This window comes from Rana temporaria, chromosome 4, assembly GCF_905171775.1.
Source record: "Rana temporaria chromosome 4, aRanTem1.1, whole genome shotgun sequence".
Lineage (NCBI taxonomy): Eukaryota > Metazoa > Chordata > Amphibia > Anura > Ranidae > Rana > Rana temporaria.
In genome coordinates this window covers 248,410,775-248,482,863 of record NC_053492.1, presented here as the reverse complement: position 1 = coordinate 248,482,863, position 72,089 = coordinate 248,410,775, and the positions used below count along the sequence as shown (strand labels likewise).

General features: G+C 44.8%; 1 protein-coding gene across 1 annotated transcript; it reads right to left on the bottom strand.

Annotated features, from left to right (window-relative positions):
• Positions 1 to 29,453: 29,453 nt before the first annotated feature.
• Positions 29,454 to 63,562, bottom strand: MANEA (mannosidase endo-alpha). Its single transcript, XM_040350120.1, has 5 exons — positions 63,478 to 63,562; positions 41,727 to 42,272; positions 34,584 to 34,693; positions 32,805 to 32,881; positions 29,454 to 30,291 (listed from the first exon to the last, which is right to left on the bottom strand). The coding sequence occupies exons 2-5, from the start codon at positions 42,244 to 42,246 to the stop codon at positions 29,655 to 29,657; spliced, it is 1,344 nt and encodes a 447-aa protein (XP_040206054.1). The 5' UTR covers positions 42,247 to 42,272; positions 63,478 to 63,562; the 3' UTR covers positions 29,454 to 29,654.
• Positions 63,563 to 72,089: the final 8,527 nt, after the last annotated feature.

Here is a 72,089-nt window from a genome sequence, read left to right as displayed (position 1 = left end):
AGTTCGAAAAATCAGATTACAACTGATAATGAGATCTGCCAGCACAGTATACTAGTTAATTAAGGTAAAAATAACTCCACAACCCCATATTCAACATAACATAGAAAGGGAAAGCTCAGAAGGGGTTTAAGTAAAAATGTAAGCAGCAATTTTAATTATTAAATTTAAAGTTAAGTTGCAGTATCTCACAAAAGTGAGTAAACCTCTTACATTTCTGTAACTATTTTATTATATCTTTTCATGTGACAACACTGAAGAAATGACACTCTTCTACAATGTAATGTAGTGAGTGTACAGCTTGTATAACAGTGTAAATGTGCTGTCCCCTCAAAATAACTCAACACGCAGCCATCCATGTCTAAACTGCTGGCAACAAAAGTGAGTACACCCCTAAGTGAAAATTTCCAAATTGGACCCAATTAGCCATTTCCCTCCCCAGTGTCATGTGACTTGTTAGTGTTACAAGGTCTCAGGTGTGAATGGGCGGTGGGTGTGTTAAATTTGGAGTTATCGGGGCGTGGCTTAGCGATGGCAGCGTGAAGACACTTGCTTCAGAGCTCTGCTGGAGGGAGACTGGAGAACGATCCGTTGGTCAGCCCTTGTGAGCCGGGACTTCATGCCGGGAGACCATGAGCACCCGCTGAACATGGGGGTGCAGAGGAGTCCCGAAATGTATCACTATTTTCTGCGGCAGCACGCCGCTTCTTCCCCCACTGGTGTAACCAAGATGGCGCCAACACAATCAGCCCCGGCGAGTACCGCCGCTGCGGCAAAAAGATCTCACAGACGGGAGCGGCAGGGGGAGCGGGCGAAGACCTATCCGAGTCAGCAGAGAGGTCATCTTCGCCCATCCCTTCTCCTACGATCCCCTGCTCGGACCTGCAGCTTAGCTCCGATCAGGCAGGGGGGGTCAGGCAGCCATGCAGAGAGCTCCCTCCGGGACATTGTGGCAGGTCTCCCCACCAAACAAGACCTGCAGGAAATGGCAACTTCGATTGTGAATGCCCTTTTTAGGGATTTACATGGCCTGCGCCAGAAGGTAGATACAGTGGATGAGAGGGTCACCGTACTGGAGTCCTCCACCTCAACTACTGACGACCCCATGGCCTCCCTGGAGTCTGTGCAGAGTTTTTCGCCGCTATCTTGTGGAATCCCAACTCAGGCTGGATGACGGTAAGAACAGGAGCAGGAGGAACAACCTGCGTCTCCGTGGCATCCCTGAAGCCACCATGGGGCCAGATCTCTGTGCCACGATGGTGGGCATTTTAAACCAGCTATTGGGTAAGCCGCCGAACTCAGACCTGGAACTGGATAGGGTTCATTGCATCCCGGGGCCCCGGGCACCCTCTCTGACTTCCAAGGGACCTGGCGCCGCGTACCTCCCCCGAGATGTCCTTTGCAGGGTGCATTTCTTCACTGTCAAGGAGGAGATCCTGCGCCTAGCATGGGAGAAAGGTCCGATTGATTTTGATGGAGCACTTATCCGTATCTACCCTGACATCTCCAGGCAAACGAGAGCCATGCAGAACCTCCTGCGGCCCCTTCTTGAAGTGGTCCGTGAAGCTAAAGTCACGTATCGCTGGGGTCACCCTTTTCACCTGATTGTCCGGAAGCAAGGGACCGAATTCCTGCCTCCTAATAAATTACTATTCCCCACCTGGTCAGGGCCCCACTTGCTAGGCCCGAGGCCCCCCTCCTCTCACTGCTCTCCAGTGCTTACCGGTTATGATAGTCGTTTTAAGGCTCTCCAGCTCCGGTCTCTAGTTTATGCTTACTAAATTGTTATGTTATTTTTGTCCCTTATTGGTTCGCAAGTTACATTTATTGTGGATCTCTTTGTTCTCCTCCCGTGCATCTCCATTGGTACTACCAACCTTCTTTTTTGTTACCCGATTGCTGCTCGACACTGAGCAGGCCCTTACGCCCCAACCACCCCCCATTAGGGCGGACCCCTGCGTGGGCACCTTACAGTGCCTAGTGAGGGACCACAGCTTATTTTTGTTATAAATCGATTGATCCTCTCCCCTCTATTTGCCCCCTCCCTTGACTTCCCCATCCTTCTCTCTATCCCCCTCCCCTTTTCTCCCTCCCCTGCCTTGGCTCCCCTCCCGTCCGTCTCTCCTCCCTGTTCTAGGCCCCTCCTTCCCCCTACCTCCTCTTTCTTGCTCTCTTTACTACTCCTTTATCGCACTCCGATTGGGTGGGATCCCTTGACCGGGCCTTGTCCTCACACCTCTGGGTGATCTCTGTCCAGTCGGGCGACATTATGGGTCTCCTCAAGGTCACCTCCCTTAATGTTCGTGGTCTAAACACTCCGGAAAAGCGCTTGCAACTTTTAGCTGACTTGCGCAAGAGCAGAACTCACGTAGCCTTTTTGCAGGAGACGCATTTCCGCAGCGATAGTACTCCTAAACTGACTAATGGGACCTTCCCGATGGCTCCCGCCGGAAGCGGGAGAGAAACCAGCGTGTGGAGGAACTCTTTGCGCTGACACGCAGTCTGGAGTGTTTGCATACGGCCAGTCTGGCGAGTGCTACTTTTCAAGACATTCTTAGAGCGCGTGAGGTACTCCGTTCACTTCTATTCCACAAAATGAAGCAAAAATTGGCCCTTTTAAAGTCGACTTTAAACAAATAAATATATAAATATTGTCCTTGGAATAGAAAAGTTCTTAAATGAAGAATGGAAGTCTTTAATGCAAATACTGGACTGAACAATTCTTATTCAAAAGTCCACTATAGCCCAAGATGATAGGTTTGGAAAGACACCGCTTCACGTCTGTGCTGATAGAAGAAAGAGGGGGGTGTGTGAGAAAAGAGAACCCCCCTCTTGAGTAGCCTCTTACCGCAAAGCAAATATATATCAGCGTATCACAGGTGCAATCTCAGCCTCAATCTCTGCTCAGCGTCTCTGGATGGCTCAGGGTTCATACATAGAAAAGATGATATCAAACAGACACATAGCGTGATCCTGCTTAAAAATCTTTAATCGCCCAATAAAAACGTCATCCAATACACTCACATGTATAAAACTTTAAAATGGCATATCTCACTGATTTACCCAGGTCGGGTCAGGCTATCCACATCACCAAACCCTTGTTGCTGATCAAGCTGCGAGGAGGGGAGCGATCTCTAATGCCAACTGACAATCAGACTGCTTCACTTGGTTCAGCCCTGACTAGTTTCATCCCAAGGGATATCATGGTAAATAACTCTCTGAGATCAGAAAAAAAGAATTGTTGCTCTACATAAAGATGGCCTAGGCTATAAGAAGATTGCCAAGACCCTGAAAATGAGCTGCAGCATGGTGACCAAGACCATATAGCAGTTTAACAGGACAGGTTCCACTCAGAACAGGCCTTGCCATGGTTGACCAAAGAAGTTGAGTGCACAGGCTCAGCGTCATATCCAGAGGTTGCCTTTGGGAAATAGACGTATGAGTGCTTGCCAGCATTGCTGCAGAGGTTGAAGGTGTGGGTAGGGGGTCAGTCTGTCATTGTTCACACCATACACTGCATGAAATTGGTCTGCATGGCTGTCGTCCCAGAAGGAAGCTTCTACTAAAGATGATGCACAAGAAAACCTGCAAACAGTTTGCTGAAGACAAGCAGACTAAGGACATGGATTACTGGAACCATGTCCTGTGGTCTGATGAGACCAAGATAAATGTATTTTTGTCAGATGGTGTCAAGCATGTGTGGCGGCAACCAGGTGAGGAGTACAAAGACAAGTGTGTCTTGCCTACAGTCAAGCATGGTGGTGGGAGTGTCATGGTCTGGGGATATATGAGTGCTGCTGGCACTGGGGAGCTACAGTTCATTAAGGGAACCATGAATGCCAACATGTACTGTGACATACTGAAGCAGAGCTTGATCCCCTCCCTTCAGAGACTGGGCCGCAGGGCAGTATTCCAACATGATAACAATCCCAAACACACCTTCAAAACGATCACTGCTTGCTAAAGAAGCTGAGGGTAATGGACTGACCAAGCATGTCTCCAGACTTAAAACCTATTGAGCATCTGGGAGGCATGCTCTAGTGGAAGGTGGAGGAGCACAAGGTCTCTAACATCCACCAGCTCCATGATGTCATCGTGAAGGAGTGGAAGAGGACTCAAGTGGCAACCTGTGAAGCTCTGGGGAACTCAATGTCCAAGAGGGTTAAGACAGTGCTGGAAAATAATAGTGGCCACGCAAAATATTGACACTTTGGGCCCAATTTGGACATTTTCACTTAGCAGTGTACTCACTTTTGTTGCCAGTGGTTTAGACATTAATGGCTGTGTGTTGAGTTATTTTGAGGGGACAGCATATTTACACTGTTATACAAGCTGTACATTCACTACTTTTCATTGTAGCAAAGTATAATTTCGTTTTGTGAGATACTGTATGTGAATGGGAAAATGTAACAAATATAAAAGGTGTTCTTAGAATTGGGTTGCAAAATTTAAAATACACCTTACTAGAGGAAATAGAAGGAATCTTTATCTTACTTAACCACTTGCCCACTGGGCACATATACCCCCTTCCTAACCAGGGAAATGTTCAGCTTTCAGTGCTGTCACATTTTGAATGACAATTGCGCGATCATGCAACACTGTACCATATGAAATTTTGGCCTTTTTTTTTTACACAAATGGAGCTTTCTTTTGGTGGTATTTAACCACCACTGGGTTTTTGTTTGCACTATAAATAAAAAAAAGACTGAAAATGTTGTAAAAAAATTTATCACACCTGATGTACTGATCTCATTTCTTGAGATACTAACAAGCCAGGACAGTACAAATACCTCCCAAATGACAAGATATTTAGTAAGAGGCATGGTGCATCATTTCACTTTGTAATTTTTTCCCACAATTCTTTGGAAAATTAAGATTTTTTTTGTTTGTTCACAAAATAGTCCAATAACAGGTTATTTCTCTCACATGGCATATTCATGCTTGCAGCTACATCTCAAAATACATTCTGCTACTCCTTCTGAGTATGGCAATACCACATGTGTGAGACTTTTACACAGCCTGGCCACATACAGAGGCAGAGAGCAGCGTCAGACATTCTAGGAGCATACATTACACATATCATTTCCTGACAACCTATCACACTTTTGAAGGCCCTGGAGCACCAGAACAATGAAAATGCCCACAAAATGACCCCATTTTGGAAAGAAATACAATATCATATATTCTATGAGGCATTATGAGTCTTTGGAACATGTAATTTTATTGGAAAATGCAGAAAGAAAATGAAAACACATTTTTTACAAATGTTTACTGCACTGACGGAGATCCACTGATAGGGTGGCACCAATGAGCACTTACTGATGGTCACTGTAGAGCACAGATGTGACACTTTAGGGCACTGATGTGTCACTGTAGAGCACAGATTTAGCACTGATGGGAAAAAAAAACACAAGCAGCTTCACACTGCAGCTTCTCCTCCCTCTCCTCACACATTCGGTGTGAGGAGAGGAAAGAATCGGACATGACGTTGGTTTGTTGACAGTGATCACCACTTTTTCCGGTGTGCAATGGGCGAGTTTATTTTGCACTCACCCTTCCCTTTGTCCCTCAGTATTGACTGTGTTTCTTCCACAGAAAACGTTTATTTTCTCTGACCAGGGTTGGCAGGTTTAGGAACACCAGTAAGGACTGCGCTAACCTGCATGCTACGTGCTTCTCACAGGTCTCCCCAGTTTGCACAGGTGGTTTGGGCAGTAAGGTAAAACCCCACCATTGTACATGGCTCAGCAGCTAGGGTCTCCTTGTGTTCTCCCCTACTTACCGAAAGCTCGATTCTGTGAAGATCCAGCCGGGATGATGTTAGCAACTACGAGGGGAGAACACTGTGCTCCAAACTTCGCTCTGAAACCATAGCTTCCGGTTAAAGCAGAAAAGAGGCAGTGTGACCCAGAAGGGGGGTAAAGTACTGGAGGAGATGCCGGACCCACGAGGCTGTGGGAGAAGAGCACAGGACTTCAGCAAGCCTAAAACCAGTTGGCTCCAAGGAGCTCAAGTCTTCCTGGAACCACCTCATAGAGAAGAAGGAAGGAAAGGCAGCACAGGCTGCTGTGGGCAAGAGCAAGTTGGGGCCCGGCAAGAGCTTTTACAGGGGGAAGGTGAATGCCAGAGTCAGGTTTAGCAGTCCCTGGAAGACTGCCATGCTCTCCTTTATTTTCTGGGTGGGCCTGCAGACAAGGGAGGCCCGAAGAGTGACATCTTTGGCGTTTTCCTCTTTTCTTGCAGAATCCCCAAGCGGAACCCAGACGGCCGCAGCTAAACCACCTTCCACACTTGCTAGTTCCAGCTCCTCCAAGAAATGTGGCTATTCTGGGGAAGAATTTCCCAAATCTCACTAAAAACCTTTTTGTTACAGGTGTATTAACAAATTGGCTGGGAAAGAGGCTTCAGATTTGATGAATGGGTTTCTTGCGTCTATGCAAGCAGAAATGTTAGCCACTATGCAGTCTTTCTGTACCTCTGTAGCTCTACCTCAGGTTTAAGACCCAGAGGAGCTAACCCCTAAAGAGGGCCTATCCTCACAAGAGAGTCATCTCAAGGGGAGGAATGACCGTCTTTCTCCCTACTTCAGAGGGGCTTTGCCCCACTCAGGCTGGGGAGGAGGAATGGGGAGGTCAGGCAGAAAGCCAAGCTAAGTCAGACCTCAGCTGAGGGTAGGAGGTGGATCTGGACTGGACAGTAAGGCAGATGAGTCTAAAGTGGACAGGCATCTTTTTGGCCTGGACAATTTAGAGGGACCCCTGCAAGCAGTCTACGCCGCTGAGGAAATCTCCAAACTGCCTAAGGAGGCATCTGCACAAGACAAGATGTATAAGGGGTTGGTAAAACCCAGTCTAAAGTATGCCCTTTTCACAGTCCTCAAAGGATTTGATCCTTCAAGGAGTGGGAGGATCCTGAAAGGTCGTTGGTCAGACCAAAAACATGGGAAAAAAAGATTCCCCTTTAAGGTGGAGGACATAGAAAAATTCCTGAAGGCCTTAGATTAGACGCTGCCTTATCTCAGGTTACTAAGAGGTCTGATCTCTCCTTCGAGTATAAGTTCTTAGGATGTAATGAACTAAGTCAGAGTCCTTGTTAAGGAAGGAGTGGGATGCCAATACTTCCACCATGGCCCCAGCGCTAACAGCAACCTGCGTTGCCAGGAATGAAGATTTGTGGATAGCGAGGCTTACCAAACATTTGTCACAGGGGGCCAAATCCCCAAAAATATTATATTCCCTTTCAGTTATAGGGAAGGCCGTTGCTTACCTGGTGGCTGCTGCAATTGAATCAGTCAAAGCCTCAGCCACTTATTAACTCTGGCAGGAGGGCTATTTGGGATAAAGCATTGGAAGGGGACCTCACATCCAAAGCTAAACTTTTGAAGGGTCTTTGCTGTTTGACCCTTCAAAACTCTTCTTCTGGAAGGGTCTTTGCTGTTTGGCCCAGGACTGGATAAAGTTTTCTCCAAATCCTCAGAGAAAGGGAAGAAGTTCCCAATCAAGGCCAAGAGGGAAAAAATATAACGTTTTTTTGTGACCCCTCAGGGCAAAATCAGCAAAGAGCCATTATAGAATACTGTAAGAAGTGGGATAATGGTAGAGGGAGGCAAATAAGTAATTTGCTGTTCTCCTCTCTAGGTACAAGTGCCAAAGATACCACAGGATGCCAGGATCAGGGTAGGGGGCCGGCTGTCTTGATTTATCACCTAATGGGTGGGGATATCAGACAGCTCATACATTTGTCAACTCATACATTTGTCAGCTCATTCGAGAAGGATACCGCCTAGAATTCTCATTCAAGCCCCTGCTAATGATCACTCTAATGTATCCTCCCAATGATGCTGTAAAAAAGAAAGCCCTCCTAGAGATGGTGGAACAACAGGTGGTAGTACCTGTACCAAAGATTCAACTATACCAAGGATTCTACTCCCATGTCTTTGTAGTCCGCAAACCCTCAGGGAAATATTGCCCCACCCTAGATATAAAGAATGTAAACGGATTACAAGAGGCCTTCCATGGAGAGTATTTACTTAGAGTGTGAAAAATTGTTGAAAGTAGTATTTATGATTACACTGAATCTCAAGGATGCTTATTTACATGTTCCAATCCACCCAGAACACCAGGCATTTCTGAGATTTGTGGCAGTAACCCAGGAAGAGGACTTCCATTGGCAGCTCAGGGCGCTCCACTTTGGACTAGCGGCCAGCCCAAGGATCTTCACAAAGGTCCTAACAGGTGCAGTGCAAAAATTATTAATAAAAAAAAACTAGCACCACTTAATAAAAATGAACACAGTAAACCAAAATCTAAATGCAAAGCTGCTCCCCAAGGGTGAAAATACACTAAACTATAGTACTAAGGTGAGGGGGCTTCCTGATGACGTCACATGATGAAACATACATTGAGGCATATGCTCCGGTCACATCACTTCCGGTTCCAGGACTTCTATCTAGTTCCAGGGGTGGCAATACATTATGTATGCAGCTTGTTTATGTTTTTTAACTGGTGTATAATAAACGGTATCACGCTATATCATTTTTTTCCGATTTATGGTGACATAGCAAAGTGGAGGAGTGTCGTTTGAAGATCTTAAAGGAGACTCATCATTCAGGCGATTGTTGATCTTCTTTTCAGTTAAAGAGGTCATCACTGCCTAGTGGTGGCATTTGAGTAGAGCACATTGGGTGAACAAGCAAGTGTTGGTGATGGTATAAATATTACTTCACATTGAAGAACCAAGAAGTTTTCTGTTACAGAAGAGCATACATGAACTATATCGAAAGACTGTACTAGACTATTTTATTGGTCATAATATTAATTGCATAATTTGGTCACAAATGCACTATTGAATAAGGTATAGCACCCCCTCTCCTTAATACTATAGCAGAGGCAGTGGCCTTCGAACATCTCCAGGGAATAGCGCTAATTCCCTACCTGGACAAACTTCTGATCTTTGGCCCTTCAGCTGCTCAGGTGAGAACAGACACAGAGAAGGTGATCACCATCCTGCAGACTCTGGGCTGGTTGGCAAGTATGGAAAAGTCACCCCTGGAGCCTGCACAGGTCAAAACCTTTTTAGAGTATCCGGTAGACTCAAGAGCACAAACATTCTTCCTGTTGAAGGAAAAGGTGGAGAAAGTAGTCTCTTCTGTTGCAAGGTTAACCAAAGCTCGCTAACTTTTCAGGAGAGAAGTCCTAAGGGTCTTGGGTCTAAAGTCAGCCAGCATCCCAGCAATTGTATGGGCACAGGTCCACTCAAGAAACCTTAAATTCTTCCTTCTTTCCTCTTAGTACAAGAAGAAAGAATCCCTGGACAAGAGACTAGTACTCACTCATCAGGTAAAGTCTTCCCTGGATTGGTGGTTGGTCCCAGGTAATCTAAAGAGGGGCAAGCCATGAGCTCAGTGGGACCCATTAAAGGTCACCATGGATGCAAGCACCAGGGGGTTGGAAGCTCACATAGGGAAAGACAAAGTTCAGGGTGTCTGGGATAGCACTGTACCCCAGGCCTATTCCAACTTCAGAGAGCTCAGAGCAGTGGGTGAGGCACTGAAGGCCTTTGACAGCAGTATCTCAGCCAGGGAGGCTCAGGTCAGCTCCAACAATGCTACTGCTTTAATTTAACTGAGTCACCAAGGAGGAACCAGACCTAGACCTCTCTTAGATCTAGTCAAGGAAATTCAGGGCTGGGCCGAAGGTTGAGCAGTCTTGGTATCCGTAGTCCATATAAAAGGAACAACCAGGAAGCGGACTTCCTCAGACGCCTACCTATTAGGCAGGGGGAGTGGGAGTTAAGCTAAAAACTATTTCAAGCACTAGTGTAACAGTTTGGCTGTCTGGAGATACATCTGTTCAGGTCCCGGCAATATAGATGAAAATCATTGAGAAAAACGGCATGGTGTTCCCCCCTCCCCCCCCCCCAGTCCAGTCCATTACCAGGCCCTTTGGGTCTGGTATGGATATTCAGGGCACCCAAATAAAAAAGGCGTGGGGCCCCCAGGTCCTATATACTTTGAACAGCAGTATACAGGCAGTCCCCTGGTTACAAACAAGATAGTCTACCAAGGGGAAATTATATCGCACTAAGGAAATAGTGAATGTGATACTGATAAATGAAAATAAATATAAATGAATAAATCAAAATAAATATAAATGAATAAATCAAACAGCAACACCTAAAAAACATGCGATATACACGTAACAAAATAGGAAACAAAAAAGGGGGGGGATTGGGTTGCGCTAGAGAACTCTACACAACCTGACTATTATGTGTGCAAAGTGAAAAGATATGAAAAATAAATCAAATTATATGTGAAAGTTAAACTGAGTGAATATGTAAATTTCTATACATTAAATAAACTTAGATATAAATGTACTATAACATGATAACTCTGAGTCATCAGATGGATAACATATGTCCAACCAGTGTATCAAATCCAACATGAAAAAAACAAAAATAAAAAAAGTGAATAAAAAAAAAGGCAAAAAAAGTTATATGAAAAAATCTTTTTGTCCAACTTCAAATAAATCCAAAAACAATAAAAAGGATGGAAGAATGCAGTCCACCACCGGTTCAGAAGAAGATGGTTTGAAAGGAAGAAATCTTCAAGGTCACACCAGGAGAGGAGTAAGTGAGTGCGCTTACCAGACAAGCTCGACCCCCTGTTAGATGGGTCAGAAAGGCACATCAATCCACACGATCCTATGATGGGGGGGGGATCAGATGGGCTACGGCTCCTCGACTTCCAGCGGGCCTTCTCCCCGTCTGTGCGGATGGCTAACTCCTCGGAGCGGTCTGCTCGGTGCTGAAGCTGTAGTCAGTGCGATCCTTTCACCGGGACAGGATCCCCGCTCCGCCACCGAACAGCTAGAAAGTTTCCCGCAGGAGGCAGCGTGCTGTTATTGTTAAAGCAGGTCTTGGCGAAGTGGAAGAATCTAAGGTTTCCCCCCCGCCATCCTTATGATTTCAGTGTACCAGGACCTTCTGGGCCAATTCGGAGCCACCAGGAGTAATGGTATTCCCTCTTCTTTGATTTTGCAAAGCAACCTCTGTAAGAGCGGAAGCGGAGGGAATGCATAGATCAGGGAAAATTCCAGGGTTTCAGAAGTGAATCCGAACCGAAGGCTAGATCCCTTATCCTTGACACAAAAGTGTCCAACTTCTTTATGAACCTGGAAGCCAGCAAGTCTACATCCGGGGTCCCCCATTTCTGGCATATAGCCTGAAAAATGTCAGGGTGGAGAAGCCACTCTCCTGGTAACAGTTGCTAGTGGCTCAGGTAATCCACTTGCCAATTCTCTACTCGGAACATGACTTTCCGCCCATACCAATATCTGGTTCACTTCTCTCTAAGCATCCCGATTGTGGGTGCCCCCTTGATGATTGATATAAGCTACCGCAGTAGCATTGTCAGATTTAATCTGAACAGGATAACCCTGTAACCTGTGTGTCCAGGTTCTGAGGGCTAGGTATACTGCCCAAATCTCCAATATATTGATGGGCAGGCTCCTTTTGAACTTGGATCAAGTTTCTTGGGCCGAGGCCTCTTCCAGGACTGCCACCCCAGCCAGAAAGGCTGGCATCCGTGGATACCACCTTTCAGGTGACCGGGAGGAAGGATTTTCTGGTTCATAAAATTCTTGGTGTTTAACCACCAACTGAAGCTTTGGCACACCATTGCAGACAGGTGCATTGGTAAATCTAGAGCTTGGATTCTTCTGTTCCAGGCAGCCAAGATACTGTTTTAAAGCAGTCTCAAAATAAAACTGGGCATATGACCATGCCCAAATACTGTACCCTTCTTAGAGGCTGCAGAGAGGACTTCTGTAGGTTTAAGATCCACCCTAAATGCACTAGGTATTTTACTGTACTGAGCACGCTGTGATTTAGCCGTTACTGATTCTTCTATCAAGAGTAGATCTTCTAGATAGGCCGTCACCGTTATGCCCTGTGCCCTTAGATTTGGCAGAACCTTTGTAAATACCTGGGGTGCAGTAGCCAAGCCAAAAGGCAGAGCCACAAACTGGTAGTGGCGGTGTTCTACCGCGAACCTTAGGAACTTCTGGTGAGCGGGATGGATAGGCACGAGTAAGTACGCGTATTTGATGTCTATAGACGCCAAAAATTTGACGCCTTGTAGGGTTTGAGACCACCGATCGTATAGTCTATCCTGCAATGGCAAATGATCAAAAACTTTGGAACCACAAAGAAGTTTGAATAAAACCCCAAACCTTGCTCTTTCAGGGGAACTTCCATAATCACCCAGAGACAGCAAGTGATCCAATGCTTGGAAGAAGGGTTTTCGCTTCAATGGATCTCTGGAGATGTTTGAGTTTAGGAACCGATAAGGTGGGATCTCTTGGAATTCCAGTTAGTATCCTAAGGATACTGTGGAAACTACCCACTTGTCCTGGATCTCTGCCTGCCAAGCTGCTGAAAATTGACGAAGGCGCCCCCCCCACTCGGCCGAGCGGGGGCGTCCCTTCACAAAGGGGCTTTGGGGTTCTGTTTGTTAGTTTTCTGGACCCACTGCTTTCTGTGACCCTGGGTTTGACCCTGGGTCTTAGTTCTTGTGGCTGGCTCGCCACTGCCTGGAAGGGGAAAGGGAATAGCCGCTTCAGGTAAGAACCCAAACGAACATCCACCGCTGCAGACAACTCCGGTGCAGGCAATGCACTTAGCAAAGCAGGAACAAAAATGGTCTCTGGACACTCTGAACACATTGTATCCTTTATTAAAAGAAGGACAGCACTACAAGTCACACCAAAGTAAAATAAAACCCAACTGCTGACACATTTCGCACTGAAACTAGTGCTTAGTTCCTGCCACTGCCTGGAAGCTGAGGTTCTGGGAACCGGGGAGAGAGAGAACGCTTAAAACATGGGCGTTTGTTCTTTTTTCTTATCGGGTAAAAGAGTAGTTTTACCACTTGAAATCTTTTGGATGTATTTATCCAGATCATCCCCAAAGAGTCGTTCCCTATGGAAGGGGAAACCGGCCAAAAGTTTTTTTTACATGGGGCTTCAGCTGACCAATGCTTTAACCAGAGAATTATGCGCATATGTACTAGCTGGAGCGCAAGGCGGGACGCCTGCTGGATAGAATCTCTGATGGCATACACTGTAAAACATAAGACCCTAGGGAGGTTCTCCCATAATTTGACCTGATCCGGAGGAAGGTCTTTAACCACTTAAGCTCTGGACCATATTGCTGGTCAATGACCGGGCCACTTTTTGCGATTTGGCACTGCGTCGATTTAACCGACAATTACGCGGTCGTACGACGTGGCTCCCAAACAAAATTGGCATCCTTTTTTTTCCCCACAAATAGAGCTTTCTTTTGGTGGTATTTGATCACCTCTGCGGTATTTCGTTTTTGCGCTATAAACAAAAATAGAGCGACAATTTTGAAAAAAAAAATTTTTTTTTGCTATAATAAATATCCCCCAAAAATATATATAAAAAAAACATTTTTTCCCCTCAGTTTAGGCCGATACGTATTCTTCTACATATTTTTCATAAAAAAAAAAAAAAAATCGCAATAAGCGTTTATTGATTGGTTTGCACAAAAGTTATAGCGTTTACAAAATAGGGGATAGTTTGATGGCATTTTTATTAATATTTTTTTTTTACTAGTAATGGCGGCGATCAGCGATTTTTAATCGGTACTGCGACATTATGGCGGACACTTTTGACAAATACTTGGGACCATCTGCATTTTTATAGCGATCAGTGCTATAAAAATGCATTGATTACTATAAAAATGCCACTGGCAGGGAAGGGATTAATTACTAGGGGCGAGGAAGGGGTTAATTATGTTCCCTGGGTGTGTTCTAACTGAAGGGGGGGTGGGACTGACTAGGGGAAATGACTGATCGCTGTTCATACATTGTATGAACAGACGAGAAGTAATTTCTCCCCCTGACAGGACTGGGAGCTGTGTGTTTACACACACAGCTCCAGGTCCTCGCTCTGTAACGAGCGATCGCGGGTGCCCAGCGGTGATCGCGCATGGCGGGCACGCGCGTCGGCATCAGGGGCGAGCGCGCCCCTATTGGCTGAAAGGCGAGATGACGTATACCTACGTGATCTCGCCCAGCAGAGCCGACCTGCCGCCGTATAACTGCGGCAGCTGGTCGGCAAGCAGTTAAGTCCTCGTTTTACCTGTTGCTTCAGGACCCGACACATACCAACTGCTGTTACAGGGACAGCTATAAGAAAGGCAGATTTAAGTTAAGAATCAATTTTTTTCTCAGAAGGATCTTTAAAACACCTGAGCATTGTCCACAGGACAAGTTAGGTTTTTATGCACACAAGAAATGGCCGCATCTACTGTAGGCAGCCTCCATTTCTTGGTAAATTTTGCCTCCATAGGATAAAGAACTTCAAACTTCCTGGGAGGAGAAAAACTCTTGTCTGGACGTAGCCACTCTGCGTAAATAAGATTCTTCAATAGAGGATGAACCGGAAAGGAACATGCAGCCTGTGGGGATTTTAATGAATCCAGGGAGGAAACAGGTGAGTCAGAAAGCCCAGGGGAGGACAACATAAACGTAGAACGCACTGCATCAGCATAACATTGCACCTGCAGCTAAAGAACCTGGGAAGCAGAAAAAGGTTCCTCTGAAACCCTGATCCATCCAACTGCTCCTCATCCTTATCCCCTGCTATAGATGCATTCTCATCCTCCTCATCAGAGCTTTCAGATGGGGGATCTAAAACAATAGAAGGGGACCTACTCCGCATTTTATCCTTCTGTGAGGATGCTGCGATTAAGGTATCGATTCTCCCTTCTAAATTGTTTAAAGCTGCTGCCAAAGTGTCTTTGGTGACATATGCAGGAGCTGGTACAACAGGAGAGGCTGCTATGCCAGATAACGGCAATGGCTCATCCTGCGCAGGTGCTTCCGGTCTTAGAGGAGAGGAAAGGACTAAGCAGAAATGGCTAGAGCCCCCTGATTCAGGTGGCGATGCTTTAGTGCCTTTCTTAGATGTCCCTGAACCCCTCTTATCGGAAGACATAGTCCTGTGCCAAAGCAGAGGTATAAAAAAGTGCATACAGTACTGCGCTAGTTTAGCATAACAAGCAACTAATTGCACTGTACCTTCAAAAGCACACCCCCCGCATGCGTGTAGGGAGATGGCGATGCGCTGGGCAGGCAAGGAGAGCGGAAGGAGCGCTTCTGGGACCCCCTGCCCAACAAGGCAGCATGTGAGGATTTCCCTTGGACATGGCAGAGCTCTGCAGCGGAGGCATGCTCTCTAAGAAGCTGCCGACACCAAGCTTTTCGTTCTTGGTAAGAAACATCAGCTCTTTACTCCCTCTAGTGGTGAATACAGGCAAGACATGCACTACTCAAATAAAGTCCTTCTAGTCCTTTTCCCCACTTAGGACCTTTCTGGCTTACCTTTTCCCTGCTGCAGGACTGCTAAAGACCAGACAGTACCAATCTTCACCCATCACGACGGGTATGTTGTGACAACCTTTAGGGATATGGGTTTCTACTTAAAGGAGACCTCTTCCCTGGGTCTTGTAAAAGACTCTGCCAGAAACGTTTGCACTTTTTTATGTATAGCGAAAATACTGGACCCTAGAGCCCAGTCCTCCAGAGAGAGACATTAAAGGGCAAAACCTTGGTCTTCTGCGAGATCCGGGTACCATCCATTTAAGCGTATAAAATAAGCGTTTTGGATGGATCCGAATGCGCAGCCCTTTCGACCCCCGGAGGGATTGTAGAGCTTCGCTTTAGCACATCCTTAGTCGCGACCAACACCTTAGACACTGGCGAAAAAAAACTGAGGTACTTCCCTTATGGGAGGGGTTATATAGAGGGGAACTCGTCTTCATTGGGTGTGCCAGTGTCCAATAACCTCTGGTGAACTATACAACCCACTATGTAATGATTAAAAGGTTATATGTCCTGTGGCGTACGATAAAGGGTTTTTTTTTTTAACTTGTAAACACCACATCTAGGAAGGGGTTCGGTCCTTAAGTGGTTAAAAATAAAAAAAATTTAGGGCTGGAAATCTGCTTTAAATATAGGCTACCAAAATATTTGTGCTGTTACAATGTAAAACACACAGGGGACTTGTGTATACTTACAAAGCAATAAATCTAGCATTCACCAAACATTCATAGCAGGAGAAACTTTATGTACATGCATTCACCACCTGTGGATGTTAAACAAATGTCACATTCACTGCTTTATAAGTATGCTATTTAGATATATGGGACCCAGTAATAATGAACACAGCCAAAACACATTTAGATCTACTGCACATGCATAATGTAATGTTTAACGTTGTGAATAAAAAAATAAATAAGTGGATTATGTTCCCTGTTTACAGCAGAGGACTAGGCAGAAACATGTTAGATATTCAGATACATGTTATTTTAACAGAGTTGAACAGCCACACCCAGGGGGCAGTCCCTCCGGACATAACCTACCTCCCTGCAGCATCAGTTAGTAACAAGAAGTACAAACCTAAAAAGCAGGGATGGGGGCTGTGTCCGTCTATGGACGACAGAAAAAAGGATTTTACGGTGAGTACAAAAAAAAAATCCTATTTTCTCTTATCGTCCATAGACGGAACACAGCCTCTTCAAGTCTTGACAAGTGGGACATCCCCAAGCAGTGTCAAAAACGAGGGGTGGGAACAGTATCAGTAAAAATAGGATTTTTTGTACTCACCGTAAAATCCTTTTCTCTGAAGTCCATGGACGGACACAGCTCCTTAAATCTTGACAAGTGGGTTATGTTCCCTGTTTACAGGAGAGGACTAGGCAGAAACATGTTAAATAGTTAAATACATGTTACATTAACAGAGTTGAACAGCCCCGCCCAGGGGGCGGTCCCTCCAGACATAACCCTCCTCACTGCAGCTTGCAGCCTCAGTTCGTAACAAGCAGTACAAACCTAAAAAGGAGGGGTGGGAGCTGTGTCCGTCCATGGACTTCAGAGAAAAGGATTTTACGGTGAGTACAAAAAATCCTATTTTCTCTTATCGTCCATGGACGGACACAGCTCCTTAAATCTTGACAAGTGGGACGTCCCCAAGCAGTGTCAAAAAACGAGGGGTGGGAAATATATCAGTAAAAACAATTTTAACTTCACCCCAAAACAAGCAGAGCTCCTCAACGGAGGAGGTGCAACTTTAAACAGCCGCCGGCAAAAACTAGCGGCTGAAAAAAACATCATAAGATGCACTCACAGCAACCATGTAAATTCTGGAAAAAGCGTGAACGGACGAGCAAATCGCCGCCTCGCACACCTGTGAGACCGACGCATGATGTCGGGAAAAAAAAAAAAAAACCCAGGAAGCACCAATTGCCCTGGTCGAAAGTGCCGGGACCGGAAAGGGGGGCCCGCCCTTAGGAGCATAGGCCTGTATGACGGCCTGCCCGATCCACCGAGAAATGGTGGTCGACGAGACCGCCAGGCCCTTTTGTGGACCAGACACCGACACAAAAGAGAGTCAGAAGCTCCGAAATGGAGCCGTAGTAGGCTGGTATACCCGCAAAGCGCGTACCACGCCTAAAGTATGAAAGGCCGAAACCTCCTTCGGAAGAAGGGAAGGTCGCGGGCGCACCATCACCTAATCCTTATGGGGGATCAAGCATGGCGGCTTGCAAGACAAGACCGCCAACTCAGAAACCCCTCTAACAGAGGTAAAGGCCACTAAAGGGGCCACCTTCTGAGATAGTGTCAAGAGAAAATCTCTCTGATGTTTCCAAAAGGAAGGTTCCTGAAGAACCGAGAGCACCAGAGTCAAAACTCATGGGGGAAGAGATGGGCCAAGAGGGGAAAGTATATGACAAACCCCTTGCACACAAAAAAAGGGGACCCACCAGGGAACGGGCCGCAAAAAGGCCACTAAAAGAACACAGCCAAGGCTGACATCTGCCCCCAAACGGTGCTTTAAGCAATTTTTAGATCCAATCCAAGCTTTAAAAACAGCAGGACCCTGGACATTGAAAGTACGCCCGTGGACGTCACTCCATCCCTTCGCACCAAGAGAGGTGCGACGGTAGATCCTCCGGAAGAAGACTACGGTGCCCTGTTGAGATGACCGAGTCAGACAGACCCTGGTCACCTAAAGTCTGGCTTCCAATAACCATGTTAAGCAAGTCAGTGACTGTACAACAGGAGGAAGTATGGGACCTTGAGACAGGAACCTCCTGCCCTGGCAATCGCCAGGGTGCCTCCGCTACCAGGCGCCCGATATCAGCGTACCAAGGACGCCGAGATTAATCTGGAGCGATTAGAATCATCGGGATCTCCTCAGCATCCACTCTGTGGAGCGGCCAAGGAAGCAACTACCATGGAGGAATGGCAAAAAATCACCGATACAGACAACACAGGGCCACCAGCGCGACTGACGCGTCTGTACAAGATCACTAGACCTGGCCACTAACTGACACCCTTGCGGCGGAGACAAGCTGCCAGGAGATCCATGCCATGTGAGGCTCACCTCCTGCAAGGGAGCCGAAACACCCCAAGCACAAAGACCAGTCGCCCTGGTCCAGCATCTGGCGACTCCAGTAGTCTGCCTGCCGGCATACCTGATGGTAGACTGAAGCCACGGCCGTGGCGTTGTCCGGCTGAAACCAGATTGGTCGACCACAAGGAGAAGCATAGCCTGATCGCCTAAAATAGTAGGACAATGAACAGTAGACAGCACCTGGTATTCCCAGGCGGTCTTCCACCAGGCACTAGCCAGGCCCGACCCTGGGTAGCTACCGAGACCAGACACATTCAAGGAGGTGTGGTCATAGGTCCACGCAAGTCCAGCGACTCAGGGCCGACTGGACCCCCCGGTTTTGTGAACCTCCAGGTTCACAACCCGTGAGCTGGCATTCGTCGTAAACACCGACCACTGGAAGGAAGGAACAACTTCCCGGACCGAAGAGTCGGGAATCTCTGTCACCAACTCAGAGAGACTCTGACTAGGTGGCGCACAGGAATCTAATGATTTCAGAGACAAGAGATTTTTACCACCTGGACAGTAGTTCCACTGGAAAACCAGGGTGTGGAACTGGGCATACAGTACCACCTTGAAGGAGGCTACCCACAGACCCTGAACCAGCAGGCGCCCGGAGAGAAGACCGATTGCGTGATGCCAATACCTTCTCCGCAGACTGAAGAGTCTGCAATTTCTCCAGGGGAAGAAGGACCTTTGCCACTGAGGAGTCTGGATCAACACTAGATACTCCTACGCTGAGTCGGAACCTAGCATGCCCATAATTTGAACCCTGGGTCGCACACATGTAGGGCAGGCTTGCTGCCACTGAGCTACACTTTCTGGCCTAAACGTTTAACATCCACCCGAATCTTCGGAGGGTCTGAATGGGAATAACCCATCCACTAGGTCGGAGACAGAAGCTGCTCTCAGAAGAAAGTCGTCAAAGTAGCCAATGAGGCAAAGCCTCGCTGTCCCAACAAAATTCAAATAAGTGCGAGCTCCTAGCTGAAAACCCATGGTGCTGACGCCAGATCAAAAGGGAGGGCCACAGGCTGACAGAGACCCTTCTCTCATCACGAAGCACAGAAAAAAACACTGTGACATGTGCAAAACGGGACATGCATGTATGCGTCCCTGATGTCCGAGGACGTCAGGACATCCCCCGGATGAAGCGCAGCTACCACCGAACAAATGGATTCCATGCGGAACTACCCGACGTTCACAAAGGTATTTAGGGCCTGAGGCCCATAGAAAACCCCAAAACTCTCGTCCTGCAGGAAAGGTAAAATTACCTTGCAGCTTAGCAAATCCCACACTGCCCAAGGCAGACCGACGTGCCGGGAGGGGAAGACACAAGGACAGAACTTTGTTCTGTGGATAGGAGGAAACCCTATCTAGTACTCCGAAGAGACCACCTCGCAGACCCACTAGTCGGAGAGCAGGGAGGTTTCACTGAATTGTGAACCTGCAAGCCGCCCCTCCCACCTAGAGACAGGGAGGGAAGGCTATATACATTGGCAGGATTTGGGTGCCGGCGTGATCGGCTTATGCACCCAGGGACAGATTAGTCCCCCAGCTGGGCCTTTGACGGCCTGGGAGGGTTGCCCCTAAATAATACACACACATAGTGTGTATGTATATTATGTAGGTGTATGCACACATGTCTTTGGAGGAAACCGGAGTACCCGGAGGAAACCCACACAGACACAGGGAGCGACAATGCAAGCTCCAGGCAGATTGGCGTCAGTGTGCAGATTCGAACCAATGACTCTTTTGCTGCCAAGTAATGGAGTTAAGCACTACACCACCGTGTGCATAAAACCATTCTGAAACAGACGCCCTGGATAACAAGGGCGCAGCATTCAATGAAGCATCACAGACCTATATGAGATGAGGCCCTGGACCAGCTGGTCCGCTAGGCTAATAACCTCAGGAGAGAGTCGGTGCTCCTCCACTGTCTGGTGCAAAATGCTCACTCTGTGAGTTGTATACAGCACTAGGGGTCAGGACTACTCCAAGATGGCCGCCGAGCGTTCAGAACGCGGCCACAGGAAAAAGGCCAGCACAATGTAAGCTGCGCCATAGCGTGGCTACGACAAAATGGGCGCCAATGGGAGTTTTCAATGTAATTGAAAAATCTCCCAAAAAATAGCGCCAGCGACCACTGAGACCCCAGTGTAGTGGCCACAATAGGCCGCAAGCCAGACCCCAGCATGGTAAACATGGAACGGGTCAGTACTTCGGATCTTCTATCAGTCAGATCCAGACAAGTAGGGGTTCCCGCCCGGCGGTGAGGGACTACAAAAGCCCTCAGTGGCTTTTCTCATTCCGCATCTCAGAAATTATCAAAGAAGGGCACAGAAGGAAAAACCTACACAGCGGTCTGATTTGTGTCATCCAAAAAAGACCGAGCCCTCAGCGGAAACCCAGCTGCACTATGCAGCTTAGGAGAGTCCCTTGCAGCAGTAAAAAGCGCACCCATAAATGCCTTATTCTGCCTTTTTTTTTTTTTTAAACTAGGTACCTAGTCCATGGCTCCATAACAGAGCATTCCCCAGGGGATAACGGGGGAAGGGGGCACTCTTTTACCGCCCGCCCGCAGTCCACCCCCACCCTGGCACAAACTGTGTCCAGGACTAACAATAAAAACTCTGTGGGAATCACAGGTGCCAACACCTGCTGCCACCACCAGCATGTGGGGAAGGACCCAGATACTGACTCCAATATTTACATATAGTGTGTATTATAATATGCACACCTGTCCATACAAATAGACAAAAGCTCCTAGAGCCCTATTCAGGGCCTCTCACCCACTTGCTGCGCTGACCAGGTGTAACCAGGGGACTAGGAGGAGACTGCACAGCGCTGCCTGTGAGGAAAAGAACCGTGAGGTAACTTTTGCAGGGACCTGTGTTTAAACAGGAAAAGCCTCATAGGGCTGTTTTATTTAAGGATAAGACACAGATACAGCATAAAAAGCAAAACCATTACAGGTGTCACCAATCAGTCAGCGTCTGCTGAAGTATAATCATAAACATCTGTGCTCATCACAGGGCTTTTTACCTCACAGGAAAGCCCAATACAAAAAAGAAAAAACACAGGCCAGATAACAGTCCCCTCAGGAAGGCCCCCTCCCCCCTGACAGCGGCAATGTTAGCAATGCAGCAAGGGAAAGGAGCAGGGAAGTAAGGGGAAGGGACCCCCGAACCCCAGGAATGCCCAGCTGTACCAACCCACCGAAGCAGGAGGGACTGTACTTACCCGTCCGAGCGAGGACTCGCTGACGCATTCCTGACAGACCTACAACCGCAATGGAGGTAGCTGTCGGCCCGGTCCACTGTGATTGAGGCAACACCACAGCTCAGTCATATGTGGACCTCGGAGCAAAGCTCACCGGCCACCTCAGGAGTCATGAGGTATGGCGTGGCAGACCAAGCCTCTTTGCAAAGGTGTGCCCACGCTTGCTGGTCGGACTGAGTAGACTACAAGGATCTATAATATCCAGCCTGTCTCTCAGCCAACAGTTGAAAGAAGATTCTTCAAGAAAAAGTAAAGTAAAATAAAATAAAATTTCTCCTCAGGGCGCTGGGCCCAAAGGGAGCCATACGTCCTTCTCCTTTGCTAGGCAGAACGAAACTGAGGCTGCAAGCTGCAGTGAGGAGGGTTATGTCTGGAGGGACCGCCCCCTGGGCGGGGCTGTTCAACTCTGTTAATGTAACATGTATTTAACTATTTAACATGTTTCTGCCTAGTCCTCTCCTGTAAACAGGGAACATAACCCACTTGTCAAGATTTAAGGAGCTGTGTCCGTCCATGGACGATAAGAGAAAAACACACAACTTCACCCCAAACAAGCAGAGCTCCTTAACGGGTGCGATGCAACTTTAAACAGCCGCCTGCAAAACCTTGCGGCCGAAGAAAGCATCTGAAGATGCACTCACATCAACCTTGTAAAATTTGGAAAAAGTGTGAACAGACGACCAAGTCGCCGCTTTACACACCTGTGAGACAGACGCTTGATGTCGGGAAAGCCCAGGAAGCACCAGTTGCCCTGGTCGAATGTGCCGTGACCGGAAAGGGGGGCGCCCACCCCCTAAGAGCATAGGCCTGTATGACGGTCTGTCTGATCCACCGAGACATGGTGGCTGACAAGACCGCCAGGCCCTTTTGTGGACTGGATACCGACACAGCCCTCCAAAACGGAGCCATAGCTGACAGATACACCTGCAGAGCACGTACTACGTCTAAAGGAATGAAGCGCAACCTCCTTAGGATGCGCTGGCCAAGGACACAAGGATGGAAGTACAATATCCTCGTTAAAGTGAAATGACAAAACCACCTGCGGAAGAAAGGAAGGTCGCCGGCGCAACACCGCCTTATCGTTATGGAGGACCAAGTATGGCGACTTGCAGGACAAGGCCGCCAACTCAGAAACCCTTCTGACAGAAGTAATGGCCACCAAAAAGGCCACCTTCTGAGAAAGCGTCAAGAGGAATCTCTGATGTCCTCAAAGGGAGGTTTCTGAAGAACCGAGAGCACCAGATTCAAATCCCAAGGGGGAAGAGGTGGTCTAAGAGGGGAAAGTATGTGACGAACCCCCTGCACAAAAGGTACCCACCAGAGAATGGGCCACCAAAGGCCGCTGAAAGAACACAGCCAAGGCTGAAATCTGTCCCTTAACCTCCCTGGCGGTATGATTATGTCTGGAATTTTGTACCAAAAGCGGTACAATTATTTTGCATGGAAATTTGGCGTTTTACATTGTAGGCATGTAATTCTTAGGAATAACTCACTCACTTAAATCTGTCCAAAAAAGAGTCTAGTAGACATCCCGGGTATGATAAAGTTTGAAACACAAAATCATAATATAATAAATAACTATAAATATTAACAAATAATAAATGTAATAAAAATTATTCAATAATGTAATCAAATCAAAAACACTGAAATTTGCTCAGTTGCCGAATTGTCGCTGTCATTTCCCCACAAATCACTATCGCTCAATTCTGCAAGTGATTATAATTTATTATCGCCGTTTTCTAGCTGCTCTAAAATCACCATTGACATAAAGGGACACTTTTGGTTGCTATGGACAATCTACAGTTTGCAGGCAGAAAGAACAGTTTTTAATTTTAAAAAAGTACATGTAGGACACTGGGCAGACCACTAGGGACAAGGGGGGTGTGTATTTTTTACATACAGTACTGTAATCTGTAAGATTCTAGTATACTGTATGTAAGGTGTATTTACTTTTTTGAATTTGGCGCCATTCTCCGCCCCCGTGCGTCGTAACGTCGCAGGGAACGGAGATCGGCGGCACACGGGGCACTGTGTGAGCCAGACTCGGGATTACCGCTAAGGAGGTTAATGGTGTTTAAGGCAAGCTTCTGATCCACACCACGCTGTAAAAACCAGCAGGATCCTGGACACCGAATACGTCCGTGGACGCCAACTCATCTCTTCGCACATAGAGATGTAGGCCTTCCAGGTGCGATGGTAGATCTTCCTAGAAGACTTTTATGCTCTCAACATGGTTGGAATGACCGAGTCGGAAAGACCTTGGTCCCTTAGAACCTGGCTTTCAATAGCCATGTCGTTGAAGCCAGCGACTGTAAAGCAGGATGGAGTATGGGACCTTGAGACAGAAGGTCCTCCCTCATTGGTAGCCGCCAAGGTGCCCCACCTCCTGCAAAGGAGTTGAAACACCTCCGGATGCAATGACCATTCTCCCTGATCCAGCATCTGGCGACTCAGGTAGTCTGCCTGCCAGGTTTCCACGCCTGGAATGTAGACGGCCGACACGCTTCTTTCCGCCCACCTTAGGATGTGAGCGACCTCGGACGTTGCAGCCAAGCTCCGAGTTCCCCCCTGATGGTTGACATAAGCCACCGCAGTGGTGTTGTCCGACTGGATCCTGATCGGGCAACCTGGCAAGCTCTTCGACCATGAGGAGAGGCATAGTCTGATCGCTCAAAGTTCCAAGACATTGATCGGTAGACGGGATTCTTCTAGAGTCCAACAACTCTGGGCCGACTGGACCCCCAGACGCCCCCCCCCAGCCCGTGAGGCTGGCGTCCGTCGTAATCACCGTCCACTGAAAAGGAAGAAACGACTTCCCTGACCAAAGAGCCGGGGATCTCAGCCACCAATTCAGAGAGGCCCTGACCAGGTGGCTGACCTGAATCTGGCGATCCAGCGACAATGGAGATTTGTTCCATTTGGACAGGATCTCCCTCTGTAGTACTCTAGTGTGGAACTGGGCATACGGTACTGCTTCGAACGAGGCCGCCATGAGGCCCAGAACTAGCATGCAAAAATCGGAAAGACGATCATTTGCGGGATGCCAACACTCTCACTGCAGACTGAAGGGTCTGCAATTTTTCCAGGGGTAAAAAGACCCTCGCTTCCGAGAAGTCCAGGATCAACCCCAGATATTCCAAATGCTGAGTCGGAACCAGGACCGACTTCTGAACGTTCAACCCCCACTCAATTTCTTGGAGGGTCTGGCTGGTTATAGACACGTCCTCCTTTAAATCTGAGCCAGAAGCTGCTCTCAAAAGAACATCTAAGTAGCCCACGATGGCAATGCCTCGCTGTCTCAGCAAAGCTAGGATCGGTGCGAGCACCTTGGTGAAAACTCTTGGTGCCGACGCCAGGCAAAAAAGGGAGGGCCACAAACTGATAGTGGTCCTCCCGATCGCACAACACAAAAAACACTGGTGACTTGCGCAGATTGGGACATGCAAGTATGCGTCCTTTATGTCCAAGGATGCCAGAAAGTCCCCCCGGGTGGAGCGCAGCTACCACCGAGCGAATGGATTCCACGCAGACTTACTTTCACAAAGGCATTTAGAGCAGATTCGAATAAAATCCCTGAAACCTCTGGTCCTGTGGAACGGGTAAAATTACCCGCAACTTAGCAAGTCCTGTACTGCCTCCAACAGGGCAGCCCAACGAGCCAGTAGGAGAGCGAGACCTGAAGGAAAGAATCTGTTTGGGGGATAGGAAAACTATCTTGTACCCCGAAGAGACCACCTCACAGACCCATTGATCGGAGAGCAGAGTTTCACTGAATCGTGAACCAGCGAAGCCGTCCCCCCACCCATGAGTCAAGCCTTCATGCAGTGGCGGGCTTGGGTGCCAGGTTGTTCGGCTTAAGCACCCAGGGATGTTTCTGTCCCGCAGCTGAGCCTTTGCCGGCCTGGGAGGGTTTACCCACGAACCCTGACTGACGAAAATACTGCTTCTGAGTGGGAAAGGAAGGACCTGGCCCGGGTTTCTTCCCCTTGGAGGACTGAGGGAGGAGCGTGCTCTTACCTCCCGTGACATCCTTGATAATGTCGTCCAGTGAAGACCCAAAAAGCCTCCCACCTTTGAAAGGTAAATCCGCCAGGGCTTTTTTTGAGGCCTGGTCCGCAGACCAGCATTTTAGCCAAAGAAGGCGGAGTAAAACCACAGCCGAAACAGAAGCCCTGGATATCAAGGGTGCTGCCAGTCTAATAACTTCGGGGTGGGAGTTGGTCCTCCTCCGCAGACTGGCGCAAACATTTTGTCCATTCAGTAAGTGTCTGAGACACCAGGGTAGTGGCCACAATAGGCCGCAAGGCAGACCCCAGCATGGTAAACATGGAGAGGGTCAGTGCTTCGGATCTCCTATCAGTCTGATCCCTAAAAGCAGGGGTACCCTCTATAGGGAGAGTGGTGAGTGAGTGTGAGGGAGTAACTTATATAGCGCAACAAATGCGAACTTAATCGCCTCAAGGTGCTTGGCTCCCCTTATTTAACCGGGCAACCGGAGGGTCCACCACCAGAGAAGAAGCCCACTTTTTTAAAAGGTTCTCCTCAAAAGGGGTACCGAACCGCCAGGCGGGGGGGGGGGGGGGGGAACAAAAGCCTTCTGCGGCTTTTCCCATTCCGCATCAATGAATTTATCAAAGAAGGGCACATAAGGAAAAACCTTCACAGAGCAGTCTGATTTGTGCGATCCAAAAAAGACCAAGCCCTCAGCGGAAGCCTCAGCTGCACTATCCAGCTTAAGGGAGTCCCTTACAGCATTGATAAGCTCACTAACAAGTGCCTTATCATGCACCGACCCAGTTAAGAGGTCTTCTTTACAAGGAAGGCCCTGGTCCACATCTTCAGATAAAACAGAACCAGGTACCTGAGCCACATCCAGGTCCTGGTCTGAATCAGAGCATTCCCCAGGGGATAGCGGGGGCGCTTTTTACCCCCCTTACGCCGACACGCCGCTTCCACCCTGGCAACAAATGTTTCTAGGACTGCCAACAAAGTGTCTATAGCGGGGATATGCAATTAGCGGACCTCCAGATGTTGCAAAACTACAAATCCCATGAGGCATAGCAAGACTCTGACAGCCACAAGCATAACACCCAGAGGCAGAAGCATGATGGGACTTGTAGTTTTGCAACAGCTGGAGGTCCGCTAATTGCATATCCCTGATCTATAGGAACCGCAGGTGCAGAAGCACCAGCTGCAACCTCTGTCATGTTTGGGGAAGAAGGACCAGATACTGACTCCATTAAGGAAGCTCCCAGGGCCCTGTTCAGACCAAAACTAAAAACCCACCCTCCTGCTGGGCTGAACGGGGGGGTTACCCAGGGGACTCACCACCACAGGAGGAGACTGCTCAGTGCCGCTGCCCGTCCTCAGCACACAGCTTGTGTGAGTGGAAGAAAGACTGTGATGTAAGCTGCAATCGTAAGGAGACCGGCGCCGTAGGAATTAGCACTAGAGGCCGAAGGCTCAGCCAAGATGGCCGCCGAACGCTGCATATGGAGCCTGACGCGACCACAGGGAAATGGCCCACCGCAATAGTAAGCTGTACCATAGCGCGGCTACAACAAAATGGTCGCCAATGGGATTTTTAATAGAAACTGAAAATTACCCCCAAAAAAACGCCAGCGCCGCCAAAAGGCAGCATTTTAAAAAGCGAAAGCCTAAAGAGGCTACACAGTTCCAAAACTCCTCTAGAAAAAAAGACCCCCAGCATTAAACAAAACATAGGCCAGACGCACAGTCCCCTCAGTAAGGTGCCCACCCCCACCCAGACAGCAGTAATGTAATACAGCAGAGGGAAAAGGGAGCAGGGAAAGGAGGATAGGCCCAAACCCCAGGAATGCTCAACCGTACCACCCCACCTAAGCGGGAGGGACTGTACTTACCCGTCCACACGAGGACTCACTGACACATTCCAGACAGGCATACAACCGTGTTGGAGGTAGCTGTCGGTCCGGTCCACTGTGTGAGACAACACCACAGCCCAGTCATATGTGGACCTCGGAGCAAAGCTCACCGGCCACCCCAGGAGTCATGGGGCATGTCGTGGCAGACCCAGCCTCTTTGCAAAGGCGTGCACTCACGCTCGCTGGCAGAACTGAGAAGACTACAAGGATTTATATATCCAGCCTGTCTCTCAGCCGACAGTTGATAGAAGATTCTCAAAAAGACAAATAAAATAAAATCTTTTCCTCAGGGCGCTGGGCCCAGAAGGGAGCCATACAACGTCCTCCTTTGCTAGGCAGAACGAAACTGTGGCTGCATGCTGCAGGGAGGTGGGTTTGTTCAGAGGGATCGCCCCCTGGGCGGGGCTGTTCAACTCTGTTAAAATAACATGTATCTGAATATCTAACATGTTTCTGCCTAGTCCTCTCCTGTAAACAGGGAACATAACCCACTTGTCAAGACTTGAAGAGGCTGTGTCTGTCCATGGACGATAAGAGAAAGTCAGTTTTCTGCACTGCTGTATTCTGTTTTTTTTATAATAATCCTAATGTCCAGTACGTACACCCACAGTTTTGAAGCTAATAAAACCCTGGTCATATGCTTAATTAATGTCAGCTGCAAGCAAATGCATGTACAGCATCAAAACACTAAATTTACAAAGGGTCACACAGCGGCTCTTCTGCATGTTGTGCTTAATTATATCAAACATGTACTGTAAATGATACCCAGATGAGAAAATGTTTAAAATTATATTATTAATTTCCAAAAATTGCAAAAACTGCAAACTGGACCACACTCAATGTTTTTTTGCCTCTCCGTGGTTCAGCTATGAATTTAGGGTTCAGAGGGTGCAGGTTTTAATTTCGATGTTTTCAATGGACGTTGTTTTCTTTCAACTTTATCATCATCATAAAAATTAGCATAAAAACATGTGTAGTTAAAATAGCCCAGCATTTAGAGGTATGAACAGATACTTGCCACACGTATACCACCAATGTTGTCAAGATTGTTTATTAGAACTTATGAATGTCTTAGGATCTGAGTGACAAGAGTGAGTGTCATAATATTTCCACCTGGTCTACATTGTATCTACCTTTAACAAACAAGGTATAACATTACTATACAAAAACTATATATTACAACAGTGGTTTGCAAATTATAGTGCAAGAAATTACTTCAATTAACACTTAGAATTTAATATAGTTTTCAAATATAAAATATTTTCTCGTCATTTTGAATCTTGGGAAATGTATCGGCAGCACTAATTTTGATTTAGGTAACATGGAGGTTTTGCCTGCTGCAAATAATACAATCATAGAGGCTTAAAGCGGAGCTCCACCCTAAAGTGGAACTACCGCTGATCGGAACCCCCCCCCCCCCTCCGGTGTCACATTTGACACCTTTCAGGGGGGAGGCATTTGCACCCACTTCCGGCCACACAGTCTCGGGCAGACTGCGGGCATGACGTCACCCCCCCCCCCCGTTGTGTTCTGGGAACACTCGGCCCCCAGTACACAGTAGAAGCCAATCGGCAGGCGTAGCGCGACTCGCGCATGCGCTGTAGGGAACTGGGCAGTGAAGCCGGAGCACTTCACTTCCTGGTTCCCTCACCGAGGATGGCGGGGGGGGGGGCAGCAGAGCGACGAGCGATTTATCGTCCTCTGCTACGAACGGCGCTGGACTCCAGGACAGGTAAGTGTCCTAATATTAAAAGTCAGCAGCTGCAGTACTTGTAGCTGCTGGCATTTAATATTTTTTTTTTCAGCGGACATCCGCTTTAATGAGAAAGTTAAAGTTTCCCAAACCAATTCAGTTTTCCCAGATAGGCCAACTCCTCTAGGTAGGCACTGCCAGCAACTATACAAAATCAGTTATTAATGAGAAAACCTATTTCATAAGGAGGAATTTCAATGTCCTGAATACCAATTAACTCAACATAGATCTAACCACTATTTAAACCAGCCATTGTTCACGTTCCTTCATGTATTTTTCAGACCATTTTCTGGTGATATCCAGATAAATGCTAGGTTTATGGGGCAAGTAGTCCTCATATTTCATCTGTGGATTCTTTTTTGGAACTGCTGCTTCAATCTGAGTTCCTTCATGCCATTCATTGAAAGATGTAATAGAAACGATACTTGGTCGCACCAATAATGCTGCATTAAGAGCAGTCTCGTAGTATTTGCCATTAATTCTGTTTCTTGTATTTTTAAAATTCCAAGGACGTATGCTGGTATCTATGTACCCAGGTCCAACACTTGGAATAAATATCAAATTATTAGAATCACAAAACTCTTTCAAACTTGGCCAGTGTTGATGCGAGGATCCATAGGTAAAACCATTGGTGGCGAAGTATGTATAAATCCCATCAAAACCACTACTTTTTATATCAAACTTATGTTTTTCTTCTACAAGCAAAGCAATAAAAAGTCCATCATATGGCGTATTCCGAATACTTAGGGATCCTGATGCTGAGAACAAATTAGCCCACTTGTCAGGACTTGTTATATAGGAATCATAAATATAAAACATAGGCACATTTTTGCCAGAATTAGTTTTATATCTGTAAAATGCAGGATGGTTTCCATACCTAAGATAAAAAGGTAGATAACAAAAAGTTAGCAACAAAAATTCAACAAACAAACCAATATACTAATAAAAAAAACAAAATGCTAATTATTACATTTAGAGATACTGGCTAAAGTTTTCCTGCATCTACTGTATAAAAATGTGTCCATTTTGCTTTCTGCTCTGACAACACAGTATTAAACCCAAATGCAAAACATTATTATATTTAAGCTTATCAATCATTAATTGTGGTGGCTGCATCAGTATTTATTTATTTTTTGTTTTCAACTGGTAATCTGGCCAGTACCACACCTCCTGCATTAGTGAATCACATCTCACAACACAACCGAATGAATAAGCAGAAGAGGCACAGCAGCACTGTCAGTCTTGTCTTTGGGGTGGGGTTAGTGTTAAATGTGCCAACATATTTGGATAAACAAACTGCAACGCCAGCTCACATTTTATGATCGGTTACAGGAAACAGTTTTTTTTTCCCTTTGGGATAAAGGCTTTACATGAAGAAATGAAAGTTGATCATCTTAATCACCCCTGGCAGTGTTAAGTGTTTTTGTCTCATCCACGTAAACTAATAGATTCTGCGGGAGAGCTTGTTCTTTTGAAAAACAACAGACTTGCTGGCTGGATCATCAGATCAAAATAGAAGCAAGCCTAAAAGAGAAACCAATTCCGATATCACATCTAAGAACTGGTAAACTGCAATATATAATAAAAGTTTGCTTTTGGGTTAAATACTGCTTCAAGAGAGAAGTTCTGCCAATGGTATGTAGACCAATGGCTCAGCTTCATATCTGTGCTCCGCAAAGTCATTTGTTATGGCCATGCAGAGCACATCCACACCCTCTTAACAGACAGCAGGAGAGGAAAGCAAACCATAAAAAAATGCACCAGTGAGGGGTTGGCCACAGGTTGCAATCCACTATGAAGTTTGCAATTGAGGTCCGTATAGCACTTTTATACAAAAAATAAAAGAACGGGCCATTTAAGGCAGTGAGGTTCGACTTTGCTCCGGTCCTCCAAGAGCATTGAGCTGAGTGGGGGCCATCATGCCCTCACTCGACTTCCTGCCCATCAGTCCAGCACACCAGATCGTTTTCTCCACTACCGTTGGCCCACCCTTTGCAGCTATAACAGCTCCAACTCTTCTGGTAAGGCTGTCCACAAGGTTTAGGAGAGTGTCTATGGAAATGTTTGACCATTCTTTCAGAAGCGCATTTGTGAGGTCAGGCACTGATGTTGGAAAAGAAGGCCAGGCTCGCAGTCTCCATTCAAATTCATCCCAAAGGTGTTCAATCGGGTTGAGGTCAGAAATCTATGCAGGCCAGTCAAGTTCCTCCACCCTGAACACGCGCATCCATGTCTTTATGGACCTTGCTTTGTGTATGGGTCTGCAGTCATGTTGAAGGGACCATCCCCAAACATGCCACAAAGTTGGGAGCATTAAATTGTCCAAAATGTCTTGGTATGCCGACGCCTTAAGCGTTCCTTTCACTGGAACTAAGGGGCCAAGCCCAACCCATGAAAAGACAACCCCACACCATAATCCCCAAACAAGATCTATAAAGACATGGGTGAGCGAGTTTGGGGTGGAGGAACTTGACTGCCCTGCACATAGTCCTGATCTCAACTCGATAGAATACTGTTGGGATGAATTAGAGAGTGGCGACTACAAGACAGGCCTTCTTGTCCAACATCAGTGCCTGACCTTACAAAAATGCGCTTCTGGAAGTACGGTCAAACCTTACCATAAACATACTCCTAAACCTTGTAGGCAGCCTTGCCAAAAGAGTTGAAGCGGTTATAGCTGCAAAGGGTGGGGCCAAGTTAATAATGAACCCCACGGACTTAGACGGTTTTAAACTTCACGTATGCGTAAAGGCAGGCGTCCCAATACTTTTGACAATATATATTTAACAGCAGACAAATTTCGTAACTGGATACTGCATACATTCGTTACTTGTTGATAAATAAGGTCTTTGTCAGACAGGCAATGAGCCACATCTTTCAGGTACAGCTCACCATTCAGCTTTCCACATGGATTCTATGTGTAGTCAGGGAAATATTTGAAGGATATTATGAATTAAAGTATAAAGCTGGCCAAGTACAGGAGAGGATTATTTCCTATTCCTGTCTAGGAGGAACAAACTAAGAATGTCAGGCTCCACCAGCCAATACTGGGTTAAATAGTAATGCGGCATAGTTAACCATTTTGGCTTTGGTTGTCCTAGGTGCTAGGCTGATCTGCCAACATGTTTCTTTTTAGGACACATTGTAAAATTAAGGCAGATATCTAATTGGCCTTCTAAACCTTATGACGCCACTTGTCCTTCCTCCTCATTTGTTTATGTAGGTCTAACCAATGTGGCATATTTTTGATAATGTGCATCAACCACAATCTTTCCATTTTTAGAAATGCATTATATAAGCATAAGTCACATGAATAAAGAAAAAAACGTGCTGAGCAAAATAAAACAAAATAGGTAGCATGGCACACTGGAACTAAGTATAAAAACATACTTGTCAACAATATACTTAATATTGTCACGTAGATTAACATCATCTCGGTCTTTGTATGGCTCAATATGAAAATTAACCTACAAAAAAAAAAAAAAGGATAAAAAAAACTGCATTAAAAACATACAAGTACATTTTCCTTGCAAAGGAAAACATTTTTTTTTAAAACAGAAAGTGCAGTCATTTATCTTTCGCAGAGGTCAGTCAAGGCTGAAATTACAGTGTGGGTCATATCTGCAGTGTCATTATAATCAACAACACATATGCATATGCATTAGAGGCTATAATTTAAAAGGTCAATTACCACACATGCTATGAATACTAATAAAATAACAGGAAAGTAAAGTGGAAAAAAGGATTGCTTCTCCAGACCTTACAACATATTAAGCCAATCAGTCCTGTAGTATTACAGTGATGGCCAAAAATATTGGCACCCCTGCATTTCTGTCAGATAATGCACCACTTCCCCAAGAAAATTGTTGCAATTACAAACAGTTAGGCATTCTCATGTTTATTTCTTTTGTTTGTATTGGTATGACCCAAAAAAGTGGAGAAACAAAAAGCCAAACTGACACATTTCACACAAAACTCAGAAAATGGACTAGACAAAATTATTGGCACCTTCTCAAAACTGTAAGAAATAATTGCATTCCAAGTTTGTGATGCTCCTGCAATTTGTAATTAAACTCACCTACATCAATTAACAGATGCTGACAATATAGAGATGGAGATAATAGAAAAAAAAAATTCCTCAGTTTAGTCCGATACGTATTCTTCTACATATTTTTCATTAAAAAAAAAAAATCGCAATAAGCGTTTGGTTTGCGCAAAAGTTATAGCGTTTACAAAATGGGGGGTATTTTTATAAATATTTTTTTTTTACTAGTAATGGCGGCGATCAGCGATTTTTTTCGGTACTGCGACATTATGGCAGACACTTTTGACACATTTTTGGGACCATTGGCATTTTTATAGCGATCGATGCTATAAAAATGCATTGGATTACTATAAAAATGCCACTGGCAGTGAAGGGGTTAACACTAGGGGGCGGGGAAGGGGTCAAATATGTCCCTGGGTGTGTTCCAACTGTGGGGGGGGGTGGCCTCACTAGGGGGAAATGACCGATCTTCTGTTCATACATTGTATGAACAGAAGATCAGCATTTCTCTCCCTGACAGGATCGGGAGCTGTAATGAGCGATCACGTGTGCCCGGCGGCGATCGTGCCCGCCGCGCGCGTGCACAGGAGTCGGGGGCGAGGGGCCTGCGTGAGAGCCGACGTATAGCTACGGGCTCTCGCGCAGGGGAGCCGACCTGCCAGGGTTCAGCGAACAAGAGCCGTTACCGTTACGCACAACGAGGTGAAATGGGTGACCCAATTTATAAGGCAGGCCTTGAGAGCTAAGCTTGTCCAGAACAGGTTTAGGGATCGTCTCATTTTCGTCATTTTTCTTGGGACACATCCAAAAGGAGACTACCAGCTATATTTGCTTCAGAAAGCAGTCCATAGCTGGCGGGGCAGTGTTGCGACAGCTTCTTAGGTCTCTTCTTGTTAGTCATCCCCATATGGAGATATACTGGGACTGGTAGGTGACTGCAGGGTAGAAGGTAGAATGCTCATCTACAGTGCTGCTTTACACCCCCCCCCCCCCATGCCAAGACCATACCCCAAACTATACGTTTTTAGCAACCGTCACAAGATGTATGTGAAAACATTCAGATAACTAAAAAGAATAAAATGAAGACTAAAAACATACTTGCACACACAAACATCTCAACTTACCTTCAGGCCATATTTATGAGCCATGTCTAAAATATGTGGCACCAAATCATCAGAAGGGACACCACTGTCATCACTCATTTGCGGTGGATACCATGACAAAGATAGCACACCTGTAATCAATATTGATATTTAAAGCTATACAGATCGCCTGCAGAAACATTAAAAAATTCACGTTGACAAGAAAAACCTATATATCAGTTCAATAAGAAAATGGTGGTCGAATTACTAAAGGCAAATAGACTATGCACTTTGCATGTGCATTTGCACTCATTTTCCCCAGAGCTTAGTGAATGTGGTGAAGCCTCACTTTGTAAAGGATTACCCAATCAGGTGCAAGGAAAACAATACAGCATTTTGGCTTGTTCGTGACTGGACAATAAACAATCAGCACAGCTTCTCTACATTCACTAAGCTCTGGGGAAAATTAGTGCAACTGCACTTTCAAAGTGCCCAGTTCATTTCCCTTTAGTAACTCAACTCCTATATATTTTATTTACACATATTTGAACTTTTGAATTTGAACAAGGGAGTCCAGATAGAATAGATCATCTTGTGTTCTCAAACAAGGCATAGGCATCTATTTCTTTATTCCATTTTCTGAAATTGAGCACTTTGGATTGCTTCAAATATCTCAGAATTATCATCTTAGCTGCTATGATCAAAAAAGTAAAGTTTGTACATCCTGGGGGCAAACTTTGGTTTGTCAAGGTTAAAACAGAACCAACTCTGCTTGTAATTTCAATTGAAACTCTGAGATAACATCAGTGAAGTGCTATACCATCTAGTGACCAACTCAAAAAATAGTTCTTGTATAAAACAGTCATCACTGTATGCCATTGATATCCTTTTCTATATCTTTCCTTGCTGTAGGAAGGATAATATATTTCTGTTTCCTTTTTTCTTTTACATGGTGGTGTGTATATTCTGAAAGCAGAAGCTGTTCGCATATGCAAGGTCTGGATTAGAAAGGTCATGTGTGAAAATAATATTTTATAAAAAAGGTGTTTAAAGGTTTACATGGGTAAGACTTCTCGCAGGGTTATAATACTATCTGTGACTTCACAAAAGGAGATTCTGCTATTTATCCTCATTGCACACAGACAAGAAATGTTCCAAGTGTTGCCAGTACAGAAAAGCACAACAGTTTTGTTAGAGTTAAAAGAAAAAACATCCTTAATCTTGTCAAAGTGGGTATTAGCCTTCATTCAGGGGTGACTAGGCAGAAACCTATAGAAAGTGTTAAAACACATCACACACCATACAGTACGGCCCAGGGGGCGGTCCCTCTGGGTATAACCCCTCTCTCTGCATCTCGCAACTCAGTTCGTCAAAAGGCAGTACAAACTCAAAACAGAGGGGTGGGTGCTGTGTCCGTCCATGAACTCAGAGAAAAGGATTTTACGGTGAGTACAAAAATCAAATTTTCTCTTTCGTTCATGGACGGACACCGCCTTAATCTTGGAAAAGTGGGACGTCCCAAAGCAGTGTCAAAAACGAGGGGTAGGAACAGCATAAAAATGAAAAAATTCAATTTGGAATAGATCTCCAGGCATATGGGCCCGAAAGGGAGTCATGTCTTCGCCCTAGCTAGGCAGAGAAAAACGGATCTGCGAAATGCAGAAAGGTAATACCCAGAGGGACCGCCCCCTGGGCGGTACTGTGTGGTGTGCGATGTGTTTAACACCTTCTATAAGTTTCTGCCTAGTCACTCCTGAATGAAGGCCAATACCCACTTTGTCAAGATTAAGGCTGTGTCCGTCCATGAACGAAAGAGAAATTACCTTTAATAAATCTTCCATTCAGGCATCACCAGCTATTGTGGCCCCAGGCAAAGTGCATTTGGGATTTGACCTATGACAGGAGCCAGTGCTATACAGGAAGCATCGGCTTATGCGGCTCTGCTGCACAGCCGATTACCTGTGCTACCGCTGGCTTCATTCACAAAACTGATGCTCTGGGATAGCTGATCAAAAACCCGCGATCTGGGCTTGCCAACCCACCAGCCCAGAGCAGGAGGTTGCGGGCCACATCAGAGGACTCCGCGGGCCACTGGTTGGGCACCCCTGTTCTACATCATCATCACACTTGTGCTTCATGGAGAACTAAAAATCCTTCTGCTGTGGTGAAAATGGGACTTGTAGTATTTATATTCATAGATTTCAAATAATGTCAGGAGCTGGTGGGGAGAAAAAACACCATTCTCTGTAAGAGGAAGGTGGTAAGGGAGGGGAAGGCGGTTTGGAGGCTGGGGGTCTGCAGACACTATCCATGTTTCATGCTACATCTTAAATATGGGTGTAACATGAAACATGGTCACTCAACCAAAAAATACTGTAAAAATGGGATTTAAAATGTTAACATTTCCCCAATAATAATGTACAGGTCATGCTCATTCACAATAGCAAAAGGAAAATTGGTCTCAAAGCCAGCAATGAGGCCATCTCTGTGATTGCAGGTGCTGGCTAATGGGGATTGTCAACATTCCCCACATGGAATAAACCAAGCTGGCTGCACGATCAGACGTTACACAATTTTATTGTTTCAGGACACAATCACAAAAATATATATATATATATATATATTGTTTGTTCCCCCGTTTCTGGCACTTCTCACATGCATGTACAAACAGTCCAATCTTGCTGTCTGTTTCAAATGGGCATGTAGACTTGCCAAAATACTAGAAGAATAAAAAAAAAAAAAAAAAAGGAAGAGCCAATGCTGACAGATCATGGACCACTTGGCACTTTTAAATTTAACAATGCATCACATTTGCACTAAAAGGTACTTTATAATTTCACACAGGTGTAATGCGAGTTCATACACTGTTTAATTGTCCTAAAAATTTCTCATCATGTTGCAGTGATGGGAAAAAATCTAGAAATTGTGCACTGCAATGCAGAAGGATAATGTACAGTTTAAAATTAGTTTAATGTCACCCATTTACTTGCAAAGCCCTTTATGTGCGAACGTGAAAGTTTTATAGCCATTCAAATTATAATCCTTTCCTATGCAAGAGAATATGAAATTCAGTCATCATATCACTTACACCTTCATTTCTGTAACCTGTCCCGTGACCAGCAATAAAAAAAACGAGAAATGGAGTCTTCCACATGCTAATGTAAACTAATGGGAAACATGTTCAGAATTGAAAGGGGCCAATAAAAAAAGCACTATGGGCCAGATTCACGTAGAATCGCGGCGGCGTAACGTATCTTAGATACGTTAAACCGCCGCAAGTTTTTATCGCAAGTGCCTGATTCACAAAGCACTTGCGATGAAAACTACGCTGGCGGCCTCCAGCGCAAGGCGGGCCAATTCAAATGGGCGTGTGCCATTTAAATTAGGCGCGCTCCCGCGCCGGACCTACTGCGCACGCTCAGTTTCGCAATTCCCGTTGTGCTTTGCGCGCCGTGACGTAATTTTTTCGAGCGGCGATGCGCGTAGCGTACTTCCGTATTCCCGGACGTGTTATGCAAACGACGTTAAATTTTAAATTTCGACGCGGGAACGACGGCCATACTTTAGACAGCAATACGATTGCTGACTAAAGTTAGGGCACCCAAAACGACGACTAACTTTGCGACGGGAAACTAGACTAGCGGCGACGTATCGAACACGAAAATCCGTTGTGGATCCCCGTAACTCCTAATTTGCATACCCGGTGCTGGTTTACAACGCAAACTCCTACAATATTAAGGCTACATGCACACAGGCGGTTTGCATCAAATTCTGGCATTTTCAGGTGCAGCGTCCAGCCCCATCTAGCAGTCTGCCCAAATCTATGACAGAAAGTTACAATTCTGGCAAGATAAAGTAACTTTTCTGTTTTGGGCCGTTTCCACTATTGCAACCCTAAGGCTGCTTTCACATTGCAGCGTGGAGCCGCGGTGATGGTATAGCCGCGATATTTGTAGCGCGGCTATACCGTCATATTTACCGCGATATTCGGGCGCTAGCGGTGAGGTTTTAACCCCCGCTAGCGGCCGAAAAAGGGTTAATACCGCCCACGGTAAAGATGCGGCTAGCAGGACTTTTGGTGCGCTCCTGCTAGCGCACCGCTTCAATGTGAAAGCCTTCGGGCTTTCACATTGAACACTGCAGGGCATGATTTTTCATGCGGTATAGCAGCGCTATTTTTAGCGCTGTACCGCATGAAAAACGCCCCAGTGTGCAAGGGGCCCAAGACTTGAAGCAATGCCTGTATATTCTTGAGGTCTGTGGACCTTAAGTTGCATCAAAGTGGGACCAAAGAAGTGCAGGGACTACTTTCAAGTCGCACAGATATGATTGGTACTCATTGGAAATCATGGAGTATGACTTATAATGCAACTTTGCAGCCCCAAGTGACACTAGTGGAAATAGTCTTATGGTTGGGAACAGGTTTGTGCTAGGAGGGGGAATTTGGGGGGAGTTCCAACCCAAGATCACTGAACCCTGCCTCACAGACTACATTTTAGGGCTTGTTCATACCAGGTGCAGTAACGCATGCAAAATCGTATGCTTACCCATGCCGCACATAAATATGCAGCCTTTTGCAGTCACATGTGGGTGCCATTAATTCTTCATGACACCCCCGTGCATCTAGCAAATGCACGCATGTTTGTGCCCATTAACCACTTGCCGACCACCTGTTGCAGTTATACTGGTACAAGGTGTCTTGGCTGCATGAATCGAAGTACTGGTACAGCGATCCGTGCACTAGCATTTTTTGGGCACGCTGGTTGCCCATTGGGGGAGCCAAGCAGCAGGTCCGATCGTACCCTGCAGTGACAAAACGGCGATCTGCTGAAGTAAACAAGACCGATCTCCTTTCTGACAGGGGCTTACACTGAGGGCTTGTCTTTCTATTATGCAGGAAGATGGCTCTCCGTGTTATCCCAGGCAGCCCATCCCCCATACAGTTAGTAAACACACCCAGGAAACACAGTTAACCCAGTGAACGCCCCTGATGTTAACCCCTTCCCTGCCAGTGTCATTAATACAACGTCAATGCATATTTTTAGCACTGATCACTGTAATATTATCACTGGTTCCCCAAAAAAGTGTAAAAAATTTCCGATCTGTCCGCCGCATGTCGCAGTCCCACTTAATGCATAATAGCGATCCAAAAAGCTGCTTTTGGATCGCTATTATGCATAAAATTTTTGGACGTTTTTTCAATGATCCTTGGTGTGCTGGCGAATATGTGTACATGATTTGCTTTCCGGTTCCCAGCTGGTGATCGTTTCAGCACCCTTTTACTTATTGGCCATTTTCCTGGAAGGTGTGCAGTTGGAATATTTTGTGACCGATTTTATGTAAGTACGTCGTGACCCGACGCAAACAACTTTTTTTTTGAACGGCGCATGAGCCGTCCGTGGGGGTATCCCAGTGCGCATGCTCAAAATTAAACCGGACACAAACGACGTAAAAAAATGCGCCGGCCAGACGTACGTTCGTGGATCCCCGTAACTAGCTAATTTGCATACTCGATGTGGAATTCGACGAAAACGCCACCTATCGGCCGGCGGAAAAAATGCACCTAAGGTCCGACGGCGTACTAAGACGTACGCCTGTTGGATCGATCCCAGATGCCGTTGTATCTTGTTTTGTAGATACAAAACAAAGATACGACGCAGGAACTTTAAAATTAGGCGGCGTATCAATAGATACGCCGGCGTAATTCTTTTGTGGATCTGCCCCTATATCTTTTGCGCAAACCAATCAATATACGCGTATTGTTTTTTTTTGTTCTACAAAAAAACACGTAGCAGAATACATATTGACCTAAATTGATGAAGAAATTGGATTTTTTTTTAAAATGTTTTTATTGGGTATGTTTTATGGCAGAAAATTATTATTATTTATTTTTTTTTCAAAATTTACAGTCTTTTTTGTTTATAGCGCAAAAAATAAAACCCATAGAGGTGATCAAAACCCACCAAAAGAAAGCTCCAATTGTGGGGGGGGGGGGATAAATGTTATTTGAATACAGTGTCGCAAGACCGTGCAATTGTCAGCTAAATTAATGCAGTGCTGTATTGCAAAAATTACGCACTTCTGGTGTGAGCAAGCCCTCAGACTGGTATACCCCAGGATTGTGCACAGTTCTAAAGGGTGTCTTGACTGAAAAACAGGTTGAAAAACACTGGTTTATATCGATCCTAACACCATGTGTATTTTGCGTTCGTAGCTACAATAAAAATTTGTTGGAAGTTATTGCCACCAAAAATGGTTTGAAAAATTACTAAAAACACGGATTCACACACTTTTCCTGCCTAGTATGGAAAAGTGCTGTACAAAAATAGTACAGGCTTGTTTGTCTTGTATTGCAACTTGGTTGAAGATCAGTCATTTCAAAGTATCCAGAAGCCTTTTTTTTGCAACTGGTAGACCTTGTTCACATGGGCAGTAAAAAAAAAAATTGTGATTTGGTTGTGTTTACTGTCCCCCAAAAGCCTAGCCAGACAGCTAAAGGTGGTCGGATACGTGCAAACTTCACATTTAACACATTTTTGCCAGGTTCAACAGCACTCACACTCACCCACTGAAGTCAGTGTGGCCATATCACAACCTTGCAGCAAACACTTGGCTTGCATTTGCAGCAGGTTAGTTCAATGGAAAAAAAATAAAAAATAAATCGCTGTTTTGTAAACAAAAAGCAACAACACCTAGGAAGTCAAAGTTCAAAATAAATGCTCCAGGTGAATTGAAACACTTTGTGAGAGTGGTTCAAGGGTGCCAGCACAGCCTGTCTACATGCATAGCAAAGTTCCAGAATTGCTGCACTCCTCAATCTTTTATTATAAATAATAAAAACTTCCCAGACACCAGGAAGCCACTTACTTCTCTACTGACCTAGGAAAAACAACCTTTTCAGAGAGCATTAAAAACTGCCACATGTGTGACCTTGTCCAAACATCTAAATGTTTAATTCCTTTACAGGTGTGTGAACATTTACATACACAGATTATTCAGAATAGCAATGGCAGCTCTATCATTAGTTGGGTTTTGGCCAATTAAAAGCATTTTCTCAAGTGTAAACACTGGTTAGCCATTGTTCTCTGCTGCAAGCATAGTATTTTAGCACAAGGGAGTTGCAAAAAAAATTAACAGCTATAGTAGCGAGAGTGCATAACCCAGTTGTGTTATAAAAAGCTTTACCTATGGCAGCAGATTGCATTTGCTTCATATGGGCTTCCAAAGCAGAAGGATCCCTGGAACTGTATGGTCCAAGTTCTGGATAAAAATTAGCTCCAATATCTTCAGGTGGATTGTGTTTTCCAGTAGGGTAATTACCAGCAATTTTAGCATCCCAGTGTTTGAGTAGTTTGTGATCCCAGTGAATGTATTTACCATCAAACTGAGGGTTTCCATACCACGTATAATAAAAAACATGAAGGTTATAATTAGGAGCTGGAAGGTTTTCCATCTTTATATCGGCAGGCTTCTGGGACTCAAGCGTGTCAGCTTGAGTTTTGTGTGCTGACCGAACATTAAGTTTTACACCATTTTTCTCATGAAGAGCTGTGACTTTCTGAAGTTCAGGTAAAAGACCTAATGCAAAAGGGCTTCCAAATGCAGCCGTTTCAGGCCTCAATGATTTCAAGGCCAGCATAAGACTACTGACAATTAAAATGACAATTCCTAACGTGATGCATGTTCTTCTGCGAAGTCTTGTCATGATGACATAGCTCCATTAATTTTATGCTGCAAGAAAGAAAACACAGTTAATGAAGATTACACATAATCCAGTCACCAGCAAAGCGTAATAAATGCTAGTTGTAACGCCATTATGATGAGGTGGTGCTTTCATCCTGTTTAAAGGAGATTAGGCGACATAAAAAGGCCTGTAACTAAAATGAACACAAACAGATCATTTATCTCTTGGTATAAAACACGGTAGGTGATGGCAAGGTTTTATACACATGAAAAAAAAGGGAGAAAATGCATTTCTACTTTGAGTTGTTTTTTATGGATCACTGGGAAAACACAGCAACTTCAAAAGATAGATTACTGTGTGAGGCAAAGAAAAAAAGCTTAGGGTATAGGCCAAAGATTATTGTAGAAAAATACAAAATGCTTTACTAGACAAAAGGTCTGAAAGCATTTTAAATACTTTTAAGAAGATGGTCATTTTTGCTAAGGCTTTAACCACTTAAGACCCGGACCAAAATGCAGGTAAAGGACCCGGCCAGTTTTTGCGATTCGGCACTGCGTCGATTTAACTGACAATTGCGCGGTCGTGCGACGTAGCTCCCAAACAAAATTGGCGTCCTTTTTTCCCTCACAAATAGAGCTTTCTTTTGGTGGTATTTGATCACCTCTGCGGTTTTTATTTTTTGCGCTATAAACAAAAATAGAGCGACAACTTTGAAAAAAAATAAATGCAATATTTTTTCCTTTTCGCTATAATAAATATCCCCCAAAAATATATAAAAATTATTTTTTTTTCCCTCAGTTTAGGCCGATACGTATTCTTCTACCTATTTTTGTTAAAAAAATAAAATAAAACGCAATAAGCGTTTATCGATTGGTTTGCGCAAAATTTATAGGCCCGGATTCTCAAAGGAGTTACGCCGGCATATCTCCAGATACGCCGTCGTAACTCTGAATGTGGCCCGTCGCAACTCGGCGCCTGATTCATAGAATCAGATACGCCTCACAGTTGCCTAGATATGAGCGGCGTAAGTCTCCTACGCCGTCGTATCTTAGGGTGCATATTTACGCTGGCCGCTAGGTGGCGCTTCCGTATATTTCCGCGTCGAATATGCTAATTAGCTAGATACGCCGATTCACGAACGTACGTAAAGTTACTCCTCATAAAGCAGGGGTAAGTCATGTAAGGTATGGACGTCGGAAACGTACGTACAGCGTCGTATTTTACGTTGTTTGCGTAAGTTGTCCGTGAATGGGGCTGGACGTAAGTTACGTTCACGTCGACTAGGCATTGAGCGGGCGTAATTTAATTTGAAAATTCTACGTGATACTGAGCATGCGCGCGCATGTGCCGTTCGAAAAAAAGCGTCATTTACGTGGGGTCATGATTAGTTAACATAAAACACGCCCCCCTGTTCCTCATTTGATTTAGGCGCGCTTACGCTGGCACATTTACGCTACGCCGACGTAACTTTGGACGCAAGTGCTTTGTGAATACAGCACTTGCCTCTCTAAGTTGCGGCGGCATAGCGTAACTACGATATGCTACGCCCGCTTACATTTACGCCGCCCTACGAGAATCTGGGCCATAGTGTTTACAAAATAGGGGATAGTTTTATTGCATTTTTATTAATAATTTTTTTTTTTTTTACTACTAATGGCGGCGATCAGCGATTTTTTTTCATGACCGCGACATTATGGCGGACAATTTTAACACATTTTTGGGACAATTGTCATTTTCACAGCAAAAAATGCTATAAAAATGCATTGTTTACTGTGAAAATGACAATTGCAGTTTGGGAGTTAACTACTAGGGGGCGCTGAAGGGGTTAAGTGTGATCTCATATGTGTTTCTAACTGTAGGGGGGCGGGGCTGGACGTTTGACATCATTGATCGTGTTTCCCTATATCAGGGAACACACGATCAATGACAGCGCCACAGTGAAGAACGGGGAAGCTGTGTTTACACACAGCTCTCATCAGTCTTCAGCTCCAGGGACCGATCACGGGACTCCAGCGGCGATCAGGTCCGCGGGTCCCACGGTCACGAATCTTCGGACCGGGTCGTGGGCGCGCCCGCGACCCACGGCTGGGCACTTATAGAGAATGTACAGGTACGTGCTTGTGCCATTCTGCCGACGTATATGTGCAGGAGGCGGTCCTTAAGTGGTTAAAAAAAAAATACACCTTTGTCTAATAAAGCATGTTATATTTTGTACTTTCAACTGGTCTGTATTAGAGGTCTTCAAAGTTGTCAGTACAAGGGTCACTTTGTACATTTAGTTCATGCACACTATTTTACTAGTCTACAAGCAAAATGATTTCCTAAAAACTCTTCCAACTGCTGCTAAGGGCCCTTTCACACCAATACATTTTTCCTGCATTTATACTATGCAAGGATAAAAAATGCAAGAAAAATGTTTCTCTTTAAATCCTATGGGACTCCTCACACCATTGCATTATGAGTGTGGGGCATTTTGAAAAGTCCTGCATGCTGCATCTTTGGTGCAGTTTTTAAAACCACACCAAAAATGCCGCTCCCTATTGAAATGAATGGAAACACATCAAAACCACTTTAAAAACATACAGCGTTTTGCCCGTTTGAGTCGCATGTCCATTTTTCACAAGTGCAGGCAGCCAAGAAAAAGCACAGGAAATTCATCTGAAACGCAGCAAAATTGCGTTTTTACCACGATTCTGCTACAGAACAGCGTGAAAAGGTCCTAATGGCTGACTCCCAGACTCAGGTCATTGGAAGTGCTGAGCCACAATGTCGTCACTTACGTGCATGTGTACAGGAGTCACAGCCGCACACAGAGCTCTGGATTGACGGCACATGCCCTGTCACTGGTTGCAAAACACGTGAATATCTCACAAACTGTGCATATTTAGGATATATTCATTCTACCTACAGGTAAGCTTTACTACGCTCTGATGCCATCACGCCCCATGTGATCCCAGAAGGACGGGCGTACGTTTGTTTGCCAGCAAATAATTTTCTATATGCCATTTGGCTTTTCTATTGGAGCCTTTTTCTTCCTATGCAAATTCTGTGGATCAGGATTATCGCTGTAAGTGGAGTGATGGCCATATTAAAGCGGGAGTTCACCCATTTGTAAAAAAAAAAAAATTCTCCCCTTAGCTTCCTGCTCGTTCGGTCTAGGGGAATCGGCTATTTGTATTAAAATATGAGCAGTACTTACCCGTTTTCGAGCTGCATCTTCTTCCGTCGCTTCCGGGTATTAGTCTTCGGGAGCGGGCGTTCCTTCTTGATTGACAGTCTTCCGAAAGGCTTCCGACGGTCGCATCCATCGCGTCACTCGTAGCCGAAAGAAGCCGAACGTCGGTGCGGCTCTATACTGCGCCTGCGCACCGACGTTCGGCTTCTTTCGGAAAATCGTGACGCGATGGATGCGACCGTCGGAAGCCTCTCGGAAGACTGTCAATCAAGAAGGAACGCCCATTCCCGAAGCCCATACCCGGAAGCGACGGAGAGGATGCATCTCGTAAACGGGTAAGTACTGCACATATTTTAAAATAAATAGCCGATTCCCCTAGTAAAAACGAGCAGGAATCTAAGGGGGAAAAGTGCCCTCTAAGGGTGAACCCCCGCTTTAAGATCTACTGGCTTGACTATCTTCATTGACTTTCCCCATCATCTTGCAGAGGTTATTCTGCTTGCTTACTCGATCATCCTAGCGACAGGTGGTCCAGAGTATCTGATAAGAGTCCCCAATTACCACTCTTGGTGTAACACTGAAGATACGTTAAGTGATCCCCTGATGGAGGCTTATACTACATTTACTATGGATTTTCATCACAATCTGGACTTCTAATTTATATACCTAATTTTTTATGTAATTTTTTGCACTTTATAATTCATCAGAGTTAGACCTCTTTCACACTGAAGTGGTTTGCAGGTGCTATTGCGCTAAAAATACACTGGAGCAGTGCACTAGCATGACGGTAAAAAAAGCCCCGCTAGCCGCATTTTTGGAGTGGTGTGTATACCGCTCCTGCCCATTGAAATCAATGGGGCACCGCGGCTATACCGCCGGCAGAATAGCCAAGTTTTACAGCTGAAAAACTGCTCTCAAAACCCACTAGTTCTGGGGGAGGGTTCCCAGCCAGAAAACACTGCTGCCAAAAACCATTGATAACTGATCATGGATAATTGTTTACTGGCTGCAGAAAAAAAAAACCTGAAGTCAAAAACAGCTGCTGTTAAAACGTACAGAGAATGAGACCTTAGCATCACTTGTGTAACCAACTTGAGTTTACTAACAGCTGTAACCTGCAGAGGTATTCCCTTTGCTCTCTGTATAAAATATATAAAATAATGTCAGGTGATTCCTTTGCGTATTAGCTATTTCAATAATTCTACACGGATGTTAAAAATACTGCACAGCAAAGAACATAACATGTTAAAACCGTTAAAATGTATTTCATTATGTGTAGTTTATGCAAACAGGTTCTAATACATGCCTTTTATCCTCTGTACTACAGCAGTGGCTTTATACATATCATTATATAGTGATCTATTTTATAGGACAAGTCAGTACATTCACTTATTTGCAATAACTCCTTTGGCCACTGTATGCGTCTGTAGTTGAAGTGTTACTAAACCTACAGTAAAATTAGTCTGTATAAGCAGTAAAGCATGCTTGTTCTACTAGCTAAGGGATTAATCCTCCACATTGTGTAAAAAGGCTGTTTGATCTTGTCTTCTCTGATCCTCCTCTTCTTCCCCGGCCTCCAATCCATCTACTGATAGTACAGAGCCTTTGAAGTCACTCCACACATGCTCAGTTTGGTGTACATTGCTAGAGAGTATTTTTTCTTGGGAGGGTGCATGTGATAAACACAGGGCCAATCAGCACTGTCTAGGCAGAGGGTCAGGGCCCCTGCAGCCTCATAGGACAGTCAGTAGAATAAAAACTCCTCCTACAAGCTTTAAAGTGGTTGTAAACCTGTCACTGTCAGAAGTTTTTTTCACCTTAAAAGGAGAAGTCCAGTCTGAGCTTTTGAGGCTGGGCTTCTCCTTGGGGTCACAGGAGTACAATTCGTTTTGCACTCCTGTGACCTGTTTTCAGCAAAGAGTGGTCTGAAGTCCGCTCTTCGCTGACGTCACTGCCATCAGTCGGGCAGTGTGTCATCACGCCTTCCAAATCGGGATCTGTCAGCTGCCCTGATTGATCGCAGTCTCAGCAAGCTCCCTGCCCCTCCACTGCTCAGCACGCCAATGAGCGCTGAGAAGTAGAGCAGAAGCCATACTGACTGAAATTGGCGGTGTTCGGTGGCTCGGTTCTCAGTGCAGAGACGCCGGGGGACAGATGCAGCATCAGTCTGATGTTCCATCCACCGAGGCAAGTACGCATATAAAAAATAAACAATACTTCTCTTTTAATGTATCCTATGCATTAAGATGAAAAAAAAAAAAAAAAACACAAGGTGTGCTGTCACGCAGCTTTTACTGTCTAGCAGTTATTACATGTTATGTTATTATGTTATTTGGTATGATCCTTACCCCCCTGCTGTTCTGACTAGTTTGGTTGCTCCCACCCACCATTTCCTGCTCTAAACCCCATCTTTGCTTAGTTGCTTGAAAAGTCTGCAGAGTGTGGGAGCTGTGTATCTTCATTGGAAATTTACCTATGGAAAAGCCTCTATGTTTATATCCTTGTTATCTTGAAGCATAAAGAAGCATTGGAAAACACCTCTGGAGTCTTTATTCATTGAGTAAGCTGTCTGTTAAAGTCATCATTCAACCTGCTGCATACATCCTTACAGACTGGGTCTACAAGAAGCTTGTCACAGGTACAACCGATGCTTGAAACAGAACAGTAAATTTCCAGTAAATTTCCAGAAGAATCCATCACACAGCTATCTCTGCAGCTTCATAAACGTGAGTAACCACATGTGTGTGTGAAGAACAAACATCCTAACACAGGATACCATCTGCAGGCTGTGCTCTGAGAGTTAGGCCTGTGTGCCACTGCTGCAGCCACCGGAAGCATTACTCTGTGTATGAAGCCAGCCTTCTACTGAATGCTCCATAACTGTTCACTGCCAGGGATTTTGCCTTTATTGGGGAGCAATAAGTACCTTTTGAACTGCTCAAAGACTGTATCATAGCTTCATCAAGTCCCTGGGATTTATCATTGTCAAGCTGTTTTGGTTGTGAATCCAATACCTGAATCTACTGAAATAACTGTGTATTCCTGCCTGTATAAAGTGATAGTGAGCTGAGCCATCCAGTCTAAACCAGTTGCAGCACTAGATGTCACAAATATCCAGCTCCTCAGTTCAATCTGCCTAATATCAGAAGTCACTACAGAGCTCAGCTCTGGCAGATTTGTAACAAGACACCAAAACTACAGCACTTGTCATTATGTCTGACAGAGATCCCACAGAGTCACCTGCATTTAATCAAGATAAAGCAGACTCCTTACTTTATTCTGCTCGTCCCGCTAGAGGCCCTCATCCATCCTTGAAGGCAAGAGAGGTTTATGAAGAAAGTAAGGAAGAAACATCTAGTAACCTGACTGCATTATGGCATAAGACTTTAAGTTATATAAAAACCGCTAATGAAACTAGCAACAATCCTGAGCAATTGAACACCTCTCTCTCAAGGGTTAAGAAGGCATTTGAGAATTATAAAAGACTTTCTGAAAAGTTCTATTCCCTATTGTCACATTACAGCATAGAGGAAGCCGCAGTGGAATTAAAGGACTTTACTTCTACTGACCAGCAGAGGCATAGCACATATCTTGAAGCAAAGGCACAGATAGAGGGTAGATTAGCACAGCTACATGAAACTACATCCTGTAAATCTGCTTCTTCCAGACACTCAGGAAAATCTTCTAGATCTGCCCGCTCCTATCATAAATCCTCTTCTAAGTCAATGCGGTCCTGCTCTGTAAGGTCAACACTGAGCGACCAAATAGTCAAAGCTCGCCAGAAGGTCGCAGCAGCCCAGGTTCAAGCCGCCTGCTCTGAAAGAGAAGCAGCCATCAAAGCAGAAGCTAAACGCATTCAAGCAGAAACAGAGGCTCAGCTAGAGGCTCAGCTAGAAATCCTTTAGAAGAGTAAAGAAAAGGAAGTAGCATTGGTGGAATTATCCATCTTGGAACAAGCCCTATTGGAAGAAGAAGGAGCAGCTTGTCCCAGCTTGGCCGCTTGTCAAGACCCCATTGAAAGGACCCTACAGTTCGTTTTAAGCCAGAACCACGACATCACAGTCCCACCTACAGTTGGAGATTTTTCTCATAATCATCCAGCATGTGGACCAGAAGGCAACGTGTCACAAAATCAAGCTGGTCAACTAGACACACCTGCTAACAGAGACACTCCGCAACTACTGCATGTCACAAAATCAAGTGAGTCAACCTACGCGGCTCACGTGCCACCCTATGCGAATAGAGATTACAAGGGTACAGCAAAAGACTACAGGATGAACTCTATGACCCCTGTGATACAGTTCTCTTCAACTTCAAATGCTCAGAGACCTTCAGACATCAGACCCTTACCTAGATTGAACCCATCTGCAACACCTTTCGCTTCACCAACCAGCCAACTTCAGATACCAACCATGGCTCAAGTCGGCGCACCATCAGTATCCCAGGTGGCTATAAAAACTGAAAGCATCAACGCTACGGAGCTCAGCAAGAGTATGGCTTTACAAGAATTGATCACAACTGGACTGTATAAATTTGATGACCGCCCAGAGAACTACAGGAGTTGGAGATCTACATTTAAGGCGGTAATCAAGAGCTTGCCCGTTGAACCTCAAGCAGAACTCGATTTACTAATAAGGTATTCGGGGCGACAATCTTCAGAACAAGTAAAGAGACTTAAATCTGTTTACATCTATAACTTTAACGCAGGCCTTGATGCTGCCTGGGAACGTCTAGATCAAGACTATGGGAGTCCCGAAGTCATTGAATCTGCCTTATTCCAGAGACTAAACGACTTTCCTAAGATCTCTGTTAAGGACAATCATAAGCTTAGAGAGTTAGGTGACCTCCTTCATGAACTTGAAATTGCTAAGTTCCTAGATCCTAGTTTACCAGGTCTTAGCTATTTAGACACTGCTCAGGGCGTGAATCCTATTGTAGCAAGGTTGCCTAGTTATCTTCAGGGAAAGTGGACTAGTGTAGGATCAAAATATAAGTATGAACATCATGTTTCCTTCCCTCCCTTTTCTTATTTTGCAGAGTTCGTGCGGAAGGTTGCAAAATCCAAGAATGACCCAAGCTTCTTCTATCCAGATACAACCACCACTCCTTTAACCACTTCAAGGGGTATTGCCACCAACAGTAAATTCAAGGATTTAAAGTATCCAATTGCCGTGAGGAAGACAGAGGTAGCATCCAACGTCTTGGCTACAGGCATTAAGACAAGCAATCTCAATCAACAGTGTCCTATCCATAATGCGCCACATTCTCTCTCCAAATGCCGTGCATTTAAGGACAAGCCTATTGAAGAACGCAAGTCATTTCTCAAAGAGCATAATATCTGTTTCAAGTGTTGTGCATCCTCCGATCATTTAGCAAGAGACTGTAAGATCACCATCAGATGTTCTCTGTGCAACAGTGCCAAACATGTGGACGCTCTTCATTCAGACCTGTTCAAAAGGAAACCTTCACCCGGCAGCAACCCCAAGCCTACATCAGATGATGGCGGGGAGAGAACTGAGCAACATGCCAACCCCGTAACCACAAGGTGTACAGAGGTATGTGGAGACGGGCTTCGTAGCAAGTCTTGTAGCAAGATATGTCTTGTAAGGGTTTTTCCTGAAGGATGCCCACAAAATTCCATAAAAATGTATGCCATACTCGACGATCAGAGCAATCGCTCATTGGCCAGTCCAGAATTCTTTGACCTATTCAACATGCATGGAGAGGCCTGGTCCTATACCTTGCAGACATGTGCAGGAAAGATCAATACTTCTGGAAGAAGAGCCCATGGCTTCATAGTGGCATCAGAATATGAGGACATAGAGTTTCCTCTTCCGACTCTAATCGAATGTGATCAGCTACCGAACAACAGAGAAGAAATCCCCATACCAGAGGCTGCACGTCATCACCCCCATTTAAGCCACATTGCTGACTACATTCCACCACTTAACAAGGATGTTAAGATCTTGATTCTACTAGGGAGAGACGTTCCTAGAGTCCATAAAATAAGAGAGTTATGTAACGGTCCAGACGATGCTCCTCAGGCCCAGAAACTTGATCTTGGATGGGTGATAATAGGAGAAGTCTGTTTAGACCAATCTCACAAGCTCTTGGATGTAGCTTCTTACAAAACCAATGTTGCCTATCGGTCGATGAAATGTCCATTGCATTATTATGTGAAGGAAAGACTTGATTTTAAAAACGAAGTTCCATATCAACCACTCCAAGGTATAAACTGCAAGCTCACTTCTCAGAAGGACCTTGGCGATTCAGTGTACCAGACTACTTACGATGACAACAAGATTGCCCCTTCAGTCGAAGATAAGGAGTTCATCAAGATTATGGATGAAGAGTTCTTCAAGGACAATTCCAACAGTTGGGTAACTCCAGTACCCTTCCGAGTACCAAGGCTTACTATCCCTAACAATCGAGGACAAGCTTTAACCAGATTTGCTGCACTTAAGAAGACTCTCTGTAACAAACCTGAGATGCAAGAGCACTTTCTAGCATTTATGCAGAAGATTTTAGATAACCTTCACGCTGAACCAGCACCAGACCTGTTGCCTAAATGGGAGAAATGGAGAAACTCCATGAAAGTACTGAAAGAACTTTATATCCCACGCTGCTATTCACCCACTTCAACTTCAAGAAGTCTGAGGAAAGAGATTCACATCTTTTGCGATGCATCTACCGAGGCTATAGCGGCCGTGGCTTACCTCAAGATCATAGATCCCGCCGGGAGATCCAATGTCAGTTTTCTACTAGGAAGAGCCAAGTTAGCTCCAAAACCTGCTCACACTATTCCAAGATTAGAATTGTGTGGCGCAACCCTAGCCGTCGAAGTCGCAGAATTCCTGCAAAATGAAATGGACGCTGAAATTGATCAGGTTAAGTACTACACCGACAGCAAGGTCATACTTGGCTACATATGCAACAGCGTAAGGAGGTTCTATGTGTACGTGGCTAACAGGGTAGAACGAATAAGAAAAGTCAGTAGACCTGAACAATGGAACTATGTCCCGACTGGTTTGAATCGCGCAGACATTGCAACAAGGTCAGTGTCAGCAGTTGTCCTCACGCAAACCATTTGGTTTTCAGGACCCAAGTTTTTATCGGACCAGTCTTCTACAAACTCAAAAGAAGATATCGATTTCCACCTGGTGGATCCAGATACTGATCCAGAAATCCGCCCTGAAGTGATAACATTGAGTTCCAACATTTGCTCAAGAAGAAACTTGGAAGCAAGACGCTTTAAACGTTTCTCTTCTTGGAAAAGATTGTTCAAGATTATAGCAAGATTGAGACATATTGCCCAGACTTTCCGTAAGCCAAATCAGACATCGTCTTGTCATGGATGGCACACTTGCAAGGAGTCACCCAATGCGTTAGAGTACGAGAACGCAGAATTGTTCGTCATACGTCTTGTGCAAGAAGAAGTCTTTGCAGAAGAGATTAAATGCTTGAGAGGCAATAGATCAGTCTCAAAGAGTAGCCCACTATTCAAACTGAATCCAATAATCGACAATGAAGGCATGCTTCGAGTCGGTAGACGACTAAATAAGTCAAACCTGCTAAAAGACCAGCAAGTTCACCGAATTCAGTGGCCGGTTGGACTTATTACAAAGGCCATCACCAGGGATGATGGAAGAGTCCGAAGTGTGGAAGTCAGGATCGTTAAGGATGAGGCTTCAAAAACCTTCCTGAGACCAGTCACAGAGACAATCCTAATAATGCCTGCTTCCAAAAATTCTGATTCAGTGTTATGTGAAGGAGTCACTTAAGACCTTTAATAAAGCTAGCTTATAGACTTGAGAAGGCTAGATAGCATGTTACTGTATGCAATGTTAATAATATGTAAAAGAAAACAGAGTATAGTGGTATCTCACGATACCAGGCGGGGAGTGTGCTGTCACGCAGCTTTTACTGTCTAGCAGTTATTACATGTTATATTATTATGTTATTTGGTATGATCCTTACCCCCCTGCTGTTCTGACTAGTTTGGTTGCTCCCACCCACCATTTCCTGCTCTAAACCCCATCTTTGCTTAGTTGCTTGAAAAGTCTGCAGAGTGTGGGAGCTGTGTATCTTCATTGGAAATTTACCTATGGAAAAGCCTCTATGTTTATATCCTTGTTATCTTGAAGCATAAAGAAGCATTGGAAAACACCTCTGGAGTCTTTATTCATTGAGTAAGCTGTCTGTTAAAGTCATCATTCAACCTGCTGCATACATCCTTACAGACTGGGTCTACAAGAAGCTTGTCACAGGTACAACCGATGCTTGAAACAGAACACAAGGGTTTTACAACCCCTTTAAAGCGGGAGTTCACCCGAAAAAAAAAATTTAACATTAGATTTAGGCTAATTAAGGGGAGCAGAAACGGGTATTTTTTTAAAAATCAATGCCGTACTTACCATTGTAGAGATAGATGTTCTCCCGCCGCTTCTGGGTATGATCTTCGGGACTGGGCGTTCCTATTTGATTGACAGCCTTCCGACGGTCGCATACAGCACGTCACCAGTTGCCGAAAGAAGCCGAACGTCGGTGCGGCTCTATATGGCGCCTGCGCACCGACGTTCAGCTTCTTTCGGCAACTGGTGACGCGCTGTATGCGACCATCGGAAGGCTGTCAATCAAATCGGAACGCCCAGTCCCGAAGATCATACCCGGAAGCGGCAGGAGAACATCTATCTCTACAACGGTAAGTACGGCATTGATTTTTAAAAAAATACCTGTTTCTGCTCCCCTTAATTAGCCTAAATCTAATGTTAAAAATGTATATTTTGGGTGAACCTCCACTTTAAATACGATGCAATATCCTACCTTGCAGCTCACATTATGTATAATAATGCAGGCAACGTGGTATCTCTGATTATTCTACAATGCTTATTTACTTACTTACTACTTCTGTACAAGCCCCATGCACATTTTGAGTAAGCAGAATACATTTCTTCATCAATGTCCAATACCTAACTTTTGGATTTATTTGGACAATCTGTATCCATATCATGAATATAACTTGTACTGTATATTTCTACTTCAAAGTATCCAAGAAGATCCAGATATGATAAAGGATGAGGTTCACTGTTCTGCTAGATTATATAGTTACAAATTGCTGATATGTAAAAACAACACATCACCAAATTCTCACTCTGTTAAATGCGTTTGCATTTCCCACCAACGCCAGCTCTGACAAAGTGTTAGCTGCCAGTATTTTACGGGTCAGAAAGGTTGGTAATTTGATGACGCCTATTTTATAAATAAAGAGAGAGCCAGCAAGAAATAGTCAACTTCATCTTCTGACACAATCACAAGTATAATACTTTCCCAGACAATCTCTGCAACTGGTCATGACTCATGAAATTGGCCTCCAGTGTGATTAAATAAAACTGGTTACTTCTACGGAGATGGGAAATCACCTTTCACATTAATGCATTCTACTCACATTTGAGCACAATACAATATTACAATATTTCTGTGCAACTTGGGTTTCATTGTTCTAGATGTGGTTAAAGAGATACTAAACACACTGTTTAATTGACAGTGTCCCTTTTATTTCTGTATATGGATGATGGCACTGTAATTTGTTTTGATAAATCAATATACAGCTGTTACATGACTCAGCTCCCTCCAAGTCTGTCTGGTCATTCGTTCAAAAAAAATGCCATTGGAATAGGGAGTAAAATTAATAAAGCATATCAAAAAACTGTTTTAAATGATCATACAAATATATATTTGACATCATATCTTTATTATTTTTTGGCAATAACATGGTGTAGGCAGATTTCTGCCAGTCACAGGCTGTGTCACGCCCCTCCAGCCTGTGTCTTAGAATAGGAAGGAGGCAATTCCTCCATTAATCTACATGTAATATCCCGCACCCATTGTGTTTAGCTGGTTAGTGGGCATGGAGATGGAGGAAGGTAGTAGGCTGTCATTTACCACTGTGCATATCCACATGTGACTCTATAGTCACATGGGCTGCTCGGCATAAAAACTCACCAAAAACTGAGCATGTGCAGAGTTGGACCACAGAGTGCCCAGGGTGGAGCTCACATTCACGACATCACCATGCATGCTAGATTCAGGACATTGAAGGATGCAAGCTGGGACTGGAATTATTCACCACAAGCTCTTGTTTACTACTTTGTGAGTTGCTACTCTCTTTTATGTTATAAAATTCATATACAGTTTTACACTATATAGGCCTTCCCGGATTCATTTTTTTTTATATGGCAAGATGGAGTATCGTATCCTATGCAATTGTGGTTTGGGAAACTGCAGTAGCCATTACTGAGGAAGAGAGAAAGGTTCCCATCACAGAGGACATATGAACGGATAAAGCTTTTTTGACTTTTTGCAATTAAAAAGGTCCACATGCTCTGGTAAGAGTCCATTTGACTCTATGGTGGTGAAACACCTGGGTGATTCACAGTCTGGAATGAAATCTACACCACATGTTTGGTTTCTTCACCATTGTGGATAGACTTGACACCGATGCCCTGTACACACGATCGGTTCGTCTGATGAAAATGGACCGATTTCATCGGACGAACCGATCGTGTGTGGATCCCATCAGTTCCCCCCCCCCCCCCCCCATCGGTGAAAAAAATAGAACCAGTTTTAAATTTTTCTTATGGTTAAAAAACCGATTCACGCATGCTCAGAATCAAGTCAACACATGCTCGGAAGCATTGAACTTAATTTTTCTTAGCACGTCGTTGTGTTTTACGTCACCGCGTTGGACACGATCGGATTTTTAACCGATGGTGTGTAGGCAAGACTGATGAGTCAGCTTCATTGGATATCTGATGGAAAAAAAATCCATCAGTCCGTTTTCATCAGCGATCGTGTGTACAGGGCATGACACTTTAGTTGGATTGTTTTCACATATGAAGCTTTGTTTATTATATTTTACATTGAAATTATTTTGGGAATGTATTACACTATTGGATTTCGGTTCATCTTATATTTTTTTCACTTTGATATTTTGTGCTACTTTTTAGCGTGGCAAAGACTGGTTTATTTATGGTTTACAATTTATCTGATTGTTTTTTTGCCAGCTGCTCCTTCTTAGATCTGTCAGTGTGATATTTATATGTTTACCATTCCTCCAACTGACATCAATGCAGGTGCACCATTCCCCATTCCTGACACTGACGCCAACGATGGGGCATGGTTCACTCCCCAGGGCACAGTCTGTCCCCCTCCCCAAAGGCTGAAGGACAGTAAACTGGCCCTTTGTTTAGAAATTTTGGAGACCCCTGTACTATACACTTCCACATTATTCCATTTCTTAGTCAACTGATACACAAATGAATCAGAGAATCCCATTTCGAAGGGCCCGTAGACACGATACGAAAATCGGATTAACAATCTGCCGATTTTCGGATCGTTAGTATGGTGCTCGAGACAGCCGATTCCGTATTTTCAGCAGACAAAAGCTGGATGTGCAGACTATAAAATTTTTGTCGCACGTGAACTCAACGTCCGATTTTAATTTCATTAGTATGGTTTTTGTACGAACAAAATTGTAAGCAGAAGACTACGCATGCGCAGAAACTTAAGCATACATACAGAACCAGTCAACACATAACGTCACTTCTGAAGTTGTATTCTGTCATACGAGAATTTTCTTATGGCGAGTAACCTCTTCACTTTCGCCATGAGACTAGCATGCAACAAAAAATGGACGTTCGGTTGCCCAAAAATCTGATCCTGTGTATGAGGCTTAACAAATAAAAACAGGTACTTAGTAGCATATGTTTAAATATGCAAGTTCATGTTCTGCATTATCAGCATTTAGACTATTCCCTGTTGGTTTTACTGCATGTCTGGTGTCCAGCTGTCAAACAGAAATAAGGAACCAAAGTACAAGCAAACGGATCCAAACAGTTAATTATTAAAGAGCAATTCCAGACAACAAATGAATTCAACTACTAAGCTTCTAATACTAGCCAGTATACACCCAGCAGACATGCTAAAATCAGAAAGATCATTTACATTTGTACTGAAGTTGATCTATCGATTGACTTTAGTACAACCAGCCTATTGTCTTTTTTTTTGTGCAACTACTGCTGGGGGCTATTGCCCCCCCAACAGTATTAACTGTATTCTGACAGAGGGGGAAACCTCCTGCTGTCGTAAAACAATAGCTCAGTGGGAGGGATGCCCCCATCAATGAGGTCTGTGTTGATTGGGGAAATCAAGCGATTTTCTTTCCTTCAACCCACCCATGGTCGAAGAAAATAAAATTGCATAATTCATGTCTTGTATAAAAGACATACCTATACCTACCTGCCCCGATCCTCTTCTTCTGGGGTTCCCTGGCAGGGCTCCAGGCTCCTCCTCTTCATTGGGTGCCCCCATGTAAATCCGCTTTCCCTGGGGGCACCTGTGCGGGCTCGCTCCTGAGTCTCCCTGCTGCGTCCATTGACACAGGCAGTGGGACTCAGCACCGCCCCCATGTTACCGGACTTGATTGACAGCAGCGGGAGCCAATGGCTACTGCTGCCAGCAATCTGTCCAATGAGAAGAGAGACAGGGGTGAGAGCAACTTCGCTTGTGCACATCCCGGGATCTGCAGCACAAAAGGTTTTTCACCTTAATGCATAGAATGCAATAAAATGAAAAACCTTGAGGCTTTACAACCACTTTAATGGAAAATTTGCTTTCAAAAGTGAATAGTCTATTTGTCTTTAGCAAATGAACCCCTGTTTTAAGGCCTGTGTAGTGTACTCTTTTCTCAGATTTCCTTTTCTCTTAACCGGTTACCGACCAGCTGCCGCAGTTATACTGCGGCAGGATGGCTCCACTGGGTCTCCTCCCCTAGTCAGTCCCACCCCCCCCCCACAGTTAGAACATACCTAGGGAACACAGTTAACCCCTTGATCGCCCCTAGTATTAACCCCTTCCATGCCAGTGACATTTATACAACAATCAGTGCATTTTAATAGCACTGATCACTGTATAAAAATGTCACTGGTCCCAAAATTGTTTCAAAAGTGTCCGCGCGGAATCACAGTCCCAATAAAAAAAAAAACGCTGATCCCCGCCATCACTAGAAAAAAAAAAATGCCATAAATCTATCCCCTATTTTGTAGACGCTATACATTTTGAGCAAACCAATAAATATATGCTTATTGCAAAAAAATTTTTTATCAAAAATATGTAAAAGAATACATAATCAGCCTGACAATAATTGATCGGAAAGCTTCCAATCGCAAGCAGCGATCAGGGGCTTTCTGCTAGCTGCCAACAATTGTGCCAGGAGCGTGCAGGAAGCGCTCTCGTCACAACTGTATTTGCACTAATGCACAAAAATATGCGGCAGCTCGGTGCCAAGACCCACCAACTAAGAGGCCGCATATTTGCGGCGCCAAGGAGCTAATAAAACACAGTGGGGGAAACTGACTAAAACTGGTGTACACTGGATCTGGTGCAACTATGCATAGTAACCAACCAGCTTCTAGGTTTTCTTGAATAAGCAGAGGTTAAAAGCTGATTGGTAACTATGCCGTACTAGTTTTCAGACATTATCAACAGAAAAAAACTTTAAAGGGGAAGTTCTGTTTGTTTGCCTCCTCTTCTCTTTTCCATTTGCCACTTTTTTTTGGGGGGAGGAAGCAGGTACCCGGTTTTGACAGATCGCTGTGGTGATCTAAGCGGAGGTTCCATCCTTTGCCCGCAGCCTTTTGGGACATATCACAGGTCCTAGAAGACCATTCACACAGAGGTGCTACAGTGTTGGTTGACTTAATTTTTTGGGGGAGATTTGTAACTCCTCTTTAAGAAAAATGCAATAGAATTCTTTCACTGGCTAATGATCAACAAAGACAACCATGTGTCACCTAACTGGTGAGAGACGTTTACTAGAATTTTTTACTACGTTTTATAGACACTGTGGTGGACACGGCTAGCCTTCCTATTACCTTATGTTAGATCTCCACAATTCTGGATAAAATGAGAATCATGATTTTTTCAGCTTAGAATAAAGATCACGATTCTCGCGACGTAACATCTTTCACATCAAACAAAAAGATTGGGCCAAGAGCCCAATTACACAGGGGCGGCACGACTTTGGGGGCGACTCGGCAAGGCGACCCGAAGACGACTTCAGAGGCATCTTGCAAAATGACTTCTGTATAGAAGTCAATGGAAGTCCCCCCAAGTCGCCCCCCAAAGTCATAGAAGAACCTTAGAAGTTAAAGAGACTTGCGTCGTGGTTCTATTGAACAGAGCAGGACGCGACTTGTCAGGCGGCTGTCGCCCCTGACGAGTCGCCCCTGTGTGAATGGGCTCTAACTTTACTGTTTAGTTTTTTTTTTAATTAAAAGTGTATTTTTTCCAAAACAAATTGTGTTTGAAAGATCGCTGCACAAATACAGTGCGACCACCATTTTAGTCTTTAGGGTCTCTGCTTAAAAAAAATATATATATATATATATATATATATATAATGTTTGGGGGTTCAAAGTAATTTTCTAGTAAAAAAATACTTTTTTTTACCTTAAGCAACAAGTGTCAGAAAAAGGTTAAGACTCGGTTCACATTGATGCGAGTTCATTAGGAATGTGATGCATCAAAAACATTCTAAATTTGCATTTTATCCATAAAGTCATTGTTTTCAATGAAGGTCGTTCACATACATGCGCTGCGATCCCTCTATGAATGCGATAAAAAATAAAAAAAAAGAATTTCTCCATAGACATCAATGTAAATCGTTCTGGAATTGCATTGATGGCTCACATATGTGAGAATTCCACCACACTACTCTCCACAAAAACCAGGAAGTTAACATCTTTTTTTTTTTTACATTATGATTCCATTGGCTATTGCATCAATCGCAGCTATGTCCAACTCCTGAAATTTGCAAAAAATTCGCACCTCACACAGGACAAAAAACTGAACAACTTCACAGCACAGCAGTGAACCGAGCCTTAGTCTTGCCTTTGATCTAAAAGAACTACATGTTACAATGTTTCTCTTTATCTCCACCCAAGGCTGTTGTGACAAACCTGGCAGGCTGCCTGTTTTGTTTTTTTTGATAGCCATCAGCTTGAGCAGAGAACTCTCTGCACTGAATCGAGGAAATGCTTCTTTAGCCCTGGTTCACATTGGGCTGCGGGAGTGAAGCCGTGCGAGTTCAGCTGAACTCGCACGATTTCACTCCCGACGGCAGTCCCGATTTCGGCCGCGATTTAAAAGACATCTGTGCAGGTTTCTGCACAGATGTCTATGTAAATCGCGGCCCGAAATTGCAAAAAGTAGTACAGGAACTACTTTTTGAAATCGGTGCAGCGCCGCAGATGCGGCGTCGCACCGATTAGGACAGTGTCATTGCCGACAATTGGCGGCAGATGCCGCCGATTTGAGATGCGATTTCACATGTGAAATCGCATCTCAAATCGAAGGAAATCGTACCCAGTGTGAACCTGGGCTTAAGATCAGGAGGGGGGGGGGGGGGTAGAATCGTAATCTCGATTCTTTAACAATTAATTATGTAGCTCTACCTTGTGTTATAACACATACAAATAGGTCAGTGGTACTTGCTGTCCTGCAGACAACAAATAAAGCTATGTACAAAACACGTATTTTCATTTCTAAGCATATACAGTATAGTAACACAAAAGACATAAAAGGCTCCAAGAAACTGCATCACTCCCAACCCTCTAAAATGAGAAAGAGGGAGAACTTTAAAGTGGACGATTTATTTTTGTAAACCCCCCTATCCCCCCAACACAAATGGGTTTAACCCCTTCACACCACCTCCCAGCAACCCTTAAAAGCGGAGTTCTACCCAAAAGTGGAAGTTCCGCTTTAAGCACTCCTTACCCCCTTACATGCCACATTTGGTATGCCATTTTTATGGGGGGAGGAAGCAGGTACCTGCTCCTACTTCCCTTTGGACCGCTTTAAGTGGAAGTTTTCCTCTCCCCCTTCCTTTTCTGCAATCTTCTGGGACCTGCGACGTGTCACAGAATATTGCCTGGCTATTTAGGAGGCGCATCACAAGCCCAGCTGTGAAACCACAAGCTGTCACAGCCGGGTGCCCACACTTGCAATGCCGATGCCGGGGAGAGAACTGAGGGTTCAGGTAGCCGCATCGCTGGACCATGTTTGTTTATTTGAAAGCCAGCAGCTACACTTTGTGTTATGCAGGCTGGGAAGAAGGTAACAAGCCACCTGTAAACAGATTGCCCAAAAAAATAAAAATGGCTATATAAAAATTTGGCCCAATGCTTTTGAGAGGCACAGACAGCACTGCTGTTAGAAATCATGGGGCCCCGTACCTGGCAGAGCCTCCCCTAGCTGAAAATGACTGAGGACATCAATTTATCGGTCCCTTTCTCTGCAAGCTCAGCTGCACAGATGCATAAGAAATACAGTTTACTATGCTTCAGTAAAGAATGGACACAGGAGTCATTGGTACCAATCGCTTATTGTGTCCATTTAGGAAAGAAAGGGGCCAGAAAATGACATTTATCGGTCCCTTCCTACGCGCTCCATCCTCAAACATCTATATGTGTGCATGCAGCAGCTGCCAGCAGGGGAGGAGGGAAGCTGGCAGCGCTGCAAAGGAAAGGTGCACACAAGGGGGCCCACACAGCAGATGGAAGTGGCGCATGTGCTAGAACCAATCCCGCTGCACTGCAGCCAGAGGGAGAAGCTGAGAGTGCAATACTCCTGGTCAGCAGGTGCCTGGGCCCCCTTTTTAAACTGATGGGACCTAGGCCCGGTACAGACGGGCTGGCAGTACTGCCTGATCAGCGGCCCTGGGCACAGGTGACATCACAATGTATTCCTGCAGAGCTGAGAGCTCCAAATCCACAGGAATGCATTGCAGCTCACAACAAGAGTGCATTCTCATGGGATTAAGTGCCCAGCTATCCTGGAAGTGTCACACGCCAGGGCCAAGCATTTTTTTGAGTGGTCTGCTTACAAAAAAAAAATAAGACCTTTTTGTTTTGCATGGGGAGTAGGGATGAGCTCCGGCGTGTTCGCACAGTCCAAGTGCAGAGCACGCCAGGAAGACTACACCGCGCTGCGCTAATCACAGGCAGGGAGACATATGCTTGGCTGCAGAGATCGGGAAATGTCTCCCTGCCTGTGATTAGCGCAGCGCCGTGCAGACTTCCTGTACTTGGACTGTGCGAACACGCCGGTGTAGTGTCACAGTCTGCTGCCTATCGTAGAATGCTGCGGAAGTCACGTGGCGGCCAACTGCGCATGTGCGATGCGTTGCAAACACAAGTGCGATGCGTTCCAATGGATTTACGACAGTACACACCAGCGAACCCGGCATTCAGGGCGACGTGGAATTAGAGGTAAGTGGCCAGTCGGCTCGCTCCGCTCGCTCAGCCTCCTGGCTCTTTTTTTAACATCCTCCAATCCACGGGGATGTTAAGGAAAGAGCCTGGATGCCGACCGAGGTTTCACTGGTGTGTACTGTCTTGAATCCATTGGAACGCATCGCACTTGCGTTTGGAACGCATCGCGCATGCGCAGTTGGCCGCCACGTGACTTCCGCAGCATTCTACGATAGGCAGCAGAATGTGACAATACACCGGAGCTCATCCCTAATGGGGAGTGTTAAAGTAGCAATTTACTTCTTCAAACGAACATGCAGTGCGATAAATCAGCCTATGCAATATGAATGGGCTATCAACACACACCAGATGGGAAAAGCACACCCGCCTTTTTAATAATGCATGGTGTATGTGGACTGTGCACTGCCCTGAGATGTCACATTTACAATGAACATGCCACACATAGAGCAGCTTGTATTACAGGAATACACACACATTGCCCATTTGCCCCAATACACAAGTGTGACACCAACCATAAAGGTAGGGGGCATCTAATACAAAGCATGAGGAATCTAATTAACTAAGGCACAGGTACTCATACAGAGGAAGGACAGAGCCATCTGATTCCATACAATCAGGGGATAGTACAGGACAAGCAAAGTAAACCTCGTGCTGTCATGTGATGGAGCCCAGTACAGGCTGAGCTGACACTATACAGACATATGTAGACAGACAGACATATGTAGGTGTCTCTCTATTAGTAAGTACCTGAGGCTGAGGACAGGAGGAGTCCAGAGAAGAGCAGGCTTCTTCCGGGCAGTGTATATCTATGAAGACAGCTGAGCACACACAATACACTGCACACACTTCCTGGATGGGAGGAGGAGGGGCGGGGATTCTCACACACGGAGAGAGGAGGGGCGGGGCTCACATTACATTCTGTTATTACAGCAAGGAAGACTTAGACAGGTGCACGCTGCACAGCCTGTCCTAGCCAATCACATTCCGTGTTTGTTTGTACCCAGAGAAAAAAGCCTTGTGGTGTTTTGTTTTGTTTTGATGTAGCTTCTGTTTGATCAGTGCAAGCCATCTACAAATGTTATGGCATCTTCCTACAGTGTACGCCTATGAATATAGAAGGGCTGTCTTGCTAAATATGTGCTCCTAGTACATAGCTCCCAACTGTCCCTGATTTGGAGCAATGTCCCTCTTTGTCCCTCATTTTGTTCTGATCTATATAGTTGTATATAAAATGCACTTTTCAGCTTTCAAAAAGTGTTTCCCAGTGCTAAATCTTTCATTACATTTCTAAATTGCTGCATTTGTACATTTCAAAATCATTATAAAGGAATAAGAGTGGTAAAAAAAAGGTCCCTGTGGATTTAAAGTGGAGGTTCCACCAAAAAAAAAATATTTCACCAAAAACCTAAAGAAAAAAAAAAATAATAATAATTTTTTACTACCCTAAATAGCTGTTGCTATGCGGAAGTGCCGAATCTGCCTCTCCATCATCCGCGGTGGATTCTCTTCTCTTCCTACACTGGGCGTCTTCTTGTGAATGGGGCGCGCTGCATTCTGGGAACTGTGTGTGTCCCAGAAAGCAGCCGGCCCATTCACAAAGCGCCGCGCTGCTCGCGCATGCGCAGTAGGAAACGGGCAGTGAAGCCGTACGGCTTTACTGCCTGTTTCCCTTACTGTGGATGGCGGCGCTTGGAGCTGCCAGGATCGAGGATCGGCCTCGGCGGGGGCTGACATCGCTGGCGGCTAGGACAGGTAAGTGTCCTTATTAAAAGTCAGCAGCTCCAGTGTTAGTATCTGCTGACTTTTAATTTTTTTTTTTTTAATGGAAACTCCTCTTTAACCACTTGCTCTACAATGCCGGGAGGCCGTCTATTGACGTCCTCGGCTCCTCCGCGTCACTCAGGTGCGGATGCGCATGCCTGGCGGCCGCAATGTCCGCCCGGTACCCGCGATCGGCAGTCACAGAGCCAAGGACGTGGATCTCCATGTGTAAACACAGAGATCCACGTCCTGTCAGGGAGAGGAGACCGATGCTCTGTCCCTTGTACATAGGGACAACCATCGGTCACCTCCCCCAGTCAGTCTCCTCCCCCCACAGTAAGAATCACTCCCAGGGAACACATTAACCCTGTAAGTGTTAACCCTTTCCCTGCTAGTCACATTTATACAGTAATCAGTTCATATTTATAGCACTAATCGCTGTATAAATGTGAATGGTCCCAAAAATGTGTCAAAAGTGTCCGATGTGTCCGCTGTAATATTGCATTCCTAACAAAAATCGCAGATATTACTGGTATTACATTACTAGTAAAAAAAAAAAAAAAATGTCATAATTCTATCCCCTAGTTTGTAGGCGCTATAACTTTTGTGCAAACCAATCACTATATGCTTATTGAATTATTATTGTTTACCAAAAATATGTAGAAGAATACGTATCGGCTTAAACTGAGAAAAAAAATGTTATTTTTAAAAAAAATGGGATATTTATTATAGCAAAAAGTAAAAAATATATTTTGTTTTCTCAAAATTGTTGCTCTTTTTTTATTTATAGTGCAAAAAATAAAAACCGCAGAGATGATCAAATACCACCAAAAGAAAGCTCTATTTGTATGAAAAAAAGGATGTCAATTTTGTTTGGGAGCCACGTCGCACGACCGCGCAATTCTCATTTAAAGCGATGCAGTGCTGAAAGCTGAAATTTCGCCTGGGCAGGAAGGGGGTATATGTGCCCAGTAAGCAAGTGGTAAATGTACCTTTTTTTTGGTAAATTCTCCTTTAAGGGGGTGTGACCGGTGGGGGGGGGCATGTTCTACATACGTTTGCAAGTAGGTGTCCTTCATTCCCATCTTAAAATGTTGGGACATATGCTAGTAACCATACAAAATTATAGTAGCATTCTGCCACACGTCCTACCTACTGCCTATGCACTGCTGAGGAAGCCTCCGTTCATATCAGCAAGATTTGACAGGTCAAATTGGAGCCTATTGCCAGCAATAGGAGCGTCCTAATCGCTGCAATGTCAACTTTGCCGCACCAATCTAGTTCCTACTTTTGGCGACTTCGACGATTTGAGGTCGCCCCCGAAATCCAACTGAAATGCAGCTTTGAAATCGTACAATTTCATCCGATTTCAGTGTGAACGAGGGCTAACGCATAAATCAACTTGTGTGTGAATACATATAAAAAAACGCATTAGTATCTAAAGATCAAATCAGAATAAATTCATCAGGCTGGGTTCACACCATCGCCGCATGCGGCTCCCAGCAGGGGTCCGGTGCGTCCTGGTTCACCGTTTCAGGTCCGATTTCAGCCCGAATTTTATATTAGATATGTGACAGGCTTCATAGAGAGCTGGTCACAATCTCCTGCTATTGCAAATTGGATGCGGAGACTCCACATCCAATTCGCAATGGTGTGAACCCAGCCTCAATGTGAAATAAAAAAAAATTATATGTGCAATCCATGATTTAAAAATTAAGCATGTTGCCAGTGAAAAAAAGTGCATGAAAGTTTAACAATGGTAAAGTGCTCTATGCTTGTAAAAATTCACTGCAACACCCAATGTGCAGAGTGCGCACTCACCTGCGGGTGTGGGCCCCTTGGGATTATGCCGAGGTAGGTCAACAAGGCTTTGAAATAGATGTATATTCACCCAATGGGAATCCTCTCATGCTCTCCAGATCATGGAAGCGAAAACAATCACAAAGCGGACATTCCATTTATTAAAACGAATCATTAAAACCAGCTAAAAATATCACTTACGTATTTTTGTGCCGTGTCTCGGCACTAAGAATGATCTGGCAGCTGTATATATGCAAGCCCTGCTGCTCCGTGGGTCCTGGAGCCAGCATGCATTCCATTCGGTAGAAGTGACGACAAAAACGTGAACAGTGTGCTTGTCCCTACGCATTTCATCAGCTAGAGGTCATCAGGAGGCGATTGGTGAATGATCGGCAAGGAGGAACACAGAAAAGAGCTCTGCCCATGTAAACAAGGTAGAGTTCTGTTCTGTCAGCAGGGATGTGCTGGATTTTGTTTTCCTGCAAAGCATTCCCTACATTTAAAAAATAATTTTCCTACTGGGCCTCTGTTGTTCTATATGACTCCATCCACACTGAGCCTGGTCTGGGTCGGGGATGGGGGGGCGCCCTTTTCTTGCCTTAATTTTGGAGCTGCGATGTGCAGCAGTGCTTCCCCTCTGAGTCTCTCTTGAGACATTGGCGGGGGGGCCCACCTATGCATCATGTTTGTGGTGTCTTTCGACGCCGCAATACAGGGACGTCCTTTGTCCATCTCCCGCCGGAGATAGGGTTGGCGTGGCTTTACTTTGGCGCTTGCGCCAGTGGTGGATTCCACTGCCAACTCCTATTCTCATTCAACGTACATACATAACACTCATTAAAATATACAATTTGTATTATTTTTTCTCTTCCCCTTTTTCTTTTTTCTTTATTCCAAACACTCATCATGTTTTTTCACTTTTCACATTTTCTCACTTTTTTCATACATGTTTTTCACATATCTTCATACACCGACATATACCGAGAGCAGTACACTCGGGCATGCTCTGCCACGCTCGGCTCCTCTCGCATAAAGGCTAGGAGGCGGCACAGGGCGTGACCGCGAGTGGAGCCGAGCCTCGCCGAGTGTACCCGAGTGTACTGCGCTCGGTATATGTCGGCGGCGTTCAAACACAGCGCAGGAAGCGGGTATCGGCGTATATCGCGCGCCCACGATTTTCCCCTTATTTTAAGGGGAAAAAAGTGTGCGGTATACGCCGATAAATACGGTATATGTTTTATACATTCAAAATTCATTGAGTACTATGTAACTTAATGTGTATCTATCTTACAGCAGCTCTTTTGCATATGATGTACCAATGCCTGCTAATAGGAAATACCTTGTATTACATTTTATCAATATTCACTATCTCTCATGTGCTGCCAAGCTGACATATATGTATCCATTATGTTTATGCCACGTGTGCATGAGAATGTGTATATATATATATATATATATATATATATATATATATATATATATATATATATATATATATATATATATAAAAAACTTTTTTACCCGTTTCATACTATTGTTACAAATAAATAATGTTTACTAACCACTCTACCTCTACAAGTCAATTGCCTCATTTAAAGTCCCACATTCCTTTCTTACATGGCTGTATGTTTAGGGTCATTGCCCTGCTGGAAGGTGAATCTCTGCCCCAGTCTCAAGTCTTTTGCAGACTCTAAAACCCTGTACACACGATCGGATATCTGATGGAATCTAATCTGATAGATTTTTTCATCAGATATCTGATGAAGCTGACTTTCATCAGTCTTGCCTACACACCATCGGTTCAAAATCCGATCGTGTCCAAACGCGGTGACGTAAAACACTATGACGTGCTGAGAAAAATGAAGTTCAATGCTTCCGAGCATGCGTCGACTTGATTCTGAGCATGCGTGGATTTTTGACCGATGGACGTGCCCACAGACGAACGCTTTTTTCTATCGGTTTTTTATCCATAGGAAAGTTTTAAAACATGTTCTATTTTTTTTCACCGATGGGAGAAAAAACGATGTGGCCCACACATGATCGGTTTGTCAGATGAAAAAGATCCATCGGTCCGTTTTCATCAGACGAACCGATCGTGTGTACAGGGCATAACAGGTTTTCTTCTAAAGCCCCGTACACACGATCGGACTTTTGTCCGACCAAACTCACATCGGAATTCCATAGGAGTAAAAGAGAACATGTTCTCTATCTAAACTCTGATGGAATTCAAATACAATTTTTTCAGTGCGAAATTCTGGGAATGATCCTTATTGCATATTTGCATTGGTACAGCTTGGCATAAAGTAAGAAGGAAGATGGAAATCACTGTAGTATTTAAGCTACTGCAAAGATAGGGTCGCAGGAAAGAAATTCACTTGATTCCTGCATCAACACAGACAGTGTTGATGCGGGAATCCCTCCTGCGAGAAGTCGTCCCAACTGGGAGAAGACAGTATAATTATTGTTAGTGGCTATAGCAGCCGATAGCAATAATCGCAAGAGAATCAGGCAGGCTGGTTGTACCCAAGTTGACTGATCAATACATTCAGCCTGCCCATTCATGGTTCGAATCTCAATTCCTCCTGAACCGGCCGAGATTCGAACCATGTATGGCTGGCCTTTTTATTGGGACTGATTTACTAAAGGTAAATAGTCTGTGCACTGAAAATGCACCCATAAGTGCAGTTGCTCTAGTTCTGATGGGAACATGCAAGGGAAAAAAATTCATTTTTGGTTGCACGTGATTGGATGCTATAAATCAGCAGAGCTTCCCCTCAGATCAAGAGTAACTTGCAGTGCACTTCTAGTGCACAGTATATTTGCCTACCTGAGCGTATCATTTTCAGGCAGAAAGTCACGTGATTTTACAGAGATTTTGCCACAATGTTTTACCACTTTTTTTTTGCCGAGATTTTGTACAGGTCAAAAGGTCACCAATGTAAAAAGCAGAAAACCGCCTGTAATCTGCCTAAATAGAATCTCATGTACTTTTTCGAGCTTCAGGCACTTTGCTTCAGGCGATAGAATGCTCAGATGTGAACAGGGGCCAGTCAAATGAATGGGATTTTGCTTGTTGGGTGTTTTGAGATGAGCTTTTTATGAGCTAAAAAAAACGCTCAAGTGTGAATGGGTTCTAAGTAAATCAACCTCATTGGGCCAAGCTGGCCCAAGCTAAGTATTCAATAAAGATCATACCTTGAGAGTTCAGCTTTAAAGTCATAGGAAATTACTCCCTCCTTGCTTTTGCCTCAGACGTTCAGTTTGCAGGGTCAGCCTATAAAAGGATTTTTATGGATGATATTTAATGGTAACTATGCTTGTGTGCCAATCTTGGCTTATACTTTGACAATGCTAAACCTAAAAACATGTAGAAGTTTGGGCTCTCCAAGTGATTGGAAAGTCTCATTTTTTTTTCTATAAAAATAATAAACATGTTATACTTACCTGCCCTGCGTAATGGTTTTGCACAGAGCAGCCCAGATCCTCCTCTTCTCTGGTCCCTCTTTGGCTCTCCTGGCCCTTCCCTCCTGTTGAGTGCCCCCCATAGCAAGCAGCTTGCTATGGGGGCACCCAAGATGAGCCACAGCTCCCTGTGTTCATTCAGACACCAAGCTGTGGTTTGGTCCCACCCCCTTTCTCTCCTGATTGGCTAACATACTTTTATTGACAGCAGCGGAAGTCAATGGCGCCACTGCTATGTCTCAGGAGGGAGAGTCCCAGACGGCCAAGGCACTCGTGGACATCGCTGGATAGAGAGGGGGCTCAGGCAAGTATTAGGGGGGCTGAGGGGGGCTGCTGCACACAGTAGGCTTTTTATCTTAATGCATAGAATGCATTAGGATAAAAAACCTTCTGACATTACAACCACTTTCATAGTTTTTGTGTGGGATCTAGGACCTTCTTAGTTATATTGAAGTACACTTGGGGATTATCAAAGAATGAGATACCTACCCATTGACAGCATTGCTAATTTGGCTAATGTGGCAGGTTTACTTTAAGGCATGTAGCTAAGTGGTTCTCATTTAACCTCTTCCTGACCAGCCGCCGTCATTTTACTGCGGTAGTTCGACTCGTTCCCGCGGTCCCTTTAAGCGAGATAGTGGGCGCGTGCGCCTGCAGCACAGCATGGGTGCTGATGCTTGTGACCAGTGGCCGCGATGATTGCCAGCCACGAGCGATTGCAGACACGAGAGGCAGAACAGGGACGTGTGTGTGAAAACACACACATCCCTGTTCTGTTCTGGAAAGAGATGCAGATTGTGAGTTCCTACAATCTGGGAATCACCACCTGTCATCTCCTATAGTGAGTCCCATCCCCCCACGGTTAGAACACACATTAGGGAGCACACTTAATCCCTTGATCGCCCCCTAGTGTTAACCCATTCCCTGCCAGTGACATTTATACAGTTATCAGTGCATTTTTATAGCACTAATCGCTGTATAAATGCCAATGGTCCCAAAAATGTGTCAAAAGTGTCCGATATGTCCGCTATAATGTCACAGGCCCGATAAAAAATCGCAGATGGCCGCAATTACTAGTAAAAAAATAAATAATAATAATAAAAATGCTATAAATCTATCACCTATTTTGTAGACATTATGGGCCAGATCCACAAAGAACTTACGGCGGCGTATCTATTGATATGCCGCGTAAGTTCTACGATGCGCCATTGTATCTTTGTTTTGTATCCACACGCCTGAATGTGGGCTAGATCCGACTGACGTAAGTCTTAGTACGCCGTCGGATCTTAGGTGCATATTTACGCTGGCCGCTAGGTGGCACTTCCCTTGATTTCCGCGTCGAGTATGCAAATTAGCTAGATACGCCGATCCTCAAACGTACGTCTGCCCGGCGCATTTTTTACGTTTGTTTACGTAAGGCTTTTTCCGGCGTAAAGTTACCCCTGGCTCTATGAGGCGTACGCAATGTTAGGTATGGACATCAGGACAGCGTCGAATTTTCTGTCGTTTACGTCATTTGCGTAAAACGTTCGCAAATAGGGCTTTGCGTAAATTACGTACACGTCAAAAGCATTGACTATTTGCGACGTGATTTCGAGCATGCGCACTGGGATACCCCCACGGACGGCGCATGCGTCGTTAAAAAAAAGTCATTTACATGGGGTCAAGATGAATTAACATAAAACATGCCCACATCTTAGTCATTTGAATTATGCGCCCTTACGCTGACACATTTACACTACGCCGCAGTAACTTACGGCGCAAATTCTTTCTGGATAAGGAACCCTCTGCTCTAAGTTACAGCGGCGTAGTGTATCTGAGATACGCTACGCCTGCCTAAAAATGTGCAAAACAATCAATATACACTTTTTGTGATTTTTATTACAAAAAATATGTGGAAGAATACATATTGGCCTAAAATGAGGAAAAAATTTGCTTTTTTAAAAAAAAAATGGGGCTATTTATTACAGCAAAAGTACAAAATGTTGTGTTTTTTTCAAAATTGACGCTCTTTTTTTGTTTATAGCGCAAAAAACAAACTCAGAGATGACCAAATACCACCAAAAGAAAGCTCTATTTGTGGGAAAAAAAGGACATCAATTTTGTTTGGGTACTACATCGCATGACCGTGCAATTGCTAGTTAAAGCGACATTGTCGTATCGCAAAAAATGGCCTGGTCATTGAGCAGCTAATTCTTTCGGGGCTGAAGTGGTTAAAACTCAAAAGTAACGTTTAGGTTGTAGAAATGTTTATCCACTGCATTCTGTGTTAAATGCAGTCAGCTGTCAAGTATGGGATTATAACATCATTTGCTTTTCTTTGTATATCTAAATTA

What these genes read in the sequence shown, in the direction of transcription:
- MANEA (XM_040350120.1), bottom strand. Translation starts at nt 42,246, where the DNA reads ATGACAAGACTTCGCAGAAGAACATGCATCACGTTAGGAATTGTCATT. An exon ending in CTCATAAATATGGCCTGAAG is followed by an intron (nt 32,882 to 34,583) that starts GTAAGTTGAGAT and finishes TTTTTTTTGTAG; the next exon opens with GTTAATTTTCATATTGAGCC. An exon ending in ATTAAGTATATTGTTGACAA is followed by an intron (nt 30,292 to 32,804) that starts GTATGTTTTTAT and finishes TTTTTATCTTAG; the next exon opens with GTATGGAAACCATCCTGCAT.